Below are 72,089 nucleotides of genomic sequence, written 5' to 3' on the forward strand. Positions count from 1 at the left end.
AGAGGACTGTTTGAGGGCAAGAAGATAGTTTGGTGCAGTGAGTGCCCAGTGACCACAAAGGCAGATTTATGGCAGAGACTTAGTGGCTTTGGCTAAGCATGACCTTTTCCCACACTACCCCGGCCCCTCCCAAATCTATATCTTGGGAGGACCCGACCATCATGTAAGTCTATTTTATTAGGTGAGAAAAACGGGCATAGAGCCGCTGAGTTTGTCGGTGAATTGCCTAACCCAGCCCCATAAGATAAAAAAAAACAGAGGAGAGTATTTCTGGATTAACATGTATTTTTAACTTAAAGCCATCTCACCACTGGTGAAGGAAGTGGAATGTCTTGGATTTACTTATATCTGAAAGCAGCAGCTCCTCTTCCTCAGGTAGATGCAGGAAGGGGAAGGGAGGAACAGAGCAGAAAGTTGCTCCACCCCCAGCTGTCAAAGTGGAACCTGGAAGAAAATCTGTCCTGCATCACACCAGGACACGCTTCCCGAAACTGCATCTTTCTGGGCAAAGTGAGTGCTGCGACAAAGGAAACTCTATAAACACCTCTCCTTCTTGGTGCATTGCTGTCATTTAACTGCTTTTATCTTTTTGACAGAGATAGAAGGAAAACATGTTGTAAAATATTTAGATGAAACTGAACTTCATCCTGAATTTAAGGATGAACTTCACTCCTGAAGACCAATGTATGAAAATACATAAATGTGCTACTGGTTCCAATTTTTTAAGAAATTACTTTATAACTTATCAAAGATATACTGATTCTGATTTTGCCTAGAGTCAAGTAGTACATGACTAAAAGAAAGATGTGATCTCAGAGTCATGGTTTTCCATATCCTCTGTCTTAGCACATGTTGTAAGCTATTTTGAGAGCTCTTCCCTCTCTTTATCAACCTGGAAATCTCCTACTCATCCGTCAAGACACAGCACACATGTCACCTCCTCTGTGCTGCCTTCCCTGCTCTCTCCTTTATTCCTTCACTCTAGCTTATAATTATTTCTACCAAGGCACCCATCTCACTGAATGGAAACCATTCTTTCCTTCCCCCGCCATCCCTGCTAGACAGTAAGATCCTTAAGAGTATAGTTTGTGATTTAGTCATTGTGTTTCCAGTACTGAAAGCACTACCTGGCACATAGATACTCATTAAATATTTATAAAATATATAAAGGAAAATTCATGGCCACTTATTATGCTTCTGGCTTGTTAATTGCAAATGATAAGGAAACTTAAGGAATATCTTTTCTATTAAAGGGTCATCTGGGGAAAGAATTCCATTAACTAGAGGTCCCATAGCATAGAGCTCACAAAATGTGAAAGTTTACGCCTGAATAAAAATTCAGGAATATGAGTAGCTTCTGGACTCCTGTTAAGAACTTAGGAGGAAAGAAATGATTTCCATCTTCTGGATCCAGCTGAGCACTAAAGTCCAGTGCCTTTTCGTGAGTTTCAGCAATTTGCTGACAAGATACATAAGTGTTCTAACGATACTTACCTCCTTTTTATTTTAATCATCTCTAAGCTTTCCTGGCAATCAAAGATAATTATATAAGAAGAAATTCAGCACTTCTGCTTAAGAGTTTCTCTGTAGCTCATTCAACTTGCTCCTTTGGTTTAACAATTCCCTGGATCAATGCACACTGATAAACGCTCTCACTTACCTAACATAGGGAGCTTAAGAACCTAAATGAAAAACATTTCTCTTCTTGTTACAGTAAATAGAATGACTTGCATTGCAAGTTCTACTTTACTTTGTACACATACAAAAAGTTCTATTTCTTCTTGTGATTGCTTTTTTTCTAGTCACACATATAAAATGAATCACATAAATGTATATTACCGAAGTAATCTTAAAGTTATTATTGCAAAATACGCAGCAAGATAATAACTCCATTGACAGACTAGAAAGACAATTTTAAATTAATTAATTAATTAATTAATTAATTTACTTTTGGCTGCGTTCGTCTTCCTTGCTGCGCGTGGGCTTTCTCTAGTTGCTGCGAGCAGGGGCTACTCTTTGTTGCGGTGCGCGGGCTTCTTATTGCGGTGGCTTCTCTTGCTGCGGAGCACGGGCTCTAGGCGCATGGGCTCAGTAGTTGTGGCGCACGGGCTTCGTTGCTCCGTGGCATGTGGGATCTTCCCAGACCAGGGCTCGAACCCGTGTCCCCTGCATTGGCAGGCGGATTGTTAACCACTGTGCCACCAGGGAAGCCTGACAATTTTAAAAATTATTTTTTTTTCTTCCCAGTAGCAGATCAACAAACAATTTTGAAGAACGTAGCTCACAGACATTTTTATAGTGTAGAGAAGGAACTGCTATCTATATTTAATTTTAGCTAGAGTCAGAAAGAGGAGGAGAAGACAAAATCAGAAGAGATGCTGTAAAGAAAATCTTTTTACCAGGATTGTGGAGAGGACAGAGAGACAGAAGAATAGTGAGGTGTTCATATGTGTGTCCAATTTTAGGTTCTCTAGGGACAGACAGAGAGAGAGAGACCAAGGAAAGAGAGGGCACTAGGAGGAAGCAGCTGTGTCTGCAGGCTGCCCATCTGCCCATATCTACCTGGGCAAAAGCCATGTCAAAATAAACTTGGCAGTGTGAATGAAAACTGCCAACTGCCATATTGATAAACACAGGATTGCTGCAGCTCTCAAGCCACTGCAGCTCCCCTAACAGTAAGCCCTGAGGGGATTCAGGATGGAGACAAATGGGCTGCCCACTGCCAAGCTCTCAGCCACTGCAGTTGTCCCCAGTGGTGCACCTGAGGGGACTCAGGACGGGAGAGAACAGGATACTGGTGCCAGAGAGCAGAGGTGTATATCAAAGGAATGAGTTTAGTGAGCCTAGACTCTTGCATCTTCCTATAAAAAGAAAAGCGCTTAATTTGAGATGTCTGGTTTTAACAGTAATCTTTTGATGTTCCGACTACCTGGTCTTTGTTGCAAAAACACCTATGCTCCCTTACCTCTTTGGAGCAGTCCCTCGGAGCTGTCTGAGATGCTGCCCCCCAGCCTTGAAGTCCTCAGCAACTCTGTTGAATAAAATAAAATTCTCAGCTTTTAGGTTATGCTTTTTTTTTTTTTTTTAGTTACCAACAGCACAGTGTCATCAACTAGATAGAGGAGTTTGATCCCCCCAAATTTCTATTTCCCCTAAAATTCAAATGTTGAAGCCCTAAGCCCCAGTGTGGCTGCATGGGGACACAGGACGTTTAAGGAGGGAATTAAGGTTAAATGAGGCCCTGTGGGCCTTAATCCAGCAGGGCTGGTGTCCTTTAAGAAGAGGGGGAGACAGCAGAGACCCCGCTGTCTCCCCAGTGTGCACAGAGGAAAGGCCGTGTGAGGACACAGCAAGGTGGCAGCTGGCTGCAAGCCAGGAGGAGAGGTCTCACCAAACACCAAATCTGCCAGCACCCTGGCCTTGACCTTCCAGCCTCCAGAACTATGAGACCATAAATGTTTGCTGTTTAAGCCGTGCAGGTGGTATTTGGTTAAGGCAGCCTGAGCAGATTCATACAGATGCGCTGAAGTTGAGTTTTCCTGAATCATTCAGTACCAGCTTTCAAGACATTTTGCTTGTCAACTAAAAAATTATTCACAACCTAAAAGTTGAGAGTTATGTTTTATGCAGTGGGAATTTTTAGGACTTCAAGGCCGGAAGACAGCATCTTCAGTAACCCTGAGAAAACTGCTCCAAGGAGGCGAGCTGGGGAGCCAGGTTATGTAGGAGCTTTGCAGCAAAGGGCAGGTGGTCTGAACGTCAAAATATTATTGTCAATTAAAGAAAATCAGACATCTCAAGTTAAGGAATTTAGCGCTTTTCTAAGTATGGGAGGATGCAAGAGTCTGGGCTCACTGAAATCATTCCTTTGGCGTGCACCTCAGCTATCTTGCTGCTGTAATGGTTGATCTCCATAAAGGATAAGCAGACCTTCTCCAGTTTTCAAAACTAAACCTTTACTAAACCAAGTCAGCATAAACATTCAGCAGGCAAGTGCATCATCTTATAGGAGAAGCCTAAGCTCACGAAAAACCTAAGTGAACATTGGTGCCATTCTCATGAAGCTTTGTTTTCTGGTTCTCATTATTTATCCAACACTTCTTTCTGGCTTCAGAGAGACACTGTCCATCGGCATGTTTCAGTTCTGAGACATCCAGACTGCAGCAGCACTGAACACTGCAACTTCTTTTGGAGGAAACTCCTCCAGTCTCTGTTTCCTGCGGCTGTGGCTTCAAAGTCGGGCTCCTCCCCTTTCATCTGGCAGAGGACAGACTAGGAAGAAGAGAAATCTCCTTCCCGACTGCCCCTCCCCATGTGTCCCCTTCAGTGTGAGGCAGGGAGAAGGGGAGGGAGAGAAAGGGAATCATTTCAGGTTCTGTTTGGGCACGAAAGGCCAAAGCTGCCGGGCCTGTTCTCCCACCTTTTTTTTTTTTTTAACATCTTTATTGGAGTATAATTGCTTTACAATGGTGTGTTAGTTTCTGCTTTATAACAAAGTGAATCAGTTATACATATACGTATGTTCCCATATCTCTTCCCTCTTGCATCTTCCTCCCTCCCATCCTCCCTATCCCACCCCTCCAGGCGGTCACAAAGCACCGAGCTGATCTCCCTGTGCTATGCGGCTGCTTCCCACTAGCTATCTACCTTACGTTTGGGACTTGCGGCTTCCCGGAAGCTCATGTGTTTTTTTCCTCTTATTCAATATTTCAGTTCACTTGAGTCTTGGTCAAGTGTTGTATTATTAAAACAACGGCTGCAGCACTGCTGCATTTCAATTGAGCCACCCAAGTTATGACTGTCAAAGTTTGAGTTGTTAATACATTGACTTGGAATTTTTCTGATCGTTTCTTAGACATTTGTTTCTTTTGGTTAGAAACAGATTGTCAGCTTGTTTGCAGATTTGGAAAATATCTTCTAGGTAGCTGCTTGGCCCAGCTACTCTGCTTCAACAGTACACTGACTGGGTGATGTCATTAGCTCCTTGGATACCTGTGTAAATGAACATGTGGCTAAGACTGCAGTTTGTGCCATATTTGGTGCACCAAGCATTTTATAAAAATGGGCTTTTAATAAAATTGAATATACCTACTTAGTGAAAAAAACAGATGCTATTATAGAGATGTTCATAAAAATATAGTTAATTTTGGACTCTTTCTGTTATATTTCATACATGCGATTTCTTTTTGTTCCTAGTTTTACTGAATATAACAAAACACGGACATACAAAGATATTGATTTTTTAATGTCTGAAATTACTCATCTGTATTAAAGTAGCAAGAATGAACATTTATATTTGAGACACACCTAACCCAGTCTCTAAGCTCATTAATTTATTAACCAGAGTCATAATGAATGCTCACTGAGAAACAACTTACAATGCATTGGAAATGATAAGCTTCACTTTCTGAAAAACATCAGGGCAGTGGTTCCATGAGAATGCCAGTAGAGTATTTTTCCAACCTCAGTAGTGACATCTGGTGAAATTCCTAGTGATTTAGTATAAACAATCAGGAAAGCTACTATTTGTGCATAAGATAAATCCAACTTAATTATAGCGACGGCTCAATGATTTGTTCAGTGCCTCTTCGGGCATTAGAACGTTTTAAGTTTACAAACAAAACAACAGTGCTTCCCTGGTGGCACAGTGGCTGAGAGTCCGCCTGCCGATGCAGGGGACACGGGTTCGTGCCCCGGTCTGGGAAGATCCCACATGCCGCGGAGCGGCTGGGCCCGTGAGCCATGGCCGCTGAGCCTGCGCGTCCGGAGCCTGTGCTCCGCAACGGGAGAGGCTCGCGTACCGCAACAACAACAACAAAGTTTAGACCATCTTGCAGGAATGAAATGACTTCAATTCAGACAAGAGTGACCTCAGTCCAGTCTCAGATCTAGGCATATTCTAAAAACAATCTTTTACCTGAAAGTTCTGTACTGGCTCCACTATTTAAAAAATTGGTTTCCATTCTTCTCTACCATTTGCTCCATTAGCCAGAACTGGGCAGAGAATAAAAACCTTTAGTAAACAAAAAGCCCGACGCACAATACTGTTTTTCGGTTTTTGCTTTTTTTTGGGATGCACCCGGCAGCTTGTGGGATCTTAGTTCCCCAAGCAGGGACTGAACCCGGGCCACAGCAGTGAAAGCGCGAGTCCTAAGCACTGGACCACCAGGGAATTCCTGCTTTTTAGGCATTTTTAACTAATCTTCCCAGCATGAAATTCTAATACCTCAGATATACTGTATATCTAATTATAATTATATATATCTAATACATAATTACTGTATGTGTATCTGCTGTGTACAGAAAAAGAAGAAGAGTAAGAATTTTTCACTTTCTAAGAATTAAGTCTTATCTCCTTGGAGACAATATAGCTCCCTTGATAATGCCTGATAAACAGGAATTGAAATATCGGAAATAGGTACTATTTCCTAGATTCTTTATCTATGTTGCAGTGAGCTGTGCGTGTATTTCAAAGATTATAGCTCACTTGAGTGTCAGGATTCGGAAAATATTCCTTTCTTCCTGCATACATTCTCTTTGCTTTCATTAGTAGGTTAGTGAGGAGATGACCTCTCTGGGCTTTCTGAGAGGTCACAGTTTCTGAAGTCACTAGACCTTGACCTTGGAGATCTTAGGTCATTCTACTCCATTTTCCTGTAACTGCTTACAGGAAGGGGAAGATTGGGTAAGGGTATTGAAGGAGGGGAAGAAATAGATGAAGATACTTAGATAATCGCACATTGTTTATTTCCCAGTAGCTGTTTATTCAAACTCATTATCGAATAGCTTACTCTGTCTCTTTTGAAACTTCCTAACTTAGCACGTGGAAAGCATCTCTTATTTCCCCATTCTCAGTTAATAAAATCCTTTACAATTTCCTAAAAGAGAAAATAATATTCAAATGTTGAGCACTGAATTCAATATGAGAAAGTCAGTCATACTTTAATATAGTAATTGTTAAAAGTTACACTAATCTGCATTTTTTTCATTTAGTCAAAGCTTTCCTCCTTCATATTAGTTGATGAATCAACGAATCTTTATAATTAAGGCAACGATAAGGCATTTTGTTTATATTTTCCTTTGTTATGCTTCACACTAGTAATAATAATAAGGAATATGAAATTTTAAAGTATAATAAGTGTTCTTAAAATGTATTTAATTAAAATAATAGGCAAAAATATACTCTTTGAATTATTCCTTCCTTCATTCATTCAACAAACATTCCCTGTGGATACCACATGCTTGAGGAAACACGTGCGTCTAAAGGAGCTGGGGCCCAGTGACCAACCTGCTCGTGTTTGGAGCTCCTTCCTTCTCAGGAGAGAGCCTCGCAAGTGGAGGGCTTTGTGTCTTTCCCTTGGGTTACAGCTCCTTAATGAAATTAGGCTCATGCAGAGGAAATAGTTCCCCATTTCCTCCTTTTTCTCCCCAAATCATCACTACATGTTGACAATAACTCCTTTAGAACTCTCCATCTGTACCTCTCACATTCCAAGGTATTTCTGCTTGGGGCAGAAACAAGCTCTTCATTAAAACAGCTCCATGGGACAAGGTTTCGGTGTTGTCCTTTCATCTTCTTTTTGCCCATGTAGAGACTTGACCTTGCAAGGGCTGAGAGAAGACAGCTAGAGGAAATCACTTCTTTCAAATACAATTCAAGAACATGTCCTTCTTCTCCCTCCATTACCTCCTACCCTCATATGCCCCATCCCAATATAAAAGTCACAATTTACACCATAAATGAAGTGTTTAAATAATTTCATACTTAAAAAGCTTATACGCCCTGGCTAGATTACTCTAAAATGTTGGCCTACAATTGTTACTTATTCATTCTGGGAAAGGAGAAAAAGAAGTTGAAAGTATTCACTCTGTATTCATTAAAATTCCTTTATTTATGCCGTCTAAAACATTTCAATTTGTCTAGGAAGAAAAAAATCCTCTTATTGTGAGGCTAATGTTTGTTTACAGTATTTTCCTATGAGTGAGTGAAGAAGGGAGGTAACATTTAGGGACCCAGAGAAAGAACACAGGTGTAACGAGGGGACGATGACATAATGACCGACCTCACAGAGCCGAGAAAAACCTGCCACAGCTTGCTCTGTGACAACAGCGAGATCCACTGTTAGAAGGAGAGAGCTTCTCCATGGGGAGTGGAAACCTGACATCAGTTGACACATAAAGCTGTTGGCCGGGATCACTCACACACGTGATCTGTTTAGAAGTCACTGCCAGCCTCCGTGAGTGAGTGGCAGGCTCTTAACTGTAACAGGAACTTGCACGGTGAGTGCAAGTTTGGACTCTTCTTTCCCTCCTCTGGAAACCTAAGGTCAAGGAAAAGTGGTGTAGATGTGTCTCAACACACTCCTGCAGATTTCAAGCTGAATTTTAGTTTTGCTTTTGGTTTTTTCTCTTTTTTAAAAAAATTATTTTATTGAAGTATAGTTGATTTACAACATTGCATTAATTTCTGCTGCACAGCACAGTGACTCAGTTATATATATATACACACACATTCTTTTTCATATTCTTTTCCATTATGGTTTATCACAGGATACTGAATATAGTTCCGTGTGCTATACAGTAGGACCCTGTTGTTCATCCATTCTATATATAATAGTTTGCACCTGCAAATCCCAAACTCCTCATTCATCTCTCGCTTACCCTCCCCACCTCTGCCTTGGCAACCACAGTCTCTTCTCTCTGCCTGTGAGTCTGTTTCTGTTTAATAGACAAGTTCCTTTGTGTCATATTCTGGAGATGACCATACTAAGTGAAGTAAGTCAGAAACAGAAAAACACATACCATATATCACATCACATATACGTGTTTTTTTTCTCTTTTTGTTTCCATCAAGTTAAACTCTAGTATGGGTATTTTTGAACCCACCACTGATGAGCTCTAACCACTTTATAACACAGATATTTATATTTGTGGTCCCAGGGATCAGGAACCATAATCTCTGATTTAGTTGTATTTAGAAAATGGATTAAAGGCCTGGATGAAAACTGATAGAGCTGCCTGAGTTTGCTTCTCCCTTTTACAATAACTATAATAACTAATTAAGCCCAGGAATTACCCTTCAAAGGCTCCTCAGAAAATACTTTATCTAAGTGGCTCTGGCAAAAATCTCTCCTTTCTGGATGTGACTCTAGCCATTGCATATCTACCCTTTGCTGCTTTTCCCAGTGACAGGGGTAGGATATATTCTTCTAGATAAAAAGCTGAAAGACTGACAGGCTCCGGACGCGCAGGTTCAGCGGCCATGGCTCACGGGCCCAGCCGCTCCGCGGCATGTGGGATCTTCCCGGACCAGGGCACGAACCTGTGTCCCCTGCATCGGCAGGCGGACTCTCAACCACTGCGCCACCAGGGAAGCCCAAAAGACTGATCTGATGTTAAACAAATAGATGAGTATCCTTGTCAGCAGCTCTATGCAGGAAGCCCCTTGGTCTTGTCACTAACCTTAAACCAGGCACCCCATGCTCTACTCATTCCAGCCCTAGCACACCTTTCAAATCTTTTGATCACCCAATACATTGCCTAAACTGTTGGTTCTTTCCATGGATCAAAGAAGTAGAAATGAAGAATAAGTAATTAACAGATCTCTTCCCTAGCTTCCCCTTCAGTAATCTCATGAACAAGCTGTGTGAACAAGAGATCATCTAAAGAAATATCGCAAGGAGTCGACAAGCCTGCACACAGTGAGGGATGGTGAGGACGCTGACCCCCATCTCAATGATTAACTGAAATGACTTCCCTGTTCCCCTTTAAAAGCTTTCATGGCCAAGCAGAACCTTCAGAGATGGTTACTGCAGACACTGAGTCCACCTTCTCCCCAGATGGCCAGTATTCTGATTAAAAGCAACTTTCCTTTCTACCAACATTTCTCTCTCTCTCGTATTGATTTTCGAGAGGCCAGCAGCTGGACCTGAGTTTGGTAACATCCTACTCAATGGAGGCAGGAATGATTATTGGTGGAAAGGGAGGGAGACGAGTTAATCCCTTTGGTCTTGTCATCAACCCACGTGGAGTATTTAAATCCAGAGAACTACTCCTAGCAAACTGGGAAGTAGGTTACTTCTCTACTTTAACCACCACCCTCCCATCCCCATCCCTGATCATAAAGTAAAATATACAGTCCTTATTGATTTTCCATTTGCTTTGTTTTGAAGCAGGTATCTGAGGCTTGAGCAACTGCAAGGACGGAGTTGTCACCACTGAGAGAGCAGACACTTCTGGTGGAGCAACTGTGGAGTGAGAGCTTAGAACTGAGTGGTGGACATGTTGAGGTGTGGATTAGTCATCGGAGTGAAACATCAGGTGGTCTGTGGAGTTCCAACTCTGAGCAAAGTCTGGGGTAGAGATGAGTATAATTGGAAAACAGAAATGCACCAAGCACAGAGCCCTGTGACCGTGCTCCCTAAGAGGCAGAGCAAAGAGCAAACCAGGAAAGGAGACTGACAGCAATGCCCCTCACGGCACATCTCCAGGGACCTGGGCATATTTTTGTTTAAGTAAATAGTGCCACTTAGACCTGTGGCTGGTCTGAGAAAGTGTGACCAGTGAGGTAGAAAAACAAGAGAGCTTGACATCCTAGAAGCCAAGCGGAAAAAGTTTCAAAGAGTAGAAAAGTATCAGCCTTCATGAAAATAGTGAAGTATGACGAAGGCTGAGACCAGACCATTGTAGCTGGCATTGTAGGACGCACGGAATGACTGTGACAAGAGTGGTTCTCATCCATTAGTGGGAGCAAAATCCTGATTAGAATAAACTAAAGAGAGTTGGGAGAAGAGGAATTGGGGACTGGGATAATAGATCACTTTTAAAGTCATTTTTTTGCAAAAGAGAGCAGAGACACAGGGCAGTAACTGGTGAATGGGCCAAAAGAATTATTTTTTTCCTAATTATAGGATGGGACAAATAATGGAAATGTTTCCAACAAGGAAAGATTGGTGATGTCAGGGGAGAGGAAAGAATTGCTAGAGTGATGTCTTTGAGTAAGCAAAAACAGTACACGAATGAAGTGATTGCTTTAAATAAGAGCTCTATCTAGAGGAGGCAGTCATAGGACTTTGGAACAGAAGCAGATTGGTAGACGGACATGGCGATGTGAATCTGGATCCTTTATGAGGTGTCACAGAAGGAGTTCTGGAAGCAAAATTAAGCTGGAGTTTGGAATGCTGAATACTAGGGATCAACACTTACGAAGGGAGAGGGAGGAAACAGGATTGTTTGGAAGAAAATTTCGAAGTACAGTTCATGCCTGGCAAAGCCTTAAACCAACTGCAAAGGCAGATTTGGATTTGCCCCTGGTGTCTTTATGCTGCTGCCACCCTCTTCCCTCTAAACTGACATTGGATTTGGGTTCCTCTGAAGGGTCTATGCTTGGGCTCTTGCTAGGAGCTGATTTCAGGCATATATCTGACAGCTCTCCCAACAGCTGGGGTAATGGCGTTTTTCTTGAAAGGGTGATACACCTCTATGTCCAACAAATAGAATCCTTTCCATTTTCTCAGAGCAAAGAGGCAGGCAAAATACCCAGGAGAGGAAGAATAGTGAAACAGCAGGTGGGGGAAGTGGAGGGCTTGGAGATAGAGGAGAGGCATGAAATTGTCACCTAGGTGGAGACTGGTGAACAGTCTAGCGAAATATGGTGCATTTCCAGGCAGCCCTAAGGGTGCATTTTTTGGGGAAGTGCTGAGGAATTTCAAGTGATCCAGACAGCATGGTGGTTTGGTTTTCTCCACTCATGTTCAAGTATAAATGTGCAACTGCAGGAACAGAATGAGAAAGAGGAAGGAGAATTTTTCTTTTTAATCAGAGTATAATTGCTTTACAATGTTGTGTTAGTTTCTGCTGTAGAACAAAATGAATCAGCTATACGTATACATATATCCCCATATTCCCTCCCTCTTGCGTCTCCTTCCCACCGCCCATCCCACCCCTCTAGGTCATCACAGCACCAAACTGAGCTCCCTGTGCTTTACAGCATGTTCCCACTAGCTACCTATTTTACACATGGTAGTGTATATATGTCAATGCTACTCTCTCAGTTCGTCCCACCCTCTCCTTCCCACCCCACCTCCGCCACGTCCACATGTCTGTTCTCTACGTCTGCATTTCTACTCCTGCCCTGGAAGTAGGTTCATTTGTACCATTTTTCTAGATTCCATATATATGTGCCAATATACAATATTTGTTTTTCTCTTTCTGACTTACTTCACTCTGTATGACAGACTCTAGGTCCATCCATATCACTACAAGTGACCCAATTTCACTCCTTTTTATGGCTGAGTAATATTCCATTGTATATATGTACCACATCTTCTTTATCCATTCATCTGTTGATGGACCCTTACGTTGCTTCCATGTCCTGGCTATTGTAAATAGTGCTGCAATGAACATTGTGGTACATGATTCTTTTTGAATTATGGTTTTCTCAGGATTCATGCCCAGTAGTGGGATCGCTGGGTCATACGGTAGCTCTATTTTTAGTTTTTTAAGGAACCTCCATACTGTTCTCTAAAGTGGCTGTATCAACTTACATTCCCACCAAAGTGCAAGAGGGTTCCCTTTTCTCCACACCCTCTCCAGCATTTATTGTTTGTAGATTTTTTGATGATGGCCATTCTGACTGGTGTGAGGTGATACCTCATTATGGTTTTGATTTGCATCTCTCTAATGATTAGTGATGTTGAGCATCTTTTCATGTGTTTGTTGGCCATCTGTATGTCTTCTTTGGAGAAATGCCTGTTTAGGTCTTTAAAGGAAGGGGAATTGAGAAATCAGTTAATAGGGGCCAGATCACTGAGGGACTTGCAGGCCACTTAAGGACCTTGTCTTTTTTCTCTGAGTGGGATGGGAAGACATACAAGGGTTGTTTATCTTAATCCTTTTGACTTTGAAGAATAATATACACATATGGATTTGCTTAGAACATAAATGTACAGCCTAATAAATTATCACAAAGCAATCACCCATATAACTGTATCTGGGGTGTGGCCAGAACTGTAGAAGGGCCCCCTTTTGCCCTTTCCCAATTATTATTCTTCCTCACTGTTAATGCATTCACTCTCTTGACATTTATAGTTAATTCCTTTCTTGCTTTTTTTTTCCATTTTTAATATTTGTGCTATCAAAGTGTGTATCCCTAAAAACTAAAGGTCAGGTTAACTGGTTTTTACATTTCTTTTTTCATCTTTTCATAAATGGAAACAAACAACATACCTTTTTGTGTCTGGTGGTTTTGCTCTACATTGTTTTTGAGGTTCATTCACAGTGTTCATCTGAGGGTCATTCAGTGTTCAGGCAACCACAGGATCAGACACAGGTTTGGTTTTTGGAAATTCCAACCCTGCAGCTAACAGGAGATAGTTTTGTGAAGGAGTTGGCACTGTCTATTTCAGGATCATATAGACGTTTTCTTGGTCCTTACCCAGGTTGCAGGATTAGAATTTAAAGCCCTGGGCTCAACTCTTTTCTTCTCCAATCTCTCCAGTCAACGTAGAAGAATCACCTAATGCAAAGTCCTTATTCTTTATTTCCACAGTAATGTTTTCTGTCAGCAGCTACTTGATCAGTTAAAACTTTGTCTTCCCTAGACACCAGCTGTTTAGTTACCACATATCATGGGCTATTGTCTGTTGCTCTTGTGTACGGGCATTTTTGTCTTTGTAGAACGTTTTTAGACTTTTCAAACTTACCCAGATTTCACTCCTTGTCACAGTATGCCTGGAGAGAGCTTTGTAAAACGGAGACTGACAACTAAATTTGTTAAGGTGAAGATAATTCCTTTCTTTTAGTGTAAGAGTGATTTCCTGTTCACGGTCTAAATTATAAATAAACTCCATATTGGGCAGAAACAATTGGAAGACATTTTCTAAATGTCTAAGACCATTAAATATTTCTTCTCCTCCTGGTTGTAATTATTTGGAAGTTTTGCCTATAAACCCATTTGAAATCCAACATTGTTCAGGCCAAATTTTTTTAAATTGAATGTATCCACAGATATATTCTTGCAGGTATAAAAATTCTGTAAGACATCAAAGAGGCATTTCTATAGAATGAAATTTTAGTTTCATAATTCAGTGTCTCCCAACGTGGTCTCTGAGTAGTCTTGGGGATTCACAACTATTTTTTTTTAAGGGTTTGTGCATTATCAAATTTGAAAAAGATTTGTGTTATACGTGCTCCAAAAAAGGGAAAACCTTGAGAGAGACTCTCTTTCCAGCCCCTTTCTTTTTCTCTCTTTAAAAACAGGAGCAAAGCCACGGACCCTCAGTTCTCCTCCTTCCTAGAAAAATGTACATCTCACAGGTTTTTAGTAGGCTCTAGAACACTGCAGGGGGCAGGGGCGGTTTGGGGAGGGAGGGAAACCAGGTTAAGAACTACAGAGTCTATACTAAAGAACAGTGGTTTCCTAACCTAATACAACATATTTAACATTACTTCCAGGCCCCAGGATCTTCTAATAAATTGTCTTCTTAGCAAGACCAGGTACCTCTGAGAAATGTGCCCCACCATGAATTTCTTCCAGCTATTATCTATGACACTGTTTCCAAAATGTGACCTATAGAATAATGGGACAGGGAGATGTTCACTGAAGAAAAATATGTGTAGGAAGTAATGCATTATGGAGTCCATATTTAAGATTGAACCGTATGACATTGCCATTTTGTAGGCAATTTCATAGGGGTCAAACGGTATCTGAACGTATTAATAAAGTTAATGCCTACAGTTATTTTTTTCTGCCCTTAAATATTTTTCCACCCATAATTTTGCTAAACAGAAAACTCACGGTGCTGCCAATAAATATACCAGGAATTACAGTTGGTCAAAAAGCAAGCTGGTGTTAAAGAAAATTAATCATTTGCTTTGAATGAATTGGCCACTAAGACAGCTGGCATACCTGGGGCTGACAGTGCCACGTGCTGAGATGGAGTACCGCGTGTGACTCAAGGTCAGGCAGGCATTTGGAGAGCATCCCTCCTGTGTGTCACGGGACAACACGTGAAAGTTTGCAAGAGCTGCCGCAACGGTTGTGCACATCGCAGTGGCTACGGATACTGAGAGCATGTTAGAAGTTCATCTCTACCATCCAAACATTACAGACCACCACCATCTATATATCACATTTTAATAAGGATTCTACGCTAACAGATTTTATTCCTTTGTATTTATTACTGTTTGGGTCATATCTCTTGTTAGAGATAATGTTTATGCTCAATTTAAATAAAAAGCTTTTACCACGTAAGGTCAGTTTGTTCTCTTTGGGGGCTGGTGTAATGCAGTAACTACGAAATAAGCCAATGTAATATTTATTCCCTTTTCATCAACTTTATGAATAGAAATAAAAGGTACTGAACAACTAAACTATGCATATCAATCAGGCTTTTTGTACTAGCCTTCAAATATATATATGAAAGTATACATATAATATATATATAATTATTCATATTTTTTTATTGAATATGGGGAAGAAAATTTTTCCTCATTGGCTATTTTCATTATTTTACCATTTGATACACAACTGTGTACCTCATTTCCAGGACACTCAGTAATTGATCGAGTCTAATCTACCAATGATAACAAGTTAGGTACAGAGTACACAAAGATGAGAGGTAATTTCATTGCTGCTAGTAGCTCAAAACAAGTACTTGGGCCTGACAGGTGGTATTAAGAAGATATTTCCCAACTTTAATTTCAGGCACAGTATAGTAATTGTTTCCATGGGATTTTTTGGGGATGGAACATAATTGCTACATAAATGTAGGAACTGACTAGGTCAGAATGTCAAGGAGAGAATGGCTTTTGGAATACTGGCAATTTATCTGCAGTGAAGGACACAAATGTGTACTGTTTTACCCTGAATGTATTAAATCATAAATATAGTGCAGACTGTATTAAATCATAGTGTATCTGCAACATAACCTGACAATGACTTCTCATAATTATTTTTTTTATTTTCCAGCTTGCATTCTATTAAAAGTATCTAGTTTTAAATAGTTATACCTGAGAGCTTATTATTATTGGAATCAAATATGCAATGTCAGAACGAAGATTTTATGAACGCAAATTGTGGGAACATACAAAGTAATTCACTCTACGAAACGTTAGTTTTTAATTATTTTCTTAAAAAGACCTAGTATTTAGCATACTTATTTTCCCTAGCACACAAATACATAAGTACAAGACTATTCTGATGAGCTTGTGAAGATAGTGTGCTAAGTGTTTTCTCAGGTACCCCAGCCAAGCAGTGGGGAAGGGCGAGAGGTAAACATGTAACAAATTCTTTCTCTTCCTCTGCTATGTTCCCTGACCTGGGTCATCATCTGGAGTGGGGAAGGACTGCCTTTTTCCACAATAGAAAAGAAATCAACAACGGACGTTGTGCAAAGTAACTGGTAGAAAGCATTAAGCCAGTTAATCATATTGCCTTAAAATGTTTAAATTCATAATACTGAACGCAAATGCCAATTACTGTTGAAACAGAATATATATGAATGACACAGTATGTCTGAGATTTTCTCCCCAAATCATTAAGAAAACTTGTCCGTAAAAAATATACTAAGATTTTTCACACCTGGGGATTTTAAATACCACTTCTTTTTTTATCAAATAGTTTAAAATTATAGTAGATTGGAACTCAGATTCTACTCATTTCTTATTCATCACATGTCTTGAAATTTTAATGTACTTAGTTTCACCAACTCCAAGCAAGGAAAGATAGCACAAAGGGAGTGAGGTGGAGGGCAGGCAGTAACAAATCAGAATGGGGGGGAAGAGAAAGAGGGAAAAGGCTGCACCCTGCAGTCCTCAACGCCCACAAGAGTGGAGACCCCGGCACATGGGTCCCTGCCAGTGTATCCAACTAGTACTGATAATAGGGTCTACTAATCAGCTACACAGCAGAGATGGGTACATTTTAGGATTTAACTTTATGACTTGACCACAAGGCTTTTGTGAAACGTGTTTTGCTAAGTTTTGAAACTGTACCTCCTCTTCTAGGTCTAGGCAACCTCAACCCAGTTCTTTCAATATTTATTTCTAATATTGGACAAGTCATCCAATGACCATGGACCTCACTATCTTTTCCATTAAAGAAAAAAAAGAGAAGAGATACTGACCCTAATAAAATAAATATACTAGCCTAGGCCATAATTTTAATTTCATTTTGCCATATTTACAACTGTAGACATGCAAAAACATTATCTATAGTCAATCATGTGAATGTCAATCTACTTTATTATAGGAAAAGACTTACATAAAGAATTCTCTATTTGAGGTGAGAAACGGTGTGAGAAGAACATTAAGTTTTACCTTTAGATCAGCTAGTAGTTGATCTAGGGCCACATGATTTTAAAAGCAGCACTGCAAGATTAACCTTGGGATGATGAAGACTGTAATATTTCTCTCTTCCAAATGAAAGAGACAACTTGGTTCCTCCTCTTAAACTCCAAAGATGCATACAGCTGAAAAAATACAACTCTGAGAACCAAGTGAGATGGCAAGGATACAATTTAAGTAGCCAGTTTTATTTCTCTCTTCTTCCCTATCAACTCCCCACACCCTCACCACTACCCCAAACAGAACTCCCTTCAGTCCCTGAGTGAAGGGCCGAGAAGCTGGAGTAGATACATCTACCCTGAAATCTACACAGAGTAAATCCTGAGATTCATCACCTGCAGGTACCTGTTAAAAGTGGTTTCCCAGGTCTCATCTCAGGTATACTGAATTTGAATCTGGGGATAAAGTCCAAGAATGTGCACTGTTAACAAACCATCCAAAACTCAAGTGATTTTTGAAGTTTCAAAAGCCTTGAATTAAGTACAGAGAGGAAGGCAAGTTGGATCTAAGTGTTTAAGGTAGCAGCTTAATTGAAACCAGAAATCAAATGGTATGGTTCAGCTCTAAGTTTCTTCAGATATTAAATAACTACTGTCAAATATCTACCGACTACTTTTGGACAGAGGTCTAAAGATTTTCTAAATGCCATGGTGATTATAACAGCTTACTGATTTGCTGTAACTGGATGGCAACATCTCACTCTTCCCATTTTTATAAAAAAGTTTTGGGGTTTTCTTAGTGTTCTTAGATATAATCTCACTTAACTCTTACAATATTCCATCAACCAGAAGACAGCGCCATAATCTATGAAGACAACTCCTAAAGAGAAGCTGCAGTAATGTTTCAAGAAAGAATCATAAAGCACAACATGATAAAGCCAGGGTATTACCAGAGCAAGACCTCTCACCTTATTACCCGGTAACCCTGAAAAGAGTCTCCTCAGCCCATAGGGAGGCGAAGTGGGGTCTCGGTGCAACCAGAGTCCAGGGGCTTGTGATAAATTAGCAGATTACCCCAATGTGCATACAAGTACTATTTTGTAAGAGCGTCAAGGAACGAAAGATTGAAAAACACCAATTTAGTAGAAAGTACTGGTCTGAGAATCAGAACTAGGTTTAACTCCTTGCCACCTCACTGGCGACCCTGGTGACCTAACTTCCCTGGAGCCCCTAGTCAGGCTGCTCCGTACTTATTAAATTAGGACTAGTTCCGGCTATTCCCAAGGCCTCTTCTATCTCTCAAATTCTCTAACTTCCTTACGTTTATGTTTCATGAGTACATGAATCATGTAAAATAATATTCACTGGTCATTTAATTAAAAACTCTAAATTCAGTCTGTCGTTCAATAGATATTTATTAAGTACTTATTCTGTGCCAGGCATCCGAGCATCTGGGAAACAGATATGGAGACACAGTCTCCTAGTGTGGCGGTAAATACATGCTACTGTGAATAATCCTTGTGTCTCTTTACGTGGTTAAACAGTAAAGCCTACTGGATCATGCCCAAATAATGGAAATTTGCATAGATAATGGAAAGCCTGCCTGTGCAAAATAAATAAATATTAACTTTAATTATAGACATGACTGCTGCCAAGACCTAAGGCTTTTCTTCTTTGTACCCTTCACTTGCTTTAAAAAAAAAAAAAAAAAGTGAGGACATTTATGTTTATTAGTAAATGGCATTTACAATGAAAATCAATTTTCAAAGTATAAGTTTATAAAAATAGTTTATTTTAAAGACTCTCAATAGGACTTAACATCTTATTTTCAGATATACCAAAAACATAATCAATATGCTCAGTACGTTTTAATCCATGATGAAAGTTGCTCCAGATCTATTATTATTAGATCTACACATACTGTTTAACTGGGTGGTGTTCAAAGTTTTAATACCACATAATTGGATCCCCCCACGAAGTTTAATGTTAAATTTTCATGAATACAATTTCACAAAGATTACAATATATATCAACTTACAACTGAAGGAACCATTTAGTAATTTATAATGTTTTAAAAATCTAGCTACATAATCTCTTTTAAAAAAATCCTTCCTATATATATATGTGTGTGTGTGTGTGTGTTGTGTGTGTGTGTGCGCGTGTGCACGCATGTGTGTGTGTATATATACATATATATATAAAGTCCACATTTCTCAGGAAATGCATACATCCACCTAATAGTAAGGACCAAAATGAGAAGCATTACTATCTCCAGAAGAGGAGGGGGGAGGCAGAGGTGGGGGGGGCGGAGGTGGGGGGAGGGAGTACGGTAGGGGAATTAACGGGTGAGGCGCCACAGCAGGGGCAGCCCAGCCCATGTTTGCAGATGCAGGTGGTGGGGGTGGTGGAGGGGGAGGGAGTGAGAAGTTATGCATGTCAAACCCAGGAGGAGGGAAGGGATACTGTGGCATCATAGGGCCATCCTGTCTCTGGGGTGGAAATCCTGAAGTCTCCTGAGGTACCATGTGCTCTGAGTTATAAAACTGCGGAGGTGGGGGCCTGCCAGGACAAGACCGAGGATATCTGCCCCGGGAAAACCCTCGTGTAAATTCTCTGCTGTGATATCCTTTTGAAGGCTCTGAAGCAGAGCTATGAACATTCCAATTCTGATGTACTTCTGCAAAATCTTCACCTTTGGGGAAAAAAGCATAAAAACAAAATTAAAATTAACTTTAATACATCAAAAAACACTGTTTAGGGGCTTCCCTGGTGGTGCAGTGGTTGAGAAGCTGCCTGCTAATGCAGGGGACATGGGTTCAAGCCCTGGTCTGGGAAGATCCCACATGCCGCGGAACAACTGGACCCGTGAGCCACAACTACTGAGCCTGTGCATCTGGAGCCTGTGCTCCACAACAAGAGAGGCCGCGAGAGTGAAGAGGCCCGCGCACCGCGATGAAGAGTGACCCCCACTTGCCGCAACTAGAGAAAGCCCTCGCACAGAAACGAAGACCCAACACAGCCAAAAATAAAATATAAAAATAAATAAATTAAACAGATAAATAAATAAAAGAATAACGCTAGAGGCTTCTATGCCCCTAGTAAAAAAAAAAAAACACTGCTTAAAATTTCAATAATGTCTTCTTTAACTTCCAGTATACCTTACAGTAATTACAATTTTATAAGGCTTAAAATTATCAATTTTAAATGAATCCAAAAGGCCAGAGATCAGGTAAGGGAAAGCAAGACAAAACTTTGAGACAATAACCAGTTGATTTCAGTCAAACATCACAGAGAAAACTGGACAGGAACCTCACTCACATTCTCAAAGGTTGAGTAAGGGGCCTGGCTAGCTCTCCCAACCAGGGTGGTCAGAAGAGGCTGAGCAGGGAGCCAGTTTCCAGCCTCCCCTCAAAGACAGTGGAGACCTCATGGGGAACCTGGACTTGCATCTCCACCAGCAGTAACACAGTGTTCCTCCACTTCCTGTACTTGGGGTGGAGTCAGAGAAAACCTAGGAGAGTCAGGACTTTCATCAGTGCCCAGCATAACAAGGCCATCCCCCATGGTGTCAGGAGCAGTAACGAGGCACTCTTACCCCCACCAGACACAAAAGGAGGCCTGCCCAGAAGCATTCTTACCCCCACCAGACACAAGAGGAGGCATGCCCGTGTGCAGCAGTAATGATTCACCCCCGGCTTCAGATGTCAACAGAAGTTATAAAGAAAAGCTTAACTCCTATCCCCACCTGGTAGTAACAGTAATAACGCAACCTCCCTCCTTTCCCCGCCAGAACAGTTTTAAAAACAAAAACAGCATAATAACTAATATGTCCACGTTTCAATTAAAAACCACTCGTCATACCTAGAACCACAAAGATTTGAAACTCAATGAAAAAGGAAAACTAAGTGAGGCCAACATCAAGAAGACAAAGATGTTAGAATTATCAAGAAATGTTTTTAAGTAGTCATCATAAAAACACTTCAATAAAAAATTAGGAACACACTGAAACAAGTAAAAAATAGAAAGCCTCAGCAAAAAAAAAAAAAAAATACAAAGAAGAAAAATAAATTTCAGAACTGAAAATTTAATAATCAAAATTAAAAACTGAAGGGAGGGCTCAACAGTAGAACGAAGGGACAGAAGAGAGAAGATAGAACAACGAAAAGTATCTAGTCTGAAAAGAAGAAAGGAAATAAACTGGGGAAACAATGAACAGAGAGCTTCAGGGATCTGTGGGACTGTAACAAAATAACTAATATTTACATCTTCAGAATTCTAGAAGGAAAGGAGAAGAAAAATGAGGGAGAAGGTATATTTCAAGAAATAATGACTGAACACTTCTCAAATATGGCATAAGACATAAACCCACAGATTCAAAAAGCGAAATAGATTTCAGTCAGGATAAACCCAAAGAAGTCTACACCAAGAAACATCACAAACTTTTAAAAACTAAAAACAAAGAAAAAACATGAAAGCAGAGGAAGAGAGAAATGATACCTTACCCACATGAAAAAAACAATTTGAACGACAGTAGATGTCTCTTCAGAAACCACGGAGGCCAGAAAGAAGTGGCACAACATTTTTCAAGTGCTGAAAGAAAACTGGCAATCTAGAATTCTATATTCAGTGAAAATATCCTAAGGAAAAAGGGAAATCAAAGACTTTCTCAGATGAAGAAAAGCTACAAATTTATCTCCAGCAGACTTACCCTAATAGAATGACTAAAGCAAGTTCTCTAAACCGAAACAATAAAAGAAAAGACTGTTAAGACATCCGGAAGGAAAGAAGAACACAGTAAGCAAAAACAGGAGTAAATACAGTAGAATTTCCTTCTGTGACTGAGTCTTCTAAATTATGTTTGATGGCTGGAACAAAAATTATAACCGCTAATGTGATTCTTATTGTATACATAGGAAACATTAAAGCAATTTATATTATTAACAAGGGAAAATAAAGGGACGTCTAGAGAGGCAAGGTTTCTACACTGCACTCAAACTGGTAAAACGACAACAGCAGATTGTGATAACTTATGTACATAAAATTTAAGACCTAAAGCAACCATTGAAAGAAAACCACACTAACCGATACAATCCACACCGCAGATAAATGCAAATGGAATTCTAAAAAATGTTACAGTAACCACAAGCAGGCAGAAAAAAAACAGAGAAATAAAAACTAGAGAGAATACAGAAAAACACAGATTTAAAGCCCAAACATATCAATAATTACATTAAATATAAATGGTCTAAATATACCAATTAAAACACAGAAGTTGGCAGAGTGGATTAAAAAACATAACTACAATCTACAAGAAACATTTCAGATGATCCAGTCATGTTGAAAGTAAAAGGATGGAACAAGCTATAATATGCAAACATTAATCAAAAGAAAGAAGGATTAGCTACATTAATATCAGATAAAACAGGCTTCAGAGCAAAGACTGGGACATTTTATAATGATAAAGGGGTTATCTACCAAGAAAATATAGTAATCCTAAATGTGCATGCCCCAACCACATGCTCTCTCTCAACAACGGACAAAACACTTATACATAAAATCACTAAGGCTAGAGAAAATTTCAATACCACCATCAACTAACAAGATCTAATTGACATTTATAGAACACTCCACCACACAACAGCAAAATACACATTACTTTCAACTGCCCCAAATCATATTCCTAGATAGACCATATTCCACAAAACTTTTTTTAAAATGTAGAATTGAAATCATACAGATTGCGTTCTCAACCCACAATGGAATCAAAAATAGAAATCAATAACAGAAAAATCTCCAAACAGTTGGAAACTAAATAATACTCTTCTAAATAATCCATTGGTCAAAGAGGATGTCTCAAGGTAAATAAAAACAAACAAAGGAACATTAAGCTAAATCACAATAAATAAAACACACCACTATCTGTGGAACAAGTTTAAGCAGTAAAGTCTTAAGTAAATAATATAAGCTCCCACCTCAAGAACCTAGAAAAACCAGAACAAAATAAACCCAAAGCAAGCAACAGAAAGTTAATGATAAAGAGCTGAAAGAATGAAACTGCAAACAGAAAAACAATAAAGAAAATTAAATGACATAAAGAACTGGCTCTGTGAAAAAGCAACATAATTGGCTATCCTCTAAGCAAAACTGACAAAGAAATAGAAGACACAAATGATCGATATCAGGAAAGACATCAAAAGGATGTTAAGGCAATATTGTAAACAACTCTACACAAATTACTTGACAAATTAGATGAAATGGACCAATTCCTTGAAAAACACAACCTACTATAATCTATCGAATGTGAAAAAGATATCACTATTAAGGAAATTGAACATGTAATTAAAAGTCTCCCAAAAAAAGATAACTCCAGGCTGAGGTGATTCACTGGAGACTTTTTACCAAACATTTAAACAATTAATACCAAATCTACAAAATGTTTTCAAGAAAATAATTTAAAAAAAATTCCCAAGTCATTTTATGAAGCTAGTTGGAAGCTTCTGCTGACATCAAAACCACATAAAAAAAATGAGAGGGACAGAGAGAGAGAGGGAGAGAGAGAGAGAGAGAGAGAAAGAAAGAGAGAAAGAAAGAGAGAGAGAGGGGGAGAGAGAGAGAAAGAAAAAGAAAGAAAAAGAAAAGAAAGGAAGGAAGGAAGGAAGGAAGGAAGGAAGGAAGGAAGGAAGGAAGGAAGGAAGGAAGAGAAAGACCAATATTCCTCATGAATATAAACATAAAAATCCTTATCAAAATATGAGCAAAATTCAACAACATATACAAACAATTATACACCACAGTTTATTCCCATGACGCTCATTCAATATTCTAAAACCAATGTAATCTACTTTACTAACAAGGTAATGAAAAAGTCATGTGATCTTATCAATCAATGCAGAAAAACAATTGTCAGAATTTAAAATTCTGACAAAATTCATGATTCCTGAAAAAAACCTCAGGGAAAACAGAACTACACAGAAACTTCCTCAACTTGATAAAGGACATCTACAGTACCCCTACACCTAACATTTTACTTAATGGTGGAAGACTGAATGTTTTCTTCTATGACCAGGAACAAAACATATTTACTCAATATAGTGCCAGAAATTATAGCTAGTAATGGTGAGAAAGAGAGCTAAATATGCATACAGACTGTGGGGGGGGGCATTGTTCTTAACTGCCATTGACATAATTGTCTACATTGAAAATCTCAAGGGAGAAACTCCTAGAACTAGTGAGTTCAGCACGCTCACAATACACAAGCTAAACACAGAAACAGTAATTGTATTTCTGTATTCTAGAAATGAACACATGAACATGAATTAAAAATGCAACACCATTTACAATGATTCCCCAAAAATGAAATACTCAGGTGTATATCTGACAAAAAAATGTACAGGACTCGCATTCTGAAAACTACATAATGCTGGTGAAAGAAATGAAAGATCTAAATTAATGGTGATGTATATATACCATGTTTGTGGAATGGAAGACTCAATACAGTTAAGATGTCAATTCTCTCCAAACCAACATACAGGTTTAACCCAATTCCTATCAAAATCCTGGCAAGACTTTCTGTCAATATAGGGAAGTTTATTCTAAAATTCATATGGAAAGGCAAAGGAACTAAAATAGCTAAAATAATCTTGAAAACTTTCAGAAAAAAAAGAGAGAGAAAATCTTTGGGAGGTAGGTCTAGGAAAGAAATTCTCAGACTCTATACAAGCAAAGCAGATAAACTGGGCTTCATCAAAATAAAAAATTTTTGTTCTGCAAAAGATCCTTTTATGAGGATAAAAACACAAGCTATAGACTGGAAGAAATTATGTACAAACTTTCATAACTCAAGAGTAAAACACAGAAATACAATTAGAAAATGGGCAAAAGACATGAACAAATACATCATTGAAGAGATACACAGATAGCAAATGAGCTCATGGAAAGCTGTTCAATATCATTAGTCATTAGGAAAATGCAAGTTAAAAATCACAATTACATATCATTACATACCTATCAGAATGGCTAAAATAAAAAATAATGACAATACCAAATGCTAGTGAGAATGCAGACAAACTGGGCCACTCATACACTGGTGATAGGAACGTAAAGTGGTAGAGCCACACGAAAAACAGTATGGCAGTTTCGCAAGAAACTAAACATGCAACTACAGTGGACCCTTCAAATAACATGTGTTTGAGCTGCACAGGTCCACTTATAAGCAGATTCTTCTCAATAAATACATACTATACTATCCAGGGTTGGCTGAATCCACAGATGCATAACTGCAGATACAGAGGACCAACTGTAAGTTATACACAGATTTTCAACTACATTGGGCTGTGTGTGTGTCAGTGCCCCTGACCCCAAAGTTGTCCACTTGCAACTGTATCATATAACCCGACTGTACTCTTGGACATTTATCCCAGAGATATGTGAAAATTTGTGTTCACATAAAAATCTGTGCACGAACATATAAAGCAGCTTTCTTCATAAAACCCCAAACTGTTAACAATCCAAATGTCTTTCAATGGATGCATGGTTAAACTACCTGTGGTATATTCACACCACAGAATACTACGCTGGAATGAAAAGAAACTTGATACATACAACAATCTAGATGATTTCCAGAAAACGGTGCTCAGTGACAAAACCCAATCATTAATTTATATAACCATCCTTGACAGGACAAAATATATCACAGAAATGGCACAAAGATCAGTGGCTGTCAGGAGCTGAGGAAGAGGCAGGAGGAGGGAAGTGGATGTGGATATAAAAAGGCAACATGAAGACTTTCTTCTGTGATTGCATTATGTCAATAGGAAATAAAACACCTTGACTTTAGCTTAAGCACCATATCATTTAATTCTAAAAATGGAAGCAAACAGCTTTGTAAAAAAAAAAAAAAGTACTGATGAGTACAAATGATTCTACCAAGGCTTAGTTTGCCTTTTACCCCTAGGAGCCATTTTTACATCCATGAGCCTGAAAAACCACCAATGAATATCCCGTGACTCTCCCACCACATCGCATGCTGTGCGTAATGCCTCCAATGCTAGCCAGATGCCAGAGCGTAAAGAGAAGACCCCCAGATGTTTCCCTCAGTTTTATTACTGAGGAACTTACATAGATGTAAATGAAGATGAAAAAATGACTATATATTACATTTAACTCACCTGGTTCATTAAATTCAGATCTGAATTTTTTCCGGCCTTGAATCTGAGATTTTTTTCTCTGTTTGGCTTCTTTTTCCTTTTCATCATCACTGAAATCTAAGGCCTTCCACAGAAAAATAGATTTACGTCACATGCATTTACCAATTCAATGGTATATATTTAACAGTGACCCTGACAGAAAAGTTACCCTTTTCAATACTTAATATTTACCAGTAATATTCAAATCAGATATGATAGAAAAATAAAATATTTTTTGATAAATGCCTAATGACTCTAACACAGAAGATGAGTACTGAAGATTTTTTTTATATTGTTTTGTTTTGAATGCCTAGAAAGTTTCAGATAGGTAACTTTAAAATGCTGATCTTAAACACCCTTCGGATATGGGCATTCCCTAGCTAGAAATCTGACTTCCAGCTTAGAGTCACCATTCATCATAGTGCCAGCTGCCAAACAATTCGAAAGACAGGAGTAGTTAGGAATAAGCAAATACATAAATTATCAGATCTAATATAAAAATGGAAGTGAATGTTATACCCATCATTTATTCAAAAATTTACACACACCCATTATATGCCAGGCACTGTTTTAAACACTTTATAGGGATTATTTTAATAATACAATGTGAGGTATAGTAAGGGATATAAATAAATAATAAGGCAAAGTAAGGGTGGGGAAAATCACTAGGATGCCCTTTGGATAGGACCGTAGGAAAAGGCTTTGATAAGCAGATACGTGAATGACCCAACTTCCAAGAAGAAATCGTTTTAAATTACAAGAGGGAAAATTCAGATGTTACTAAGAATTGGGATCCACTGTTACAACCTACCAAAAACCAAGACCTATTAGCTATGTATAACTTCTATGATTTCTTGGAATTCAGGTAATTTACTATTCTATTAATTTCAGAAAATTACTATGTTTCGTTAAAAAAAATACAAAAGCAGGGTCACTGTGTATACATGTGTTCCCTAATTAAAAGGAAGAAATAAAATACATATGAAAGTTTCTGTATGGGATTTTCAGTATGATCTTGCTGAAATATATTCTAGATCGAATCTTCCATGAACCAAGAGTTGATATGCCTCAGAATCTATAAACAAATTCAAAAACATCAACTAATTTTAGTACCCTGAAACACATGATCTTCTATTACTGATCTTTAATGTGCTAAAAGTTTTAAGCTCATGTTAAATTTGGTATTGAGCCAGGCACTCGAAAGTACTGAGATCAGATGGAAGACACTGCTTTCTCTCAAACGGTTCAAATGAGAAAACAGATAAATAAGCCAATAAACAAGTGCTATGACAGTGCTCTGGGATTATGGGGCAAAAGAAAGAGGAAAGAGGGCAAGGAAGACTTGATACGGAAGACCCAGGATGAATCTCTGATGATGAGTCAGCAATGAACAAGGAAAAGGAAACTTTTGGTGGGTGGGGGATACGTGCAAAGGCACCGTATATTAGAGAAGTACAAATGGTTCTCTAAGGCAAAGCGAAAGCTTCTTACACAGCAAACTTTGAGACGATGAAATTGGAGAAGTTAATAAAGACCCTTATGGGGCCAGTTTAAACAACTGGACATTATCCTAAAAAGCAGGAGGACACCATTGTAAAGCAATGATATGCTAATAAAGATGTTAAGAAAAAAAAAAAAGCAGGAGGGCTGTATTAAAGGATCTTAACTGGCAATAGTTTATTTTAGAGCGACTACTTTGGCAATATTTTGCTACCACCTCACAAAATCAGAGAAAAATTCACATTTTTCTTATTAATTTAAAATTAATTTAAATTTGCATTCAGTGAACACATTTATTCAACTCAAATTATGTATTCATGTTAGAAATGGATGTGGAGATGAATAAGATGTATTCACTATTATGCTCCTTTATCCCAGTTCAGCATTTCCTATTTTCAGGGCATGATTTTTTTTTTTAAGTTTAAACCCCACAAATTCCAAATTCTAGTCTACGATTAAGACCAGGCAATAATCCTATATGACAAAATCTGATCATTATAAAATTAGAATCTCAGAGTTTCTCATATTACGGAAATAGAGACATCCAGTTGACTACTTGGAAAAAACAATTCCCACGAACTATGTTGTGATTTAATTTTAAAATTAATCCAATCAAATCAATTTTATAAACTATTAACAATTCCATAATTAACAACTTTAATGCTTAGGTCTAAAACAACAGGGATGTATTAGAATATATGGATTTCACAAGAAATATGTTTCAAGACCTTTGTGAATCCCCAAATACTTTTAAGATGTCCTGAACATAACTAAGAAAATTAAGTGAATCTTCAGGGTCTTAGTGGAAATCACATGTACACATGACACAAATCAGAAAACATAATCCCATGGCAGTGTGGATACTAAACTAGGACTGCTCACTGGTTAAGTGACTATGTAAGTGGGCACTCCCTGACCGATGCTTCAGCAAAATCAGAAATTAACATAGACCATGAACCTTCAGCACCGTTTGAGAACATCTAAAATGACCAAAATTAAATCTGCAATACCAAGAATTTACAAAACTGAGAAACTTCATCAGAACTACTGAGCACATTTAAAAACTCCCACTTATAATAATTACCATTTTTCTTTTATATTGTATAAATTCACACTATTTTAATAAATGTATACATTCACTGCTGTAATTTTCATATTTTAATAACTTGAAGACTATATATATCAAGCTACTTTGAGACATAAAAATAGTCTTGCTGGCATGGATTTAAGAAAGAAATACAAGAACACTCTTTTTAGGGAGGTAATTATACTGTAAAAAATGGAGAAGTAGGTAAGACTGTAATGATTCTGTACCTCCAAAAGAAAGGCAGCTTATTAAAAGCACCATCAATAAATGTGATGGTGTATAATCACGTCCCACATGGTGAACTTACTAAAGAAAAACAATTTTTTTTAACAGTGACAATTCTGCCTTTGCCAGGCCTCAACAGAATTGATAAAAATAGGACATTTTAAGGAAAATGATAAGGTGATAATTATTAAAATGTGACTGAAAATTTTTTTTCCTGAAGTGATCGCAAACGCTGGGCGGTATAAAAGCCATCTGGGACAGGGGAGAGCACATAGGCTGGCAAAAGGCAGTGTAACTGGTGAGCAGCCTTGAGGACCTCCTTCAGGATTTATAAGATTGGATTTACAAGACTGATGGATTTATAAGATTGAGTCCTACCTTCCTCTCTCAAATACTGTGTAAAATGATGGATTTATAAGATTGAGTCCTACCTTCCTCTCTCAAATACTGTGTAAAAAGACTTATACGTGTACCTCTGGTGGTGGTTCTTGATCATTCTTCCATGATGCATCTGATCCCCTATCCCTAGGGGGGAAAAACAAAGGTCAAAGGGTCAAGGTACTTACTAAGATTTAAGTGCTTATAACCTAATAGTATGGAAAATAATAAAGTAGAAGACCTAAGCTCAATCTTAATTTGCAATATATATGAAAATAAGAACAAAGAATAAAGGCTCATTTTTGTGTTCTTTACCTCATTTAAGAAGACGTGGGAAAGGCACACGTAATTATTAGGAGCGGGGAATCAGAATGAGAAGCCGAGGCTGTGTTGTGCAGGGCAAAGTGGTTCTGCAGTTCCTAAGTAGCTCCAGATGCTCTGACTTTGACTGACAGTTTCATGATACCTGAGCTCAGCTCATAAACTTCCTTCAATAGATGCTTAACCAATACCACAAGGTCAAAATGCTGTTCCAGGTGCCAAGGACACAAAAATGAATACGAGGCATTCCCTTGTCTAAGACTTCACAGGTTCAACAACAGAGATCACAACATGAAATTCTTCTTCCTCGATTTACCTGAGGAATATCAGCGATCCTCCCTGAGTAACCAAGGCTTGCTCTAAGACTGACTCTCAAGGACGAGAGGATGAGACAAAGGGCATCTAGTCTGGGAAGGAGGAGGAGCTTCGGAGACCCCAAAGGACAGTATCATCACAAGCATTAACTACTTTTGGTGGAAAGTTTTACACTCTATGACCAACAAAAGCGCGAACATCTATTATAAGTACAATTATAATTTCTGAAACCTCATTTTAAATCTTATCTGGTTAATCTTCTTGATTTCAGAGTTTGACAATATTTGTTATTCAATTACATTAAAATATTACAAGGTATTAGGAGTAGATTTTGTCCTCCCTGCTTGAAACCAAATCTCAAAAATAAATGGAAGATTCTCAGGAATTAATTCATTAAAATCATTAATCCATTAATCCACAATCCATTAAAATCAATTTACAGATGTCTGTGGGCTGGCACGACATGAAATCATTAAGTTTGCTCTAAAATTTTAATTCAGAATTTTGACATTATATACCATGTATACCAATGATTTTTCTGCTTTTAATTATCATCTTACACCCATGCATTTATCATAGCTCCAGGACTCCTTTTTGTATGGATACCATCTGATGGCCTGCGGTGCCCTTAGTGTGGAATCTTAAAGATGTAAATGGTAAACGCTCCCCAAGTAGGGTATCACCACAGAAAATCAAAATCTACTATAGAAAAGATCAAGCAACATTTCAAACAGCATCTTTAACAAAAGACTAAGTTCATGGGAAGCTAAGATTAAAATAGCCTTACTAGAAGAAGGTAAGCTGGAGAGAAGCTGAACTTCTCCACCTCAAAGGCAAAGGAGTCCCCACGACTGACACAAAAAACGCAGCCTAGAACAGAAGTCTTTGTCAGGCTGGGTTTCTGCAGGGTGGGCTCAATTTCCCAATTCTTTAGTTTCTTGTTCTTTCTTTCTAGGACAAAATTCTTGTTCTTGCAAATCAGTACAAAGACTGCTTCTAAATCTATCTAAAAACATCTTCAGAAAATATTTTCAACCTATCTATTTTTAGCTAAAATATTTTATCTGTTAAAAGCTAAATATATGGCACATCCAGAGCAACAGCCTAATATTCAAACAGAATGAAATGCTAATTATTTAAGGCATGATTTTAAAACATACTAAAACCTCTATGACTTTGTCTATTTAATTCACCTTTCTTGTCAACATTTAGAAAAACTAACCTTATGCAACCTGAAGAACACCTTAAGTTCCTTCAGATAATCGTGTGGCTTCTTAAACATGAGTTTAATCAATTATCAGGAATAAAATGTTTATCTCATTTCAGAGATTATTTCCCATAACTGAAACTCAGACTGGATTTAATATGTAGGTGGTAGAGAGGCCTTCTCGTGGCCTGCAGCTGGGACTGGCACCAGGGTTTGACAAGCACCAGGGTTACTACTCACTGTTAGCTCCTGCAAAAACCACACCCCTAATGCTTCACCTGTATTTCAAGTTTCCAACTGAAAGACAGGTAGATTTCAAAGGGACTTCTGTGACAAACTGAGTGCAAAGTCTTTTCAGATTTAAGATCTACTCTCTGCCAATCCCTTGAGGTCTTTTCTTCTGCCCCTAACTGGGCAATATTTTTATTGGCTCATATTCATTACATCTTTCCAAAGCATTTAACTTATGTTTATAGAAAAAGCTATTCTACTTGAATTCATATGTCACTGGTTTGTGCAAAAATTAATTATGTAATTATAATAAAAAAACCTAACTGATATAAACAGCTCTACAGCTAACACCTGGCAACACAATTTACACCTGGCAAATATACAGCTCATCGGTGGGAACAGAAATATTATCAGACACATGCCACAGGCATCATATAGCATATTTCATATAGCATCCAGACAGAAGGGAGACCACTGGTTTGCTGGTGAAGTCAACCCTGTTAACCATGGCTTGATACACAACACACATTTTAGTTCTCTCTTCTATTAAGTTTACAATTTATAAGCAACCTGAAATTTACTCATTTGCTTTTTTCTTCTTGAGAATTATAGTTTCATTAAATAGTGAAGCCTATGAATGTAATCCAAAGAAATTTTTATTTAAAATGGAAAAGGTTTTTTTTAAAAAATTATAATACTAATGGTAAAGTAGCATATATATGAAAGGAGGTATATAATGGAAAAAATAATGAATTAAAATTGACAAAAGTATATGGCCCAAACATGCTCTTACTAGTTGATCATGTCATTTTGGGCAAAAGATACAAATGATCTCGACCTATAAAATCTGATAACAACTGTAGCTTTCAGAGATGCTACCAGGAAGACAAATGAACTCTTTGTTAGATAGATACCACTTTAACTACAAGAAACTACATCACTGAGAATTACTCCTAAAACATAAATATTAGATAAGCAAAGAAATAGCATGCCAATAACGTACTTACTGTTTAAGTTTTTCTGTGAATATATACTGGGTGAAGTCTTTCATTGATGGAGCAAAATACATAGTGTCCTTTATTTTAATACTGTTATTCTCAACGTGCTCTGAAGAATTAAACCGTAACACATAAAATGGATGCGCAACAGGGCCAAATATCTCAAATATCTATGAAAAAGAAGACACATAAAGTTCTCCTTTAACTGCAAAATAAAGAAACCCGATAAATGTTTTCAAAGGTAATTGCTGTCAATATAAAACCAATAAAAGTTTAAGTCATTTCTGCGTACTCATAAAGCCTTCACATTTTGATCATAAATGCATTAGCTTATTCCAGATTTCCTTTCTATGAATCTAAAATAACTGTGACAAGTTTGTTCCTTGCTAAATTTAAATCATTTTGGTGGTACCAATTACCAACTAGACGCAAATAAATTGTTTTTGTTATTGCTCATTTAAGTTATAAGATACAAACAAAAGAATTACAGTTGGTAACGTTTGAGAAATATAATGCTGTCATTTAAAATCTTATGAAATGGAACTTTTCGATTCTTTTAGATTCAGTCACTTCTGCCGTTTCCAGAGTTGTTAACATTTTTATAATATTAAATGACATTTTTTAATTCAAAAAGTAGTAAAGTAGATTTGAACTTGAAATTGTTTATTTCTCAAAAACCAAAGATACCATACAGCCTTTAACTTTTAGGTAAAGGAACTGCTTTTAGCATATCTATTATTTTATTTTTGAAAATGTTTTATAAATGATGAAAGGGAACCTCTTGATTTCAAACTCTTCCCAATATAAATGCCTGAGTTTTTAAATATGTTTCTGATAATAAATGTACATTATAGAAACTAGACCATGATCAGTAGCAGTGTAGATTTTTCCAGTCTTTTTCCTATTAACAATTTTTTTTCTTTTGAGACTATATCATACTTTTGTATATTGCTCCGTTTTATTTTAACTATTTTTTTAAATTGAAGCATAGTTAATTTACAATGTGTTCGTTTCAGGTGTACATTAAAGTTATTCAGTAATGCACATGTGTGTGTGTGTACTCTTTTTCAGATTCTTTTCCATTAGATTATTACAAGATGTTGAGTACAGTTCCCTGTGCTATACAGTAGGTCCTGGTTGTATATTTTTAATATAGTAGTAGTGTGTATCTGCTAATCCCAAACTCCTTATTTATCTCCCCACACCCCATTATCCCCTTTGGTAACCATAAATTTGTTTTCTATGTCTGCAAGTCTATTTCTGTTTTGTAAATAAGCTCATTTGTATCATTGTTTTAGATTCCACATATAAGTAATATCATACAATAGTTATCTTTCTCTGACTTACTGCACTCACTATGACAATCTCTAGGTCCATCGATGTTGCTGCAAATGGCATTATTTCATTCTTTTTCATGGCTGAGTAATATTCCATTCTATGTAAATACCACATGTTTATCCAGTCATCTGTCAATGGACATGTAAGTTGCTTCCATGTCCTGGCTACTGTAAATATAGTGCTGCTATGAACACTGGGAAGCATGTATCTTTTACAGTATTCTCTAGATATGTGCCCAGAAATGGGATTGCTGGATCATATGCTAACTCTACTTTCAGATTATTGAGGAACCTCCATACTGTTCTCCATAGTGGCTGCACCAGTTTACATTCCCACCAGCAGTGTAGGAGGGTTCCCTTTACTCCACACCCTCTCCAGCATTTATTATCTGTAGACTTTCTAGTGATGGCCATTCTGACTGGTGTGAGATGATACCCCATTGTAGTTTTGACTTGCATTTCTCTGATAATTAGAGATATTGAGCATCTTTTCATGTGCCTGCCTATTAGCCGTCTGTATGTCTTCTTTGGAAAAATGTCTATTTAGGTCTTCTGCCCATTTTTTGATTGGGTTTTTTATTTGTTTTTTTAACATTAACCTGTATGAGCTATTTGTTTATTCTGGAAATTAATCCCATCGGTAGCATCATCTGCAAATATTTTCGCCCAGTCTGTAGGTTGTCTTTTCTTTTGTTTATAGTTTCCTCTGCTGAGCAAAAGCTTTTAAGTTTAATTAGGTCTCATGTGCTTATTTCTGCCCTTATTTCCATTACTCTCGGAGACGGATCTAAAAAAATATTGCTGCGATTTATGCCAGAGTGTTTGCCTATGTTTTCCTTTAGGAGTTTTACAGTATCCTGTCTTACATTTAACTCTTTAATCCATTTTGAGTTTATTTTTGTAATACGGTGTTACAGAATGTTCTAACTTCACTCTTTTACATGTAGCTGTCCAGTTTTCCCAACGTCACTTAATGAAGAGACTGTCTTTTCTCCATTGTAATATGCTTGCCTCTTTTGTTGTAAATTAATTGACCGTAAGGTGCATGAGTTTATTTCAGGGTTTTCTATCCTGTTCCACTGATCTATTGCTCTCTTTTAAAACCTAAAGTTTCTTTAAGTTTTTTCATGTTAAATGTATTCTTCATAAGCATAATTTCTGTGGCTACTTAACACTCTTTTATAAATTTAGCAGAATTTATTTAATTTGTCTTATATTGTAGAACACCGAGACAGCTTCCAATTTGTTCAGTGTAAGAACTGATGCCCCGTAATAAATACCTTTATCTGTAAATCTCTGTACTTCAGATTTCCTGAAAATTGATTTGTAAGGAATGGAATTATTGGAGCCAAAAGCATGATTATTATTAAAACTCTTGATTTAAGCTACTAAACAACTTTCCAAATACCTTAGACCAATTTAAACCAACTGCATTAAAAGTACCTATCTTATTACATCCTCAGTTGCTGATTTTTGATTATTAAAGTTCTCATTTGTTAAAAAGTAAAACAAAAAATAACAAAAACAAAACCTGCTTGAACAAATGCTCAAAACTAAATGCAAAGAAATTCAAGTTATATAAATATAACAGGTGATATAGGTTGGTCACTTTTTAAAAAGCCCCTAATATTAAAGAACTCACATTAAAAATGGAATTCCATTCACTAATTATCAAGAGGAACTAATCATTATTAGGATTAAAGTGCAAAAGTAGAAATTCAAATCTGAGGTTGCCCTCCTTAAATCAGTGAAAAAGGGGGAGGGAGGGAGGTGGAAGGGGAAAAAAAAAAATCAGACCACCTGGGTTGTAAACTCCACTTTGTTCCTTTTTAGCTATTGTGATTTTTGAGTAAATGGGGATAATTCCACTTCCTTACAGAGTTTCAGTGAATTTTAAAATATACACAAAACATTCGACACTGTAGCTGATCATTATTGTTATTGAAGAGGAGAGGGAAAAGGAAGGACGTGCAAAGGTTTAACATTAAACGTAAAACCAATCTAGTGTCTGGATAATATATGCTAAATATCTAAGAGATTCAATTTCATTTTCTGATCACTGGTTTGTTTAACTGATACTCTCAACCCTCCACACCTCCACCATTATCTTAGGGATTATTTCAAGGTGCTAGATTTATAATCAAATATTTTTCAAAGACTTGTCACTTCTTGAATTTACAAAGCTTTCTATGTAAAATTTGGAGAGAGATTTAATTTTTCTTTCTAGACTTATACCACATAGCTAAAGTTAAAGACGTAAATATTATATTTTTATCTGACTTGTTCCAAGGTCAAATGACAGAAGGGCTGAGTATTAATATTATTCAGGACTGAAAATTCAAATGTACTGGGGGATATAAGAAATGTGAGTTTAGAGGTTTTCAAAATTAGTGAAGTGTTGAGTATACTGAAATTGAAACTGTCTAAGTTAGCTATTAAAGAAAAAGGAACTGTCATGAAAATCATAAATAAAAGGAATCATGGAAATGATCAGTTTCAATTCAGTCAAGAAGAGGAGGAAGTGCATTTCCCTTGCCTCTGCTACCTGGCCTCCCCTGAGGAGGCACACCAGCCTGCCTGTACATGGAGAGTTCCCTCCCCAGCAGTGTCCACCCACTTCCACTCCTCTCTCTCTCAACAGCCTCCAAGGTTAAGCCCCTAGAATCTCTCTAACCCCTTACAAAGGCACCAGCAGTAAATAGGGTTTGTTCTGTATTGCAGTACTTCTTCCTCTGAATCAAAAGCACTGAGATTCATACTTGAAACAAAAGTACTAAGCCCAAGTATTTGAAAGGGAGAATAGCACAGCACCATCCTTCAGTATTAAAAAGTCTTTCTTCTCTTTGCAAACTTTCTCAAGAATTGCCAAAAAGTATTAGCTCTAGACCCCAATTAATTCTGTTGCTGACTGCTTTGCAATCGTAAGAGACTCACTTCTCTTTGGTAAATTAGTCTGGTGACCTAAAAAGTAGGTAGTGCAGGGTGGCAGGACCCTGATAAAAGCCTGATCCCTTTCTAATTTGTGTTAGAATAGAACAGCAGGAAAAGGCATAGAAAAGGGAAAGTTATGTGAGTTGATCTAATAATATAGTTCAAAATACATGCTTTTTTCTGATTAAACACAAACTATATCTCTCCGAACAAAAAAAGACACCAACTGTTGCTTATCTAGGAAAAAATAAACCCAGAAAGTTGCTTCTCCAAAGATAGCAGCTGGTTTCTTACCTGTTTGTTTTCAACTCAATACATATTTACTCAGCACATATAATTTACAAAGGACTGTACTACACACAGTGGGGAGTCCCGAGGTGAATATAACTCTGTCCCTGCTGCCAGAAAAAGAACACCTGGTTGGTATTTACATTCTTCATCTTGGACGGTTTTATGTCCTCTGCTGACCGCTCTGAATTGTTATTTGCAGGGTAAAATGTGGGGTCTTTCCTCCCTCTTAAGGTTGGACATGCAGCATGTGGGGTTGTTCCATTAGTAAGACGTTAAAAGGGACCCAACCTTTCGATGATACACATATTCATAATTCCCCAGAAAGTGCCTACGGTGACACTTTACTGCTATCACTGAAATCTTTTTCCACTTGAAATATTCCACTCTCAGCTTCCACCTGAGGAAGGCAAAGTCTAAAAAGTTTTGAGAGTCACTATTCAAAGGGCCTCCCTCACAAACCAAAAAAGTGTATGAACAACTATGCAGTGGAAAGTCTCCTGCACCTAACTGAGTACCTGGAGGAACTGTATCTTATTCAATACACAGACCCACTGCCTGGCAAACAACCTGACAAACATCAGGAAAAATCTGTATACATGTGTATTTAATGACACAAACAGCAAAGGATAATAAGCAGTATTAAACCAATGTAAAGGCAGACACGAAGTACTGAAGAAAATCGGGAATGTACTAAAATTTGAGAGCTCTAGATTGCTCATGTACTAAAATTAATAAACTTTTTAAGACAGTGAAAGTCAGAAAAACCAATCAACAAAGAAACAGGATAATTAGTAGGATGTGAATATTTTTTACAAACCTTTCCTGCTGCCTGTCGATCACTTTTAAAAACTACAGTCTCCTCATTAACTGGAGGTACGTTAGTCATAGATTCAATTATTACTGAAAAATGAAACAAAAAGATTATTTCAAGATTTAATCAGAAGATAATGTAGAATTTAAATGAGAATTTAGGCTTTAATTCCAACATAATTTAAAATGAAATTTAAGGTGGGATAATATACCTCAGTAACTATTTCTCTTGGATAAAAAAACAAAGTCTATTTATTACCAAGTAGCACAGGGAAATAAATTCTACATTATTTTATTTTATATGAAAGCTACAGTTCCAAGAAAAGAAATTAAAGTACAAAATCTCACAGAAAATTGGAATCATCCATTAAGACAACAAATTCAAGCTGATCATTTTCTCAAGCAATTTTTACCCTAAAAAGAATAATCTCACATTTAGTCACTAACTCCTGTTTCAGAAGAAATTAGTCTTCTTTCTCACCTTAGAAATTCTTTTCTGCAAAGCACTGATTACTTACTGATATATGAAAAAGTTAGATTTCAAAAATATATTTTCCTCTGAACAGCTGAAGTAAGAATGATAGAACTCCCAGTAATTTTTATCATTTCCCTTCTCAAAAGGCAAAAAGCATTATTCCACCAGTCTAGCAGAATCTCCAATTCGTGTAAGTGCCACAAATGTCAAACAACCAATCTACCACAGCAAAGAGGAAAACAAACATACACACCTCAAACAGACACACACACACACAACAGGTTCTTAGAAAATTAAAGCAACAAACAAGAATACTCTGTCACATTAAACAGATAATGCCATCTCCACTTGGAAAATTAGTGGAAATATTGAAGTATTTCCACTTGAATATCCACTTGAAATATTAGTTCAGATTATTAAAATCCACTCAAAGATTTTTAATTGTATCCCAATTAATTTCAAGAGCTAGTGCTTCTAAGTTCTGAACATGCACATAAGGAACAGATCACAGGTCAACAATTTTTGAGTTAGATCTGCTCCTGGAATAAAGATGACAAGGATAGGTAATAACAGTGAGCAGAATTTATTCTCAGTCTTCTCTCCCTCCCAATCCCCCTCTCAAGGAGTCAAAAATTACATGAAAATTAAAAATCACCTAATCCAAAACCCTCATTTTATAGAAAGGTAAGAAAACAGTACTCAAGAGATTAACATGATTACATGGTCAAATCCAGACAGAGCTATCACCACAACCTAGTGGACTAATACTTATTGTACACTCCTTTCTGTAAAAGGTCCAAATAGTGTTAGATGTTTTAAGCTTTCCAAACAGAGTGTGCAACAAGCATTTATTGATACAACAGTAACATGTGCTGTTTGATTCATTACTCTTTATTCCCACCAGGTTGAAAATTTTGTTAGTCTATTAAGATGTGTTATTCAAAACAGTATCCTCGAAAAGCGTTAGTCCATGTGTATCATATAGTTTACACTTCTTTCCCTTGAGAATAAACATTATGACCTAAATTTCTTCTATCTACATCAAGTCCAATAAATTCCTGTCTGACTTATTTGTGCATATTAAATACCATAAGATAATTCAAAAACTAGTAAATGTAATGACTCAACAGTGATGTAAAGAGTTTTAATTATGATTTTTGTAAAAAAGTTTCATTTTAATTGGAATTTTCATTAATAAACTGCAAAATTAGATAAGAATTAATTTTTAAAATAGTGATATGGACACATAAAAAGATAAAAAAGACAGATTTCCATTTCTACCATTGACTGATCACAAGAGCAAGTGACCTGAATTTTTTTTTAAGACCTTATTCTTTTTTTTTAAATTTATTTATTTATTTTTACTGTGTTGGGTCTTCGTTTCTGTGCAAGGGCTTTCTCTAGTTGTGGCAAGTGGGGGCTACTCTTCGTCGCGGTGCGCGGGCCTCTCATTATCACGGCCTCTCTTGTTGGGGAGCACAGGCTCCAGACGCGCAGGCTCAGTACTTGTGGCTCACGGGTCTAGTTGCTCCGCAGCATGTGGGATCCTCCCAGACCAGGGTTCGAACCCGTGTCTCCTGCATTAGCAGGCAGATTCTCAACCACTGCACCACCAGGGAAGCCCCGACCTGAATTTTTCTATGCCTCTTAAGTCATAAACTAAGGACTGGTGGACAATTTAGGTCTTTTTCCCAGTTCAAAAATCCTAAAACTTTGGGACTTCCCTGCTGGTCCAGTGGTAGAGAATCCACCTTCCACTGCAGGGGACGTGGGTTCGATCCCTGGTCGGGGAACTAAGATCCCACATGCCATGGGGTAACTGGGCCCATGTGCTGCGAATTACAAAGCCCACACGCTCTGGAGCCTGCACGCCACACTAGAGAGAAGCCAGCATGCTGCAACGAAGAGCCCGCGCACCACAACGAAAGATCCTGCGCGCCGCAACTAAGACCCAACACAGCCATAAATAAATAAAAAAAATATTTTTAAAGAAATCCTATGACTTTGTCAACTCTGAGTCCTATTTTTAGGAGTCTATTACTAGAGAGGTAATGGTAGCGACATTAATTTCAAAGCCTCTCCTATATGTACTTCATATCCTGGGGCTAAAAGAAATCTGTAGAATCTAGTTCCCATGTATTCCAGTGGGTTCATATTTCATGATATTAATATCGGTGTTAAATCACAGAACTTTCTAATTTACATGTTTATAAGATAAAATCAAAGGCAACAGGCAGATTACCAGTCCTCTACCCACCACCCCACAAACAAAAAAAGACATCCACACCCTAATCCCGGAACCTGTGGATGTTACTTTATGTTAAAAAGGAGACCTTGCCGATGTGATTAAGGTTAAGGAGCTTGAAACGGGAGATGATCCTGGATTATGTGGGTAGACCCCATCTAAGGAGTCATTAAAAGCAGGGAACGTTTTCCAGGCTGCAGTCAGAGGGACACGTGATGAGGAAAGAAGGTCAGAGAGAAGCTACATTATGGGCTTTGAGAATGAAGGGAGGGGGCCATGAGCCAAGGAAGGCGGCAGCCTCTAGATGTTGACAAGGTCAGGAATATGAGGATTCTCCCTCAGAGCCTCCAGAGAGGAACTCAGCCTGATGGACCCCTTGATTTTAGTCAGTGGGACCCATATCACACTTCTGGCCCACAGAACTGTAAACTAATAAATGTGTTGTTTTAAGCCACTAAATTTGTAGTAATTTAACAGCAATAGAAAATATACCAAATCAAAGAAATTCTGGAGAAGTATGTCAGTAAAAGCACACTTTAAATTTTTATAAAGACACTGTATTTATGTATTACTTGTATAAGCAAAATCTGAATTTATCTGTTCAAACCTAATGACTGTAAAATGAAGTGTTATTACATCTTTCAGAGAAAATTTACCAGTCATAAAGTCTTTGATTTCATTATTAGTACATGCTTGGATATAAATGATAATTTTTATTAATAAAAATATTTACATACCTAATTGTTCAATAATACTTGAAACCATCCCAAGAGGCTTTAATTCAATACCTTCAGGCAGAACAATAGTGAGTTCTTCAACAGTAGGTAGTTCCTGAAATATAAGAAAGCATTAACCTTCCTCCAGCTTCAACAAGTTAACTTTTAAAAAAAGGACGGTTTCCATGTAGAGTGCTACACCCGTTTCTGAGACATAACATTAAGTACCTGTCATCTCTTGGATGTTGTCCTTTTCAGTGTCTGAGCATTTCTCCCCCCTTCAACATCTCCCCACCTAAGTGACTCGAGCGATCTAGTGTCTACAGCCTAACCCATAAGAACACAGGCCTGAAGACCATTCTAGATTTTCCTAATCATACTTGAACAAGAAACCACCCTCCCCCTACCCCCAAAACCTGCTGTTAAGGAATCCAAGGTAAAGAAAAGAGACAACTCACATAGTAACTCCCAGAGACATTCCATTCGAAGAGAAATATTTCCAGTTTCTCCACACAAGGAGAGTTCTCTGAGCTGCCTTAATGTGGTTGGTTAATTAATTTGACTGTGGTTAAACAGCTGAACAGAGAAACAGCTAACTTTTCTGGGGCTGTGTGAAAGAGATGAATTTCTGGCCTCTTCAAGAAAAAGTACAGAATTCCTGGAAACAGAATGTAAGCTTCAGTCCAAAAAGTTGTGAAGGTGTTGCCTGATTATCTTCCCTGTCTAGGTTAAAATCCAAATTTTTTTTACATCTAAAGATTTCTCTTTTCTGACCCAGCTGTTAACTGAATGTCAGCTGCTACAGAAACTAGATATTGAAGTAGAGATGAAGTTGAAGAGAAATCTAAGAATAAAGCAGACCTTAGGCTTTAAATTAAACAAACAGAGCTTTCTATTCTTCACCTTTGCTAAATGATCACAACTGATTCTTCAAAGGAAGTTTTTCCTTAAGAAGGGCTTGAAAGTGCAAAGATCTTGTTAATGGCATGTTGGGGTTAGTTTGAGAGAAAAAAGGTAACTTTGGGAGAAATGTTAGAGAAGACAGGAAAACCTAAATTATACAGTACATTGCAGATGAGCATATCCTGGGTAATCATTTTCCTCTATGGGAACTCAAATCGAGGTTTTTAACAAAATCACTTAACCAGAGCGAAAGCATAACTTTCTTCTGCGGATGCTACCTTCCGATCAAGGAGTAGTTATGAAAAGCCACATTAAGGGTCTCAGCCAACTCAATGCAGAAGACGTATCTCTGTATGGTTAGCCTGGCCTGTGTTGAAGGAAATGATTGTGTTTTATATGTCGGAATCTTCCTGAGTACTTTTAAGGAGAGGACGACCGCTTGTCATTTTATCATATTAAATATGAAAAGCCTTTTCTTGGCAAAGACCATGGTTTGAAAATGCTCCATGTGTGTATCAGAATAGAGAAGGGGGTTCAGTTGTTAGAACAAACTGGTAAATGTGGCACGGAACAGCCTTGTTTAAGAAGTTCTTAGCTAAAGAAACCCCGTACCCTATGAAATATGAGACTGGAGGACTATAATGCTGGGAGCTGCAGGCAGGAGGCTTTAGTGATAGAGGGCAATGTGACAGGCATCTCACAAGGACTCTGGCTCTGAGAGCAGCGCCTCCTACAAGAGGCGAATGGCATCTTCTAATGCAGCAGCACAGTGATGAAATCTGCCCCGCTTCCTCACCAAATTATAGTTAAGGTCTAGAGCAAAAACTTTCATTCCTTCTGGACTGTGATAAAGCCCGCTGGTTAAATAAAGCCAGGACTGTGTAGGTAGAGGAAAGGAAGAAAAGAGGAAATGCTGTTAGATCTTTTATGAAAACCTCTGAACTGGGTAGAAGGGCAGATTGTATGCCGTTAACACTTAGGACACAAAATCAGCACTATTCTCAAATAAATAAATGCTATTTGACCACAAAATGGAAGGCTCCTTGTTTTGTGTGTTCTATTAGGAGGAATTTAAGGCCCATGCAATATAATTATGTTTTGGTACAAACCTAAACTCTGGTACTTTTTTGATCTTTTTTAACTTTAAAGTACAGAAGTTATACATGTCCCTTTTTCAAAAAATAAAAATAAAAACTGAAGTAGTATAGGAGGATACGAAATAAAAAGCAAAAATTCCCCCCACCCTATTCCTTTCAACCTTCCAGTTCCTCTCCATAGATAGCTGTTAACAGTCTTTCAAATACACTTACTAGACGGACACAAACTTAACATCTAACTTTGATATGTTTCACTTAATTAAAGTACCCACATTGTAATATAAGCTATCCCTTGTATCTATTATATCTTCCACATCTTTCTACACCAAAACATAAGTATCTATTTTATTTAAACACTCCTACAGTTCCACTGTATAGATGTCCTAAAATTAGTATACCAATCACCTGATACAACATTTATCTGCAGTTTTAATTTTTATCATTACACAAAATGATACAATGAACGTTCTTTAAAACATATCTTTGTGTAACTCCTATGATAAATTCTTCTAAGTGGAACTGCTATATCCAAAGGTATAAACATTTTTAATTTTGACAGATACTGCTAAATTTCTTTTCAAAAAGGTTACATCAATTCACACTTCCACGAAAAATGTATGAGAGATTTTCCTACATCCTTGCCATCACTGAGAAGCAAACTTTAAATCTTTGCCCATCTGATAGGTCTAAAACAGTATCTCGCCTTAATTTGATTTTCTTCATTAATCAGGACGACATGTTTCCTGGCTACCTGAGTGTGCTTATGAATTGCTTGTATACTTTATACACATTTCTTTTGGAAGGTTTATCTTTTTATCAATTTATAAGAAAACTTTGGGGTTTTAAGAACATTTGCTCTTTATCAACTACGTAGCAAATATCCACTCCCTTACCTCTCACCATGTTTTCTGGCATTTAAGTTGTTTACTAAACTGGCATTTGACTACACCCAATACATCAATCTTTTCATTTTTTTCGATTTTAAAACTCGTGTCACATTTAGAAAGACCTTCCCTATACTAAGATGACTTAAAATTCACTGACACTTTCATCGCTTCTCTAGTTTCAAATTTTAAAATTGTCTGAACACAAGAAAACACCATGCTGAGATTTATGTCTAGTGATTTTCTTGTGTATTCACTGTATTTCCATATTTTCAAAAAAAAATAAGTCCTCCTCCTCCTTTTCAGTATTAGTATATCACATTTTTCACTTTTCAAATGACACTGGTTGGTATGACCACAATACAATTGTGATGATAGTGAGCATGATGTCTGACTATTAGGAATGTTTCAAATGGTAAGCATAATAATGCATTTTGATTGGAACTTTTTATAAGGTTAAGTATTCACCTATTCCTATTTGTGTGTGTTAGGTTTTTTAAAATCAGAAATGACTGTTGAACTTTACCAAATGCCCTTTCATCATCTTTTGATATCATCACCACATAATTTACTGTAAGTTGAGCAGGTCAGACTACAGGGTCTAATGGAGTCCAGATGTCCTGCTCTAAGGACATCTATGAGACATCCAGCATGAGGGAGACAAGGGAAGGTAAACAAAGCCAGAATATCTGTAGTGAGGCAGGGACTCACACCTGTGGTCAAAACACAGTCTCGGAGACTCCCTTAACTCCTGTTACTACCCTGTTTCAAACCTATGTACTAACAGAACAAAAAGTTTTGCCTTCAAATGGGGAGGATCTCTGATCTCATGTAGAACCAAAACTTAGAACACAGACACCACACTTCTAATTCCAATTCAGCTACCCCAGTACTCTGTAATGGGGGAATGCATGCATAGTTCTGAGATTCCTAAAAAAGGCCAGTGAAGGCATCACACTGCTTCTTGATGGTAAAAGACCCTCCCTATAAAAGCGATATGCATGAAGTCTCTATACCAAATGTTCTGCAGAACACAAAAGGTATATAAAGAACCAAATATTATACATATAACTTGTTAAGAGAAAAGTGAAATCAGCCTAGTGCAATTCCAGGTCGAGATCAAGAAGTAAAACCAGCCTTGTATAATTCCAGGTTAAGAGCCTGTTCTGGAGCCTTTGAACATCCAGTTAAGTCAAGCAATATATTTGCTTTGGAAATAGTATTTTGGGGACTGAATCAAGGGAGAAAAGAGATATTAGCTCCTCTTAAACGAGCATACTAGGAGAGGAGAAGGAAAAAGGGGGAGAAAAAAATCTCCCAAACTCCCTCAACAATTCATCCAAGAGATGTGCTTTCCACGAAGATTTTTGGCAGGTTTGAAGGCAGAACTTTAGAAGGTTCAAAGGGAAAGTTTCTGGACTACAATGTCAGACCATTAATACAAGATCTGATCTTGATATGTAGATGTCACAAGTTACCTTATCTACTAATTTAAAGAACTACTAATCTAAAGAACTGCACCACCACCAAGTCTAGTCACTCTTCATCGAATTATCCTGTGGCTTTGCTCTCTTGTAAATACATTACTGTCTAACATACTATTTGTTTACCTGCTTAAAGTCTTTCCCTAACCAGACAATAAATCCATCAACAACTATAGGTACCAGTCTGCCTTGCTTGTTGCTATAGTGGGAACAATGGCGAGCACATAGTAGGTGCTCAGTAAAATGAACTGGCTTAGCTCATCAGTCCAAGCTAAAAAAAATCTCAGAAGAGGTCGCAGACTTTTTCAGTCAGAGCAGAAATTAGATAATGAAAATACAATTCTTAAAATTCAAAAGAGAATCCTCAAGGAATGAAAAGGACCTCAACCCGACCTTCTCAGTAACAAAGTAAAAAAGGCAGGCTTCCAATTAAGCTTCACTGCCTAGGACTGATGCACAGATACCTCAGCTTTGCAGTGTCAAACATTACTACAGCCATTAGATTAACACCTGGCCCGCTAATAACACAGAAGCTGCCCTGGTAAGATAATGAATGAATCTGCTCTGTCTCATAATCTCCTTCAAACAAAAATCAAGCACTTTGCTTTTCCAGGAGTGGAGAGAGGATGTGTGTGTGTGACAGAAACGAGGAGAAACACAGACACACTCCAATAACCAAAAACAAGGGGCCAGAACACATATTAAAGTACACTACAGCCCTGACAGTGCAGAGGATATAAAGAATCAGAAATAAGAGGCATAACGATAAACTAAAAAACTGAAGGAAGAGCTGATGAGGGAAATCCGGACCCTTCATCATATAAACAAAATCAAGTGCAATGAAAACAAAAGATTAGAAGGCTATTTACAGCCGCTTAGGAAGATTAACATATGAGCCTAGTTTACCTACAACCCCCATGGAAAGATTAATGAGGGAGTAGAAAAGACTCCTTCTATTCTGCTTATCCAATACAAGACACTAATTACATTTGATTATTTAAATTTAATTAATTAAAAGTAAATAAAATTTGCACTGCAGTCTTCAGTCATACTGGCCACATGCAAGTGCTCTGTAGCTATGGTATGAAGACAGGGTCACTATAGGACATTTCCATCACTGCAGGAAGATCTACTGGACAGCACTGCTTTACACTCTCACACAACCAAAGAGCCCTCCATTACTAAATATATACCCAGGTAAAGGAGGACCAATCTATTTTCGGCCATGAATACAAGTATAATTTTAAGGCCATATTATTGACATCACACACCATATTAGGTGTGAACACTAACCTGAATACTCCACTGGCAGAAATGAAGGTGTGTGATAAATCCCTGTTGTCATCATTGTTATTTTCCAAAATTAAAAACAAACTAACAACTGTTTTGGATGTACAGTATCTGCAACTAGATATAAATATCTATGCACTCATTTAAATAAAATTAATATTATCTTTATTGATCCAAAAATCAAAGAAAAGTAAAAACAGTTTTTATGGACATATTTATTCAAAATGTTTACATGTAATGACAAATTTAACAACAAAGAGTAGACAAGGAAAGGAAGAAAAGTATTTCACTCGCATCATCAGGCAAAGAAAAAAGTCACAGCATTTGGCAAATGAACTCCTGAAATTCAACATACTAAAGAAATCCAATCCTCTACTCTGACACACTCTATACCTCCAAGTCAAAGGCTTTACTAAAAGGCAATGTAGGGTTTCTTGCAGTAATGTAGGAAAGTGTAAATTAGATGACAGAATCAGCCTTTACCATGACAAATTATCCTATATTATTCAGAAAGGAAATAATCAGGAAGTTCAAATGATCAAATTCCAATGCTGCTAAGCAGGCCTCCACAACAGTAACTAAAAACAGAGCTGCCTGGAATCCACCTGATGCTAGTTCTGAGTCTGCTCCTCTCCACTCACTACTTCAGGCTTCTTAGCTATAAATAGTGAGAAACTGAGCAAAAAAAGTTCTGAATAATTCACACAAGTGATTAACGATACAATTTTAAAAAATGTTTAACAGCATGCAATCAAAAAGACAGAACATTAATAAAGAAATTACATACCAGACTTGAACAAAGTTACTCTGATTCTGGAGAACAGATGCTCACAGCTATGGCATTAAAGAAATGCAAGGTCCTAACCACACTTCTCAAGCAGGCGTGAAAGATCAACCACTGTCTATCAGAAGAATATGATTATATTCTGATTCTCAGACATCTTTATGGCCTACACGGTTGCTCAGTTAAACGAAAATTCAAATGAGAAGCACTGAACATTAAAAATCCACCCTATTAAAAATTAAACTGTAGACACACCAGTCAAAAAACAGTGCCTAAAACTTCCAGCACAAAAACGGAAGGAGCTAATGGGTCAAAAATGGCCCTCCGAGAAGACAGTCATACCTTACAATGGTCTTGACTTCCCCAGCTCTATGAAGACTTATCACTGGGGTAGGGGGAAAAAAATCAGTTAACTTATGATCTTTTGAGGTAAAATTACCTAAAGAACCTTGATTTGGGTTTTCACTCACAAATACAGAAAAAGGGCAGCAGATAGTGGGAAAGGCATCAAACATTCCAAATGGCAACAAATCCTTTTGGTGCCAGTTTGGGGAGAACTTTAAAAAGTGAGGAAAGCGGAATGAAGTTATCTGACCACTTTCTCATGTTACCCAAGAACAGAGGACATGCACGTGGAGGCCAATTACCTGATGCTATTAGGTGAGCCTTCACTTTTCAGATATGGTTGGAAAGTAGGATCCAATCTCTGGAGTACTGAGAGCCATGATTGTTAACTTTTTTTTCCTATAACTGGTAAAACATATTGGAAAAAAGAATGGATTAGGTCTCTACACTGTGAGTCAACTAGGACTTCATATAACATTTAGTTGGATTCATCAACTTCTCCACGGAAAGTACTTTTACAACATTCCATGGAACTCAGCTATTCCTTTAGCCATCACCAACAAGCATTAATTTGCCCTCATCAATTACCCTATCATATATGACACTAGATTCACATTAGCCCATTAAATATTTTCACCTACAAGTTGAAAGTGAACACTTCTTTGAAATGTCTTTATATTCTCTTATCTTCTTTATATTCTCCTTTTGTAGTAAACTACAATGTTCTCATCCCATCTTTCTCTAAAATTATTGTCACAAAAACAAAGCTCATAAGAATACTCTCGAAAGTTAACTGGCATAAATATAAAAGTAAAATAAAATCATAATCCATCTCCATAAGAAAAAACCTTCAATGATGAATATAACCCTAAGCATTATCTTTTATGTTAACTGAGGAGTCCATACCTCACGGAATCTAAGACACTGACTTTATATACCACAGAATTAAAAGCACTGCCAAAAAACTGTGAAGCTAATCACTGCCATCAATTATTAGTCCCAACTTTTCAGAAGTGTGAAAAGGTTAAAAAGTATCCATTTTAGAATTGAAAACACTCCCATGGATGATGAGTGAACAAAGAAACATTTCCTGAGCCCCTACAGCATAACCAACACCGGGGACACAACTCCACTGAGACAGACTTGGTTCTTTCACTGGGAAATTTCCTATTCTGCTCACCTGTCCGTTTCTATGGAGATCCTATCCACCTTTCAATCTAAGGTCAAGCCACGATGTGTTCCCTGACCACTGCACTGCAAGTCATCTCCCCTTCCACTCACTCCTTCAGCCTCCTGTACCTGGTACAATTCACTGGGCATTCAGTCATCAACTCTGTCAATCCTTCAGCTTCCTGTACCTGGTACAATTCACTGGGCATTCAGTCATCAACTCTGTTGTTACTCTGCTTTCAGCCAAGTGTGTATGCTCACTCTCTAGCTGGAGTCTTCTCTACAGACATTTACCTTTATTCTCTAAAAACAATCACAACTCACTTATTAAATCTACTGGGGATGGAGAAAGCTAATAAATGGAATGTTTCTGTGTAATAATGATCATATACATGTATATACACAGGGTATATATGGATACTCTACTGAATAAATCAGTATTTATTCAGGATTATTTGTGCTTCATACAAGCCTTACTGAAAAAACTTTGTGCAATGAAGCATAAAATCTTAATTTTTTAAAAAATCTGAGCACTGTTTTTAAAAAGCACCAAGTATTAATGAAAACCTACCTCCTCTCCAGTATATAAGCCATTTCTTAAATATCAGGTATTTTGAGAATGCTAGTAAGTGCCATCGGTATTCTAAGATATGATATAATAATTCCGGATATACTAAAGTCATAAAAAGCTGAAGTTGAACAAGGCCTGCATTTAGGACAAAACTCATCAACCAAGTTGGGCCCTGAAAACACCACATTCAATCAACGATTATTAACTGTAGAACAAGGTGCAGTACAATTTCAAGATGGTGGGAAGTCAAAAATGTGAAATAATCCACTGTAAATTCTGACCACTTGAGGTGGCCCACGTATTTCCATATCCTCACGTTAGGATAAGGGTCTGCACTGCCAGAATCAGAAAAAGTGTACTCACCCTAATACAACTATAAGGGTCAACCTAATTATACTGCATTTGTATGTTACCTATATTATACTGTATATTGTATATATACATACATTGCATTTGTATATTGCCTATGTACTGTATATTGTAAATTACACACCATATATTGTGTATATATATATATGGTATATATACAACATAATATAGGCAGTCTCTAAATTATGAAGGTAAATTTACCAAGAATTGCCTACAAGCATTAAGTTTTTTTCTTGGTCATGTTATATTACATGTATAAATACACATTATCTATATTGCAGTATTATCTATGTTTTATCCCCAAAAGCACTGTGATCATAATTTTAAAATATTATGTAAAAACTTCAGGTTTTCAATAGGTACTAATTTATACAATTCATTTCTGATTAAGACTTTGCAATGTCACAATCCCATGAATGTCCTTATGATTCTAAATTTTAATTACATCAGATTTATTTGAAAGAACAGTTAAGAACATAAATTGATGAGAAACTTCTTCAAATAGAACCTAATTTTCCAATTCACTGAAACACTGAATAAACCCTATGTGGTTTAATGTAGTTCCAAAACTGTAATATGCATACTGCTTTACATTTACTGTATAGATTACATATTAATATAAACCTTCTCAGCATTGAAGGGTTTATGTTCTAAAAGAATGATTCCACTTGGTTAACTTTGTCATATATTATGTAATTGTGACATTAAGAAAAAAGCCAATTAAGTCTATTCTCCTTTCCAATGCCTCTATGGCTGACCAATCCCTCGTTTTTCCTCTTCCTCTCATCTTTTTTTAAAACAAGTTATAACCACATCTTGTCATCCCAAGAGATTGTTGCAACTGTTTAAATCTAGTGCCACAACTACTGAGCCTGCACTCTAGAGCCCGCGAGCCACTACTGGAGCCCGCGTGCCTAGAGCCTGTGCTCCGCAACAAGAGAAGCCACCGCAATGAGAAGCCCGCGCACCACAACGAAGAGTAGCCCCCACTCGCCGCAACTAGAGAAAGCCCACACGCAGCAACAAAGACCCAATACAGACCAAAATAAATAAATTAACTAAAATTTTTTTAAAAAGCAACTGTTTAATTCTAAAAGAACAATCTCGAGGTTACCTCACTGTAGCTCCCACATTCTTACAATGAGAGATCCGCAATAGCTAGTAGGTAGATCACCAGGACCTAACTTTGCAACAATGGAAAAGATTTAAAAAGCTCGACCCAGGAAGGCAACATTCCTGTTTGACAAACAGGCTAAATGGAGGTAAAAATTAAGCTCGGCATGCCTGAACAACAATAGCAAACAGCCTAGCATATGAGATACTTCATAAAGAGGTAGGACATAAAACCGGGCTAAACTGGGCATGTCTATGTTCTAAAGATCTCAATGATCCAGCACAAACTCTGAAACTGGTATTAACTGTTTGGCCCATTTTAATTTATGTATGCCTTTTGGCAAAGACAACACAGAATATTTCTCTCATCTTCTTCAGAATTTCATTAGGAAATTAAATTAATAGACTACACAGAACAAACAGTTCCGCTGCACAACCCCTGCTGCCTAAGAAGACACACACCAGTAGACCTGAACAAATGGCACATTCAATACCAGCCAGAGCTAGTTGTAACAAAGGAGGGGATGCTTCCCAGGAAGCGCGGACTGCCGTCTTCTGAAAAAAGACAAATCTAAGCTGTCATAGTCAGGAAAGAATATGGCGCTAATAGCCAGCTCGTGGAGAAGTTTAAAGCAGGAGAGACCAGACGTACAGCCAGGAGCAAGAAGAGAAATGCAGGTGTAAGCGAGAATTAAAAAGATGACTCTGCAGGCAAACAGAAGAAGTGAGTCAGGAAACAAGAATATGACACTTGGATCGATGAGAGTCCCAAGAAGCGTACAAAAGAAACAGCACGGCCATCCACAAGAGCTAGCTTGGTTCCCGATGGCTTTCCTATCCAAGTAAGTTTCCAACAAATCCCCCTTCTCTTGATGCAATTTGAGGGTCTCTGTTGCCGCCACGAGAGTCCAATGTAAGTCATGTGATTAACTGCTCCCAAGTATTATTATTTCCCTCTTCCCCTCCACAGAAGATAAATACTATTACTGACAGAACAGCAACCCCGTCTGAAGTGTTCTAAGCCTCCCTTTCCTGTGACCGAGAACCCATTCCTTGTGGTTTGCATGGGGTTGAAAACACCCACCCAGCTCCCGCCCTCCTCAAATTCCACACGCTCTCACGCTTCCTTTCTGTCACCTGGCTCTCACACTCACCCTGTGCTTTCTCTCAAGCACACACTCTCCTACACACTCTCCACAAGAAGAGCAGTGACTAGGTAACTCATGTCCAGGCAATCCGAATACCCATCTCACTAGACTCAATTATTTGTTCAGGCCTGAGTACCGAGCCCCCGGTAAACCAGCACAAGTTCTCTCCATGGCTTTCATACAGGAGTATCAGTGGCCAAGCCACCAGCCCTGCGCAGAAACACCTACAGAGCAACAGAAAAAGAGCAGAGTCCTAAAGATACTGAGTACTTGTAGCCACACCATCCTTGGTGTTCAGGGCCAAGTCATTCTCTTCCCTTGAACTTCAGAGCTAAAGTCCTGAAGGAGTCCTCAGATACTCTTTCAGACCCTAAGTCAAAAAGATTTAGGGCAGACCAGAGAACTCATTCCTGCACCTAGCTCTGGCACCAGAGTGGCTTAAAAGACTAGGAACTTCTAGTACATTTATTTCCTAATCATGAAAATATAAAGTAAACAGCTAGTTAAGAATCCAAAATTTAAAAATAAAGACTATAATTGCCCCTTCCATCCTTCCCAAAGATCCTTCAGAACTGGCACAAAAAGGAACAGAGCAGCACACTATTCCAAGTTTTAAAAGCTAACATACTTTCCTTCCCAGCAAAAAATGCAATTTTCTGATATGAGCAAAGCATACACTCACAATTCAACAGCACTTCCAGCTAGTGACTGTATTTGTCTCTGCTTCATTTACTCTCTCTCTCTCTCTCCAGTAGGTACTATGACAGCAGAAAGGGGATGGGTCTTGTTTACAGCACTTGGCATATGGCAGGTGTGCTGTAATAGTTTAAAAGTGGGTGAATGTAAGATGCCTGTTCACTCACCCATTCTACAATCACATATTACCGTTGACCGAAAAGCACTCTGCTGGGCACTAAGGGAACCACGAAGACCAGGTCTGAACTCAGTCCTCAAGAACGTGGTTCCTGGCCTCTATGGACACAGACCCTTTTTGACTTTCTGATGAAAATACGAGCACTCTATCCAGAAAAATACCTAAGTATATTGACTAATATTTTGCATTAAATTCCAAGGGAAAAATTCCAGGTCTAGTAAGATAAATAAGAAAATGAAACACATACATAAATCAAAGTACTGTGGTCCTTTATTTGTTGATTCTTATACTCTAAGAGAGAACTTAAATAAAAAGGTGATCAAGATACAGGGAAAAGATCAAGTTTACCAATACTTTCAGAAAATAGTCATAAGTTGGGAGAGGCTTTGTGTAAAAAGACCACTGACAGAGATCAATGTCTATAATAGGGAAATATAAATTAATGATGAATTTGCATACAAATCCAAGGGTTCTCAATACATGAGGTGTTAAGTGAGATAGGAAATTTCTTACAACGAGAAAAAGGAAATAATATCGAGTGAATACAGTCATGAAAAGGTGCCTGAATGACTCTAGGCTTTAAAATTTTTTTTCAAATCTTGCTTTACTACTTCATTGATTTAAGTATTATATCATTACAGTCAGTGATCATTAAGGTTTTTAAAAGCTTTAATAATAACTAAAGTACACGTGGGAGTGGGGAGAATAAACATGTGGCAATATCCTGTGAAATTCTGAGAAGACTTTCCTCTTGGATCATAAGGTTTCATTCAACCAGACTACCATCAACCTCCTAGTAACAGCTTAGAAGGAAATAAGCACATAAGAGTTAAATTTATAGATCAAACCTATCAAATGTCAATACCAATCCACAATAAACAAGTTTTTTCCAACTGTAATAATGAAAACACTGCAAAAACTTCAAGTAAATATAAATCCTCAAAAGTGCAACCGACCTAATTTCACTATTTCTCTAAATGCAGTCGATTAAAAAAATAATTTCAATTGCTACTTAGCAAAATTTCCTGAGTTGTAGAGCAAAAAAAAAAAAAAAAATCTTTACACTCTTTAGGGAAGATAAAAAATGAAAAGCAGCAAGCCAAACTGGATGCCCAGCACAACTGTCAAATGTTAGCGTTGGAAGCAACCTGAGAAATTATTCAGATCAATACTTTCTTTTACTTAAGAAAGCCAAGGCATGGCAAAGGTATGACCAATAAAAGCTGAGAAAGGTATTCAAATTTATAGAGCAGATATAGGCCAAATGAGATCGATACTGGTACCATAAAATATTTTAGAACATGCAAATTAAGTTCAGTAACAAATCTAAGTACTTACACTTAGAAGTAACTCATCTTTTGTTTTAAGAGGAAAATTCTTATTTTCCTTCTCAACTTGTAAATCATCTTCTCCATCTGACAGCACTGCAGGGAGGGATATACGGGACGAAGACGATGAGGATGAGGATGAGGAAGAAGAGGAGCTTGAACTATCGGAATCTGTTTCACTGTAGAGAAGAAAAAATTGAAAACAGTACAAAAGCATTATTATGAGGGTACCAAAATACGATTATTCAACTAGGAAATATCTACCTTACTAGATGTTTATGGCTGCTGTTCAAAAGCTTAGCATTTCGAAACTGACTATGGTATTTGGAAAGCAGTCTTTAATCCATTGATCACAAAATCCCTGCTATAACCCAAACCCTCTTATTACAACTGCCTCACATGTCATGCCACAGTCTGAATATAATTAAGCATGTGACAAATCACTGACAGAAGAGAATTCTGGGAAAGGCACCTCTCTTATTAGTCACCAAGGACAAAATCACAACTAAGCCAAGAGAGTTTCTTCTCAGTCTTCAATTTGGAAACTCCTCAAAGTTACTAACCATGCTGAACACTACTCTCTGAAATCTCCTTTAGCCCTTGACTTCCACAGCAATTCTCAGTGCCAGTAACTCTCCTCTTAAATTGTTTGCTGGTAGCCACTTCAGCTCCTTGTATGTACTGTTTCTAAGAGTCCCATGCTCATGTTCTCTTCTTTCTCTGGTACTCTTTCCATGGATAACCTCATCCAATGAGCTCAATCATTACCAATGTGCAGATAACTCCCAAATCTTCAGCCTTGATATCCCCAGGCTCCTCTCCTGATCTCTAGTTGCTTACCAGCAACTGTGGTATGAATGACCTATACATGTCTCACACTCACAAGTTAAAAGAAAAAAGTGCATTCTCCTTACTAAATCTGCTTCTGTCTTCGAGCTTCTACTTTTATTTCATTGTTTAGTCCTCAATCCAGTCACCAGAGGTAAAAACCTTGGAATCATTTCAAGCTATTGCATTCTCAGTCAATGATAAAACTGGTAAACATGACTCCTATTCCGCTAGAAAAATCTGAATACAGAGTGTGTATTAGGTGATATTAAGGAATTAGGGTTCATTTTACTATGATTTATAATGACATGGTGGTTATGTAAAAAGTATTTTATCAGAGATGAATAGTAAAGAATTTACAGGTAAGGTGGCATGCTGTCTGAAATTTGTTTTAACACTACCAGGTTAAAAAAAAATGTTAGAAATGTTAGATAAAACAAAGTTAGCAAAATATTGGAAAGTGTCAAGTTTGGTGATGAGTATATGTTCATTCATTGTATTACTCTCTGTACTTTGTATGAGTTTGAAAACATCCATATTAAAAAGTTCAAGTAAGTTTTATCTGTAATCTGACGTTCAAATTTACATGTCCATACCAGAATTGTCCTCTGAACTCTAAACTCATCATCCTACTGCTTACATGACATCTCCAATTTGTTGTGAGGGAAACCTCAAATTAACTGTCCGAAGTTAATACTCCTATTGGTCTACAGCCCCCATCCCAGTAAACAGCACCACCATCCACCCAACTGATGCCTCTCTGACTCGGCCACTACAACATCTACTAGCGACCCTGATCAGGGAGATGTCAAAATATTCAATCCAAACATGGTCACATCGTGGACTAACGGAACATCTTTCCAACTGCTTCCACACTAACCCTGCCCACTCTGCTTTCACTCTTGAGCCCAGTTCAATTCCTTATCCACAGAGCAAAACATCAGAACGTTAACCTGAGCATGTCAATTATCTGCTCAAAAATTCTTCAATAGTTTCTCCACCCATTAGAATTAAAACTTTATCATGGCCAGAGGGTCCGACCGGGTTGGGTTCTCCTATTACTTTCTCAGTGCCTAGCTTGTTCCTTCGTGGTAATTGTCACCAACTCACTGGCTGATTGGTATGTTTACTTTTATTTTTCGTCCCTCTCAGCAGAATGCAGAGCAGGGGTAGTATCTATTTTGTTAACCGCGTCGCACAAGACACAGTCAAACACTTGTAGACGATGTGCAGCGTGGTGTAGTAACGTCACGCCGAAGTCCCCTCCCTCCACAAAACTTTCATATTTAAAAGACACCGCGAGAGAGGGGGGAGGTGGCTCATAAAACCTACGGAAGCCTGCAGTAACACTAAAATAACAATATTTCGCTAATTTCATTAATAATTCCTCACCAGAAAGCTTCTACGAACAAAACTGCCGGGACCCAACTTGTAAACACATAAAATCCTTCACCTGATGCTCCATTTATCTGGCTCCACAAACAAGCGCACACACTAAACTGGATGGGGAAAAGTCGGCTCTGTCCCAAACTATAAGCTATAACCACCAAGGACACGCCACACGACTGGTCACGGAACAACCCTATATCCACAGATTTCCTATACTCTAGCTGAAAACGATACGGTGTACACAAGACCCCCAGACTTCGGGGACGAGGGGCTCTGACGGCGATGCTCAGGCCCCGAGCGCGATCCACAGGGGGCGGCGAGGAACGCGCCCCGGCTCCCCGGGCCCTCCCGCTCCCCGAGCCCGCCCCGGGCCCCGCGCCCCGGACCGCCGGGCGCCCGACCTGTCCGAGTCGGAGTCCGAGTCGGAGTCCGACGTCTCCAGGCTGCTCCCTCCGGGATGCGGCTCCGGGAGCGACGGCGGGGCGAGCTGAGGCGGCTGCTCCCCCGCAAGGTCCGGGGCCCCCTCGTCCGCCCCCGGTACTGCGACCGGAGCGGGGTCCGGAGCCGGCACGGCCAGACCTTGGTCAACCCCGACGCCGGCGCCACCGAATTTCAGAGTTTGCAGCTGAGCGGCGGCGGCCTCCACCACCTCCATGGCGCCGCGCTCGGAGCGCCCGCGCGGGGAGATACACCACCTCGGCGGCGGAGGCGACAACGAAGCGCTGGGCCGCTTCCCGCGCTGCTCGGAGAGCTGCACGCGGAACACCGCGCGGAACCGTCCGGAGACGTGCCCCCGCCGTGCACGCAGCTGCACTTCCGGCAGCGCGTGACGTAGAGAGACGCGACGGCGTTCTCTGGGGCGGGGCGGGGCGGGGCCGGGGCCGGGGCGGGCGGGGCCGGGGCCGGGGCCGGGGCGGGCGGGGCCGGGGCCGGGGCGGGGCCGGGCCGGGCCGCAGACCTTTGCAGCCTGGACCGCGGGATCCGAAAGCCGCCGAATTTCCTGCGTCTTGGGAAGTGCGTCTCACTCCGCAAAGAGGGATGGAGAGACTTTCCTGCAGCTGCTGCAGGATCTGGGACAATTCCGCGGAGGCGGAGACTGGTAGGAGGGATGACAGGACAGGGAGATGCCTGATGGGCCGAGACCGTACACATCAGAAACTTGAGCCAGGAATCCTTGAGCAGGCACTTCTAGTAGACTTCCTTAAAGTTAAATGGAGTTCCAGCCGTGGATAGACAGCAAGCACGATGACCATCCATCTCAAAACGATTACAACTCTTCCATTTTTTTTCCTCCAAAGCGCTCCCAATTTAAAGAGAGCACTAATTGTGGAAAAAGTGTTGCTGCTGGTTGATGTTATAGTTGATACCGCTTCGCAGAAAGGGTGGGATGTAATTAAAATGACTAACTTGGCCTGAGAAACCATAATTCTGGGTCATAAGGAAGGCAAGGAAGAAGTTCTTAGGATTGAGGTAGAGATCAGAATTTTCTGGTTTTCTGTTAGGACTTCAACTTGATGCATCCACCCCTCGAGTAATAATAAATAATAATCGTCGTGACCACTGATTAAGCATGCATATGTGCCGAGAACTGTACCAAAGACGTTATCAATTATTTACGGAGTTTTACTGTGTGCCCTCTACAGTACTAGACCTTCATAGAAATTAAGACAAGAATAATGCATAGTCTCTGGAGCTTACAATTTAATTGAAGTGAAAAGGTCAACGCACAGGAGATAACGAGAAAGATATTTGAAATGTGAAAGGAAGTTAAATAAGATTGATTGGCTGTATCATGGAGACCTTCCAAAAACAGGCAGGAATTTAAACTCGAGATACTATTCTCTAATGCAGTGATTAAGCAGAGCTCAGTGTTCCCAGCTAAATAGACCTGTGTTCAAATCTCAGCTCTACCATTTCCTTGTTGGTGTAACTGACTTTGGGCAGAGAGTCTAACATACCTAAATTTCATTTTCCTTATCTATAAAATATAAAAATACTATCTCATTTAGTTCATGTGAACATTAATTAAGTTTTTATGCAAGAGAATGGCATGTGTCATACACATTCACAAAACTATTTGATAAATAGTTTCACACATGGACATGAATAAAATGATACTTCAGTGATGATCTTGCAGAGATATGCATATTAATTTAAGAAGAAAAGAAATTTGAGTCAGAATACCCTCCAGCCAGCCAAAAAGGTTTTGTATTTTTCCAGGAATTGAGTGATGAAAGTCTGAACAGATGCTAGAGTCAGTGAAATAGAGTAAAGGAAATCCTCAGCATCAGAAGAAGACTCAAAGTACTCTAAAATGTCTAACAAGGAAACTGGAAGGAAGTTGGTATTACTGATAAAGATGGAGAAGTTGGAACAACATAATGAGTTTGTGATGTTGAGTTTGAGGAAAAACTACACAGTCAATTGAAAAATGCCAGCAGCCCTTTGAAAATATGAGAATGGAGTTGAATAGAAAGGCTAAGGCCAGAAGCATAGGTTTGGGAACAATTCAAATACCTAGTTGTTCACTCCGTGATCATTTACTTACTAGCATGCCTATGCACTGCATCATGAACTGGGCATACAGGAAGGTGAAAAACACAGTCCCTGCCCTTAAGTAGCTAACAGTTTAGTAAAAAAGACAAGTTGGAAGCAAGCCATAAGTACTTTAGTAGAGAAATGTATTATAGTACAAGCATGTACTACAGAAGAGGGATGTACCAAAGGAATACGAAAGAGAGAGAAAGCGATGGGAGAGTGAAGGAAGACTTTTCAACAAGTATGACATTTGAGCTGGACTTTTAAAGAGAACCAGGAATCTAAGAATCTAAGAAAGTAGAAGAACTTCATATTGATGTTGATCTGAAACAAATGAACTGATATTTCTCCAGCAAAGATGGGTTTATTCAGGATCAGCAGAGAATTGCAGTTCTGGGTCTGTAATCATGGCAAACCATATGCATGGCAAGGGAAGGAGACTGCTTTTTTAGAGAGAAAAAGGAAGTTGGGAGGGATGTAATACACAAAGAATCCATGGCTTGGCCAAGAAAGAAGAGGAGTCTTTCTTCTTCCTGCTGGGCTCTGCTGTTGTCACAGGGTGTGAGAGATCCCCCTTCTGGTCTCCCAACTCTATTTAATTGAGTTTTCTGTTTATTACATTTTTTACATTTCCCCCTCTTTATCAAGATCTCTCTCTAAGCATCATTGATCAAGAGTTAGTTTTTCTAGGTTCACTGACTTTTTGTCCCTCAGTGTCAGAAAGGACCTTTCCTGGGTGTAGTGTCTCACATTGGAGGGAAAGTGCACAGATTGGAAACCTGTTAAGGTCACATTCAAGTAACAAGGAGGGGTAGGAGGGAGAAGTCCATATGTTATCAAGAGCATAGGCACTGGAGATCATCTGAAGTGCTAAGTCATCATCAAAGGTCTGTTGACAAACTTCCAACAGCCTTGGTCTGGCTATCTTGAGAAAGCTGTCTCATCAGATGTCATCTGCTCCAGTTGCAGGAAATCTTTACTTTCAGGTCACCAGATGATGCACAGGTCCAGTCAAGGTTCAGCGCTTTCTTTAGGTGTCATGTGAATCCAAGAGTCTATCCCTTGGAGTTTGGTGACACAAGAGTTGGTTAGCAGTACCAGATAGGGGTGTCTCCAGTGAGGGTGGAGAGAGTTCTATGGGAGGTGTCTTTTCCAATAAACAAAATCTCCAGTTTACAAAACATGATACTTAGGGTCTGTGTCTCTCAAGGGCACACTGTGAAAAGGTTGCTCTACCAAAACATGGTTATTTTTAAGAGAAGCAATTAGGTCTTTGTAATATCGGAGTGTCTCTCCTTTTATCCATTGTGGGTCAAAAGAAGCAGGAGTCAAGTGCATCGAGCATCTGTGACAAACCTCAAAGCTGAGAGTTTATGAGTTCCAAAAAGGGTGGATCTGAGATTAAAAAGGACCAAGGGCAATGCTTTTGGCCAAGGTATTTCTAGCACCTCTACAGATTTTGCCAGTTGAGTCTTCCGATAATGCAGTTAAAGAAAGAGCTGCAAAGCTGGCCAAAGAGCACAGACTTGTCAAAGTACCTGGCTGGTACAATGGGTTCCTCCATCACTATAAAGTTTGAGAGGAGTTCCTCAGGTAGGGCTAAAAAGGATTTTAGCTGCAGAAGAGGCAGTAGCCTGTCTGCAAGGGAAGGCTTCAGTGCAGTGTGAAAACACACACACCATGACTAAAACATATTTATATCCGTGAGAGGAGGAAGTTATATGAAATCCATTTTCCAGACCTCAGATTGTCCATTAGGTGGTTTAAAATGCCCCCAGAGCAGTATGAACATGCTTCCCCGAGTTGTACTTTGGATAGTGAGACAAGGAGGTAGGCACTCTTTGAAGCCTTGTTAATGTTTCCCCACCGACACTGATTCATGAAGGCTCTCATTTTGTCAGTAGACTGATGGCTTAAGGCACGTACAGTAGGGAGGAGTAGAAATTTTAGAGTGTCTGCTAGAACCGGCTTGTTATTTGGTCCAAACTTGGGCTTTCTCTTTTCTCAAACCAACAATTGTTGAATTTCCAGTCCTGTTTTTCCTTTTCTGAGGCCAATTGCTGGGCTTCTTTAGCCAGTTTTTTAAAATTCTCATTTGGGGAAATATCCCTTTGAATCATGACAGAGGCTTGGCTGCTGGTTGGTCCCTTTAAGGACAGCATTCCTTGAGGAAATGTCAGCAAAGTAATTTCCCATAGCCACCAGACAGTGAAGTTTAGAATGTTCTTAGATCTTAATAATAGCTAAAGTGGCACGTAAAATTATTGCATCCAATAATTCCTGAACGTAGGGGCCATTTTAAATTTTATTTCCACTGGAAGCAAGGAAGCCACGTTGCTTCCATAACATTCCAAAATCATGAGCTACTCCAAAAGCATATCTGCCATCACTATAAATATTGGCAGGTTTGTCCTTGGCTAAAGTACAAGCCCCTGTAAGAGTGTATAATTTAGGTGATAAGGCCAAAGTATCCAGAGGTAAAGGTATTGCCTCAATAACGTTAAAAGGAGTTGTAATAGCATACATAGCACAATATTTGTTATTGTCACCTTTTAAGTAAGAACCATCAGTGAACCATTTGAGGTCAGAGTTACCCACAGGAGTTTTCTGTAGATCATTACAAAGAGCCAGGAGTGGTCTGTCAGCATTAAGCAGTTGAGAGGGATTTTGTCAGTGATGGAGGGAAGAAGAGTATCCAGGTTAAGATTATTACGATGTAAAACGGTTCTGAGAGGGGCAGTTAAAGAGAACTTCATGGGAGTTGAGGCTGCTGACTGAGAAATGTTGAGTGCGATGAGAATTCAGGGGAGATTCTATTGCATGAGGTACAAAAAGGGTTAAAGGGAATCCCATGATTTTCTTGGAGATATTAAGCAAAAGGGCAGTTTTCATAATGGCTTTATGACAAGGGGGGGTATCCCCATGCCACGGGGTCCAGTTGTAGGCTATAATACCCTATGGGTCGATGGTGGTCCCCATGTTTTTGGGTGAGTACCCCAAGGGTGTTCCAATCTTTTCATACACAAAATGGAGAAAGGAAATCTGATGATTGGGATGCCCAAGGGCAGGTGGGTTCATCCAACTCTCATCTGAAGTCTTGAAGCCTATGTTGTCAAGTTCTTCCCATAAAATTTGGTCAACGTTGTTATTGTTGAGTAAAACATGTAAAGGCTTGGCCATAAGGAAGAAATTTGGAATCCAATTTTGGCAATAACCAACTATCCTGAGAAAACCTTACAGTTGGTGTTTAGTTTTGGGTTTTTGGAAACTGAGGACACCATGATGTCATGTGGATCTTGTTCTGATATCAGATCCCCTAAGTACCAAATCTGAGTTTGGGAAAACTGCAATCTTTCTTTGGAGACTTTTTGTATCTTTAAGCCTGAAAGCTCTAGGAAGTGGATGCTGTCTCCCTGTGAAGAAGCTTAAGAAGGAGAGCAAAGAAGCAAATCATCCACATACTGCAACAAAGAGAACCTCTAGGGACTTTATATCATCCAGATCAGACTTCAGGATTTCTAAGAAATAAGAAGGACTGTCAGTATAACCTTAAGACATTACTGTCCAGATGAAATATTTTTGTTCTTTTTTGGTTTGTTTGTTTGTCTTTGTTTTTCTGTAGAGCTGTATCACTCAACACATAGATTAGCTTTTTATATTATTAAGCATAATTAAGATTAATACCTAAATATGTTGACTGCACACAGATAAATTGGGGAGTGAAGTTATTCACAATGCCAAAAAAACTTATCGGGTTATATAAAAGGATCACGACATCTTAACATCATTCTTACTTTAGGAAAAAAATAATAAAAACACAATTATTCCAAGTGTTGTGGATTAAGTATTAAGCACAAATTAAGATGAAGCAAATGTGAATCATAAAATCGTAAAAAAGTTATTTCCTTGTTCTTGCTTTTTTCCCCTATTTGATTTTGAACAGGAAGATACATCCCCAGATACCTTGCAACCTGTTGCGTCTCAGGTACCAAACACTATGCTAATCTATTTATAAACATCATATTTAATCTTTGCAAAGTATTATTATCCTCTTTTCACACACAAAGAAACAGGCTTAGGTAGGTTAATAAACATACCCAAGATCACAGCACTGGTTGGATGGCAGCTGGCATGTTACCCCAGGTAGGCCTGATTCTACATCTGGACTCTTTTTTCTTTTTCTTTTCTTTTATTGAAATTGATGTTGTGGACAAGGAATGTTGCTTGCCATATTGGTAAACAAAGGGACGTTGTGGCCATCAAGCCATCGGCCACAGCAGGAACCCCAGACTGTGCACCCTGAGGACATTCAGGATGGAGAGAAGCAGGACACTGGCACTAGATCGTTAAGGTACACATCATAGGAATGATTTCAATGAGCCCAGACTCTTGCTTCTTCCCATACACAGAAAAGCACTAAACTCTTACTTTGAGATGTCTGGTTTTCTTTAATTAACAGTCATCTTTTGATTTCTAGCTACCTGTTTTGGGTTTTTTTGTTTGTTTGTTTTGTGTTTTGTCGTTGTTTTGCTTTTTTGATGTTGCTGTTGTTTTTGCAAAAATCCCTATATACCTGGCTCCTGCCTTACCTCTTCAGAACAGTCCCTCAGAGCTATCTGAGAGGGTGTCTTCTGGGCTTACGTCCTCAGTATGTCCACCAAATAAAACATAATTCTCAACTTTTAGGTTGTGCATTTTTGTTTCAGTTGACAATGTATAACTGATTTACAGTATTATATTAGTATCAGGTGTACAGGTGAATATTTCTCTTCCCAAGTGAAGGCAAAAAGATATCGGGTAGCTTCATCAACTGGAATATGAAAGAATGCACTGCACAAATCAGTTACAGTGAAGAATTTACTTCTGGTGGGAATGGATGTTAGTATGAGATTAGGAACAACAGGGTGTCAAGGGATAACAATGTCGTTTATCGCTCAGAGGTCCCAGACAAACCTCCATCCTTAGTCCTTAAGTTTTCTTAATAGTTTCTCATATCTTAATAGTGAAATGAGAGTGTGACAGGGGCTAGTACAGGGATAAGAGGCCTTGAGCCCTGTAATCTTCTATTATGGGCTTTATGCCTTACGTCCTTATGGTAAAGGACTCTTTATCCTATAGGATATTGATTAATTCTGGGTAGAGATTTTGAGGTATCTATCTGAATCATGATGGGAGGTGTGCGGTGAATTTTGCTAACTTCAGTTGGAGATTTTCCCCAGAAGGAGGTTAGTAGCTGATTCAATAGGAACAAATGATAAGTGTTTCCAGAATCAGCTCTAGTACCATCAGAGATGGAGCAAATAAAAGGTGTCAAAGCGTCATTTAATTCACTTGGCTGGTTACTTTGATGACTACTGTCAAATTCTAGAATTATTTTCCCCTTTTGGGAGAAAGACATTCCAGCATGATAGTTTTCCAAGAAGCCTAATAAATAGATAGGGTCAGAGTAACAAAGGGGAAAAGGGTGTGTATCTCTCAAAGGGCCTAAACAAAAGGGAACAGGTTCAGAGACAGGAACCTCTTGAGGTTCATTAGAGATCCCCACTATTTGAACTGTTTTAGTATTCTGAGGCAGGGGCTGCTTTATAATAATGGGGTTGAACACCAAGTGTGTGGCTCTGGTGTCACTTAGGACTGGAAGAGATTCATCCCCAATCTGGAGAAATGTTTCTCCAAACCAATTAAGAGGGAAGATTGGGAAGATCCCTGTGGTTTCTCAGAGCCTCATTGTTGGGAGTTGGGAGGACGCATGAAAGGCTGGTTAGAGGGCTGACGGTGCTTAAAGCCCTTAGATTTGTAACAGTCTCTTTTCCTATGTCCTGGCTCTTTGCAATGATAGCAAAAAATAGGAGAATTCTTGTTTCATTCAGGAGCTTCATTTATTGCAGTTGAAAATTAAGATTTTTTGGTGGTCTTCCTTTGAGGTAACACGTCTAGAGTGTAAGAGTGCTGGTTTGGTAGATTAAATCTGAAGTGGACATAGTTTCACATTTATTACTGGTCCTTTTTACTAGAAATGAAAGGTCCTGGTTCAGCCCAATAATAAACATAGAATTAAAAGCTACTTGGGTGGAACCAATATCTGAAGGAAGACCAGAATTTCCTTTAAAAATAATCTGAAGTCGGGCTTCCCTGGTGGCGCAGTGGTTGAGAGTCCGCCTGCCGATGCAGGGGACACGGGTTCGTGCCCCGGTCCGGGAAGATCCCGCATGCCGCGGAGCGGCTGGGCCCGTGAGCCATGGTCACTGAGCCTGTGCGTCCGGAGCCTGTGCTCCGCAACGGGAGAGGCCATAACAGTGAGAGGGCCGCGTACCGCAAAGAAATAAATAAATAATTTGAAGTCCATAGAATAGTCATGAACAGGTTCATCAGATTTTATGTGCGAGCCTGAATTTTGTTCCAGTTAACAAGCTTTGAAAAAATGTCCTGATGAACACACCTAGCAATTGCTTGAGCCCGATCATATAATAAGTTAGTGGATGGTCTCCTAGGTGTAATTCTAGAGACCTGTCAGGACTTTCCCAGTTACTGGTTTTCATCCAGTGCGGGTCTGGCCTTCACCAACAAGCATATAAACTAGCTGATGAAAGAGAAACCAGGTTGATACGTCTGAATGACTATATTAAATTCCTCACTATTTCTGGCAGGATCTTGGGTTATTTTGGGAAAATCTTTGACTATGGCTCACAGTTCAGCTTTAGTCCAGGGAGTAAAAGAAATCAAGGGTTTAGCCTCTGGATCCTCGGGAGGCTTGATTTTTTTTTTTTTTTTTTTTTGCGGCACGCGGGCCTCTCACTGTTGTGGCCTCTCCCGCTGCGGAGCACGGGCTCCGGACGCACAGGCTCAGCGGCCATGGCTCACGGGCCCAGCCGCTCCGTGGCATGTGGGATCTTCCCAGACCAGAGCACGAACCCGTGTCCCCTGCATTGGCAGGTGGACTCTCAACCACTGCGCCACCAGGGAAGCCCAAGTATTAATGTTTTGAGTGATGAGCAGCTGGACCTGATTCGGTAACAATTTGGTACCTTTATACATTGCAATATGATGGGTTAGCTAACACCTCCATCATCTTACAAAGTTATCATTTCTTTTTTATGATGAAAACATTTAAGATCTTGTCTCTTAACTGCTTTGAATTATATAATACTGTACTGTTAACTATAAAAAGAGCTCTTACTAAGAAACAGGAGGTTCAGCTCTGCCGTTGCTGCTTTACCAGTATCCTTGCTTATTTCTTGCTTGCTTTACTAGCATCACAATTGCTTTACTAGTATCACTGGTTTCTTAGAATAATATTTTAAAGCTGCTTGTACATGTTACGAGAGCTACTTTAGTTAAAACCATCTATCATATATCACATATCGTAAAACCATATGTAAGCCATAAATCCACTTAAGTCACACTTAAAATTCAATGTGTTACCGTATACTTCAAGTAAAGGACAGGGTGCACTCTGCTATGAAGCCCCCTGTCCTGGGGGACCGTCATCCTCCCCTTAGGATGCAAGGCAGAAATAGAGACACAGACGCAGAGAACAAATGTATGGATACCAAGGGGGAAGGGATGGGGGTGAATGGGAGATTGGGATTGATGTATATACACAACTATGTATAAAATAGATAACTAATGAGACTCTACTGTATAGCACAGGGAACACTACTCAATGCTCTGTGGTGACCTAAATGGGAAGGAAATCCAAAAAAGAGGGGATATATGTGTACATATAGCAGACTCACTTTGCTGCACAACAGAAACTAACTCAACATTGTAAAGCAACTATATGCCAATAAAAATTAATTAATTGAAAAAATCATACCTCTCTTATTACAGGGAAATCAGTACTAATCTAAAGACAGAATGAGGACAACAGGGTCAATCCATAGGCAATATTTATAAAGCTTATTTTTTTCCAAAATTCTTGCAATTAAAAAATAAATACAAAGGGAAGCTCTAAAGATTTATTTATTCCTACTCAGTGGATTGTCAGACGTCCCCCTTTGGGTGAATATACCCAGTCAGTATTCTCTGAGCTTTCTAGATCTGTGATTTGCTATCTGTCAGTACTTTTGGAAAGTTCTTAGTCATTATGACTTTAAATATTTCTTCTGCTCCATTTTTTCTTTCTTCTCTGTTTGGTGTGCCAATTACACATATGTTACACCATTTGAAATTGTCCCACAGTTCTTTGATATTTTATTCTGTCCTTTTACACTTTTCTTTGCATTTTGTTGGGAAATTTTCTGTGAACCTATCTCAAGCTCACTGATCTCACATCCAGTCTACTGATGAGCTTATCAAAGGCATTCTTCATTTCTAAGTGTATTTTATTTCTGAAGTTTCCTTTTGATTCTTTCTTAGATTTTCCATCTCTATATTACCAATCTGTTCTTGCATGTTGTCTACCTTTTCCATTAGAGCATTTAACATATTCAGCATAGTATTTTAAATTCCCTGTCCCATAATTTCAACATATGTGTCATATCTAAGCCTGAGTCTGATGCTTGCATTGCCTCTTCACACTGGTCTTTCTGGCTTCTTAGCATGCCTTGTAATATTTTTATTAAAAGCCAGACATGATATATCAGCTAATAAGGTAAACAGTCTTCAGGGTGAGGTTTTATATTAGTCGGGCTAGGAACTCACTTGTGTTTAATGTCTATGTCAGTGCTGTAAGTACCAGAGGCTTCAAATTTCTCTAAAATCCTCTTTTTTTTTTCTTTCTCCCCTGTTGACTTCAGGCTTTCCTAAGTAGTGGTCCTCCTTAGAGAGAGTCTATGTCTCACAGCTCTTCCAGCCTAATCCACTGTTGTTATATTGGAGCCCCTGATGGTATGTACTAAGGTGTGAGGGAGGGTAAGCATTCTATGACCCTAAAATTAAATCTCAGTCTTTAGGTGGGTCTGTGTTCTTGGAGGGTTACCGTCCCAAGAACTTCCCCCTGTATGTGAGACAGAAATTCTAGAGGGGACTACAGTGAAATAAGTGCCCTTCCCCCACTTGGGATAAAGCTCTGCTGAGATTTTTTTTCTCTAGAGAGTAGGTCTTTATTATGGAGAACACACTCAGTGTTTTTCACAAGGATTACTCTTTCCTTGCCCCTGTCTGAGCCACAGGGGATTTTTCTCAGCTCTTCATCATGAGAACCAGTTTTGGAAAAAATCTCAGGCATTATCTTTTGAAATATTACTACTGTCTAAATGCCCTCTGTCTTCTCTTTCTGGGACTCCAATTTCACATGTGATAGACCCTTTAACCATGTTACATGTTTCTTGTGCTCACGTATTTTCTATCATTATGTCTTTCATACTTCAGTTTGGATGTTTTCTCTGACCTATATTTTGATTCATTTGTTCTCTTTTGATTCTGTTATACTGGGTGATTTTTCTTTTAATGTCAGACATTTTTATGAAAAAGTATAGATAACTTGAATCTCTGGATGATATTTTCCCACAGAGAGAATTTAATTTTCTTCTACTAAAGTGCTAGGAATCCCAGGTCATCTTAATCTAATCAGGGGTTGAAATGATTCTAATTTGAGCCTTATTTCTGATTCACCCTTGATTCCTAGGGTGGAGCTCTCCAAGGTAGTAGCATAAAATCTGTAATATTTGCTAGGCTTCTTCCTACTTTGTAGTCCCTAAAACCCAGTTTTTTGTTACCAGAACTTCATGGGTCTACCAAAGTCTCAGTTTGCAGCCCACATAATTACGTTTGGAATTGACAATACTGGACTCACCTCTCTTAACTTCAATTCTCTCCAGGATCTTGGTCTCACGAATATTTGCGATTTGGCAGCTTTCCTATGCCTTCAAATAGATTTTATTTCGTTTCATTTTATTTTCGTCCAGAATGTCTTGTTCTTAGGATTAGAATTACTGAAAATACTTTTTTTTTTCCAGTAGGACCATAAAGAGTCAAAACATTTATTTTTTGCGTCTGTATCTTAGTGATCTAAAAATTTGGTCTCATAGCAAAGTATCAAATAACGTCTGGTCCAGAAATAGTATATGTCCTTTTTTTTTTTTAATGACATATAGCAACTGCAAGCTAGTCTGTGGCATTAAGTACAACTCTCTGGGAATTGTGTGGTTAAGCATGCTCTGTAGGTGACAGTTTTCTCTTGAAGGTTCTGCAGGTAGTTTGTTCCATTTCACAATTATGCAAACTTTGATAATACCCTTGTTGATGGTATATCTTCTAGAGGTCATCCCAGGGGAAAATGAGCAAGCTTTCTGAAGTTGCCTCAAATAGATTTCAAACTCCTAAGAAGGACGTTCCCCACCTTAACTAGTGCCTTTTATGCTTCCTGGACCATGTAAATGTTCAATAAGTGCTTGATATACACATGAGTGAATGAATGCATGAAAACAGGGGGCATTCTCTAGATTTTCAATGTTCTCCTCAAACTTAGCACAATATTGTACATGTGTTCTTACCAACATCAAGTAGGGCAAAGCAATCACCTCTGAAATTCTGGAAATTTTTAATTGGAGAAAAATAGTAAAAAGAACAATATTAAGAAAACAAGTAATACAAGTAACTCAGGTTAGCAAAGAATTAGATTGCCTGTGGTTCAGGCAATTATTTGCCTTCAGTCCTTAAAATAGTTTCCAAAGGTTTGTATATCTTAAATCAGAGCCAGACTCAGTTTATAGTATTTCCACAATAATTTATTCTTTCTCTGGAATTATGATAAGCTATTGCAGTTATTACCTTCATGTAGTTTACATATTGAAAAATGCAAAGATGCACTAAATATGAGAAAAGTAGAAATTTGGGAAGCATTTAATAAATTCTAACTATATTTTCAACATGGTAAAATATTCATTAATTAACATGGTACTATTTCTATTGCAATATGTTTTCTTTTATTCATTGCATTCTACCTACTCTTCAAAACTTTCTTAAAAGTGATGAAAATAATAATGGATAATTAAAGAAGAATGTGCATTTTGCTAAATGATATTTAGAGTGGCTGACGGTTTCTGTTTATTTACATTTTGGTAGTTTTTATTTTAAAGCAGGTTTCCTTGATTTATTGTGTTCAATAGCAATATGATGAACTGTTGAACTAGACCAGATAAATTGAAGTATTATAAAGACTCCTCTTTTTATGACAACAGATCGTGGTCCTATCCAAAAAAAAGCAATCTTCCAAATAGATATTATCTGAACATACAGAGTTTAATGTGAAAAGTTACACTTTTGCTTAAAAAGCATCATTCAAAGTACTATATGTGTACAGTTGATGTGAGTTCTTTTGGTGTCCTCTCAGATAGTTTTATACATAGGAAAGAAACTTCAGAAGTTTACCTTGTGTATACTCAATCTGTCAACTTTACAATTTTAAAACCCTGATACTTTCTTAACCAATTAATTTCACCTCATAATCTTATTATTCACTTGTAAGACTAGTAACTTTTAATAATCCTTTTTAAGAGATCTTTGAATAATATTTGGAACTGCTTAGACAAACACCTTCAACATTTCAAGTTGCATTTACAAGTTTAATGTAGTTTATCTCCTCAAGTACATCAGTTGTCTTCAAATAGATCCTGCATGATTACATAAACAGCTCTTACAAATCTAATAAATTTGATTAAATAATTAAGTGAATTATTTAACTTCACATAGTAAATTGAAGTAACAAAACTTTCATTCTAATAACCAAATTCTTGTTAAAAATTACTAGTGTAGGGCTTCCCTGGTGGCGCAGTGGTTGGGAGTCCGCCTGCCAATGCAGGGGACACGGGTTCGTGCCCCAGTCCGGGAAGATCCCACATGCCACGGAGCGGCTGGGCCCGTGAGCCATGGCCGCTGAGCCTGTGCGTCCAGAGCCTGTGCTCCGCAACGGGAGAGGCCACAACAATGAGAGGCCCGCGTGCCGCAAAAAAAAAAAAAAAAAAAAAAAAAAAATTACTAGTGTAAGAGGTTTCAAAGTTTACTTCCCTTCCAAACACCAAACTATTAATTATGCATAGTATTCTGCTTTTCCTAAATCTTTAACTTGTTAATCCATCATGTTCCTGTGGTTAACAAAGATACCTATAAGAAAATAAAATCTAACCCAATTCACTCACTCACTCATTCATTAACTCATTCATTCATTCAACCGTTATTTCCTTAACACCTGCCAGGCAGAGTCTAGACATGGTGTATAGCACATTGAATATACTAGGGGAAAAGCAAGCCTACACTCACATAGTTTAACTTTTAAGAGAGAGAAAAAATAACAAACAGGTAAATTCATCACATAATTTATGGTAGTTAAAAACACCCATTAGGATGGATGGTGGTGTTGACTGCAAAATGATATGAATGTACTTGCTATCACTAAACTATAAACTTCAAAATGGTTAAGTAGTAATTTTTATGTTTTGTGTATTTTGGCACAATAAAAAAATGGGGGAGGGGGAGGGAGGTGATACAGCCAACAG

General features: G+C 38.4%; 1 protein-coding gene across 1 annotated transcript; it reads right to left on the reverse strand.

Moving 5' to 3' along the window:
- Positions 1 to 19,056: 19,056 nt before the first annotated feature.
- NAF1 (nuclear assembly factor 1 ribonucleoprotein) lies at positions 19,057 to 57,906 on the reverse strand. The gene is made up of 8 exons (XM_060147087.1): positions 57,516 to 57,906; positions 54,908 to 55,076; positions 41,559 to 41,652; positions 38,109 to 38,191; positions 32,742 to 32,902; positions 29,756 to 29,807; positions 26,453 to 26,555; positions 19,057 to 19,977 (listed from the first exon to the last, which is right to left on the reverse strand). The coding sequence occupies exons 1-8, from the start codon at positions 57,767 to 57,769 to the stop codon at positions 19,520 to 19,522; spliced, it is 1,374 nt and encodes a 457-aa protein (XP_060003070.1). The 5' UTR covers positions 57,770 to 57,906; the 3' UTR covers positions 19,057 to 19,519.
- Positions 57,907 to 72,089: the final 14,183 nt, after the last annotated feature.

The sequence above is a fragment of the Lagenorhynchus albirostris genome, chromosome 4 (assembly GCF_949774975.1).
Source record: "Lagenorhynchus albirostris chromosome 4, mLagAlb1.1, whole genome shotgun sequence".
Taxonomy (NCBI): domain Eukaryota; kingdom Metazoa; phylum Chordata; class Mammalia; order Artiodactyla; family Delphinidae; genus Lagenorhynchus; species Lagenorhynchus albirostris.

Bases quoted from the DNA above. Each gene is read 5' to 3' on its own strand.
- NAF1 (XM_060147087.1), bottom strand. From the start codon at position 57,769: ATGGAGGTGGTGGAGGCCGCCGCCGCTCAGCTGCAAACTCTGAAATTC. The intron at 41,653-54,907 runs GTAAGTACTTAG...CTTATATTTCAG, and splicing joins AAGATGAGTTACTTCTAAGT to GAACTACCTACTGTTGAAGA. The intron at 19,978-26,452 runs GTGAGTTAAATG...TTTTCCCCAAAG, and splicing joins ATCTGAATTTAATGAACCAG to GTGAAGATTTTGCAGAAGTA.